At 49.7% G+C, this 70,643-nt stretch overlaps 4 protein-coding genes across 7 annotated transcripts; 2 read left to right on the top strand and 2 right to left on the bottom strand.

The window, feature by feature from the left end:
• The first annotated feature begins 32,847 nt into the window (after window positions 1–32,847).
• LOC100280274 (uncharacterized) lies at window positions 32,848–36,453 on the top strand. Its single transcript, NM_001351829.1, has 6 exons — window positions 32,848–33,432; window positions 34,174–34,267; window positions 34,634–34,714; window positions 34,792–34,896; window positions 35,772–35,978; window positions 36,066–36,453. The coding sequence occupies exons 1-6, from the start codon at window positions 33,179–33,181 to the stop codon at window positions 36,150–36,152; spliced, it is 828 nt and encodes a 275-aa protein (NP_001338758.1). The 5' UTR covers window positions 32,848–33,178; the 3' UTR covers window positions 36,153–36,453.
• Window positions 36,454–56,763: 20,310 nt separating this feature from the next.
• Window positions 56,764–58,476, top strand: LOC109945700 (glutathione S-transferase T3-like). The gene is made up of 2 exons (XM_020552025.2): window positions 56,764–57,816; window positions 57,898–58,476. The coding sequence occupies exons 1-2, from the start codon at window positions 57,046–57,048 to the stop codon at window positions 58,474–58,476; spliced, it is 1,350 nt and encodes a 449-aa protein (XP_020407614.1). The 5' UTR covers window positions 56,764–57,045.
• Window positions 58,373–60,315, bottom strand: LOC103653062 (protein ALP1-like). Its single transcript, XM_008680037.3, has 2 exons — window positions 59,987–60,315; window positions 58,373–59,912 (listed from the first exon to the last, which is right to left on the bottom strand). Exons 1-2 carry the CDS (start codon window positions 60,223–60,225, stop codon window positions 58,880–58,882), a joined length of 1,272 nt encoding a protein of 423 aa, XP_008678259.1. The 5' UTR covers window positions 60,226–60,315; the 3' UTR covers window positions 58,373–58,879.
• Window positions 60,316–61,970: 1,655 nt separating this feature from the next.
• On the bottom strand, window positions 61,971–65,210 carry LOC100285579 (uncharacterized). 4 transcript variants are annotated; one of them, NM_001413619.1, is made up of 6 exons: window positions 64,687–64,799; window positions 63,841–64,005; window positions 63,619–63,732; window positions 63,143–63,256; window positions 62,548–62,657; window positions 61,971–62,387 (listed from the first exon to the last, which is right to left on the bottom strand). In NM_001413619.1, the coding sequence occupies exons 2-6, from the start codon at window positions 63,896–63,898 to the stop codon at window positions 62,352–62,354; spliced, it is 432 nt and encodes a 143-aa protein (NP_001400548.1). In that variant the 5' UTR covers window positions 63,899–64,005; window positions 64,687–64,799; the 3' UTR covers window positions 61,971–62,351. The 4 variants fall into 4 exon arrangements, with proteins under 4 accessions (NP_001400548.1, NP_001400549.1, NP_001151942.1 ...); NM_001413620.1 differs by having other exon boundaries at window positions 63,841–64,035; window positions 64,687–64,776; NM_001158470.2 differs by lacking the exon at window positions 64,687–64,799 and having other exon boundaries at window positions 63,841–64,631.
• Between the last annotated feature and the right edge of the window lie 5,433 nt (window positions 65,211–70,643).

The following is a 70,643-nucleotide window of genomic DNA, read 5'->3' as shown; positions in this document are numbered from 1 at the left end:
AAAGTTCTACCCCTAGCTGTATTTCAAAACAGCCGAAGTGACCATGTATTCTGTATAATGGAAATACGCCATCAATAAAGAGAGATTTCAAAGATACTTGGCTCATTTATGATTGACTTGCATTCTTACTTAACTCGGGGTGACCACTATGCCCTACAAACGGAGCAATCGACTTAAGTCGGCAACGACTTAAGGCGGTGCAACATGCTCACGCTTACTTAACTCGGGGTGACCACTATGCCCTACAAACGGAGCAATCGACTTAAGTCGGCAACGACTTAAGGCGGTGCAACATGCTCACGCTTACTTAACTCGGGGTGACCACTATGCCCTACAAACGGAGCAATCGACTTAAGCTCACGAAGATGTTCACGAAGAATCACAGAGCAAGGGAGGAATTAGCAACTCACACACGACACAAAGATCACAGCGAATACGCACACGCAAAACCCAGACTTGAGCTCAAGAGACTAGCACACTAGAACGGAGCTCAAATCACTAGAATGTCGAACAAGTGCGCAAGAATGAAGTGTGAGTGATCAATGATGCTCAAAGGATGCTCGGTGTCCTCCTACATGCGCCTAGGGGTCTCTTTTATAGCCCCAATGCAGCTAGGAGCCGTTGAGCACAAATCTGGAAAGCCATTCTTGCCTTCTGTCATCGGGGGCACCGGACAGTCCGGTGCACACCGGACACTGTCCGGTGCCCGATTTCCTTCCTTAAATAGTGAAGCCGACCGTTGGCAGACTTGGAGCCGTTGGCGCACCGGACATGTCCGGTGCACACCGGACATGTCCGATGCACACCGGACAATCCGGTGCACACCGGACAGTCCGGTGCCATCTTCTAGCCGTTGGCTCGGCCACGTGTCCCGCGCAGATTGCGCGGCCGACCGTTGGCTCACCGGACAGTCCGGTGCACACCGGACAGTCCGGTGAATTTTAGCCGTACGTCGCCGGTGAATTCCCGAGAGCGGCCAGTTCGCTCGAGCTAGCCTGGCGCACCGGACACTGTCCGGTGCACCACCGGACAGTCCGGTGCTCCCAGACTCAGCAGATTCTTGGCTGCTCGAGCCAAGACATTTCCAATTGGATTTTACCTGTTTCCAGCACTTAGACACAATACATTAGTCCATAAAACAATGTACTAAGTCTGAGAAACATACCTTTATCCTTGATTTGTACTTTGTCCACCTTTTTACACTTAAGCACTTGTGTTGGGCACTTAAACCACCAAAATACTTAGAAATGGCCCAAGGGCACATTTCCCTTTCACTGTGGTGGGTTTGTTTATGTTGGCTACGTTTCGATTCTGTGTACTTTGATTTATATTATGTAAATGACTCTAGTCTTAATATTAATTATTTTTTATTGTTATTCGAAGCATTGTGCTATGATGAGTCATTTATGTAATCGCTGTGTACGTGAATTTCTGATCCTGGCACGTACATGGTTCGCATTCGGTTTACCTTCAAAACCGGGTGTGACATAAGTGGTATCAAAGCCGTGCTGACTGTAGGACCGCTAGCCTAGAGTAGCATTGGCCGTTTTAAGGACTTATTGATCATTACTTCACCTCATCCTTGATGCTGTTTCAAAATATTAGTCACCTCGACTAATTCTATGTTGTGCTCCTATATGCCCCTTGCCAAAAGTTTTTTTATTCTAGTATGGTCTATACTTTTCTCAATCTACTAGATCTGATCTCACTCTTGTGCTTGCGATATCTTTGTAGATTCCCCCTGACCATAACCCTCTTGTCTTTTGGGGTTCTTTCCTCTTTCGTCATTAAATTGCTACCATCTGGCAAACTCTTGTCCTCTGTATTGACATACTTGTATCTCTGAATTCTTCAATACCCTTGTTTCAAATACTTGCCTCTAAATTTCTACTGCCTACTTAAACATTTCAGTTTATATGTCCATGACCTTCCTGTCTTTTGAGACCCTTTCCTCTTCTGTTGTTAAGTCGCTATCTTTCGGCAATTTCTTGTCTCTTGGTATTGGTATGCTCATCTCCTTGAAATCTCTCATACTCTCATTTTTTTATGCTTACCTTTATATCCCAAGGTCTGTTTAAGATATTTCATTTTACATGCCCTTGACCACCCTTGTTTCTCGATGATCCATGAGCATTTGTTTTATTTCGCACATCCTTGGTGATCTCGTTAATTCCTTGTAATTTCCTTTGGTAATGAATTTTTTTTACTTCAACTATTCTGTCGGAACCTTACCTATCTTACGTTTAATTGTTTCCTCTACTTCGCCATTTCGCGAGTCTCACCTTAATTCCATCCTTCGTTATGCTTTTTATTGATATCATCTTTACCCTTGTCATCTCTACATCTCATCTTGTTGTTTATTTTATACATGCCCTATAAAATCTTCTCTCTTCCATCTCAATTTGAGAGTTGTATTTTACCCATTTTCCCTTGGATGTGTCCTATTCTTTGCCGCTTGAACTTTCAACGCTATCATTTAATGTGTTTTGTTCACAATCGCCTTTAAACTTGTTATCCTACCTTGATGTTATCGTATGTCTACCACTTAAAACCTCCCTTATCCCCTCTCAATTCGAGAGTGGTGTTTTACTTACCCCGCGATTGGCCATAACCTCATCTTTGCCACGTGCAAATCTTGTCTTAACTCCATTGGTTCATCTATACTTTTACCTCTTCCCTTACACCCTTTTCTGTTATCGCCTTCAACCCTCGTAATACCTACATTATGCCATGACGCTTACTTAGAATCTAGTCTCTGGAGCCTTCTCCTTTCCATCCTAGCTCAAGAGCGGTGCTTTACTATCTCGCCCTTGATTGTTTTCCCTAGTGTCGCCTTGCAAGCTTAGTCCTAATTCCATCCTTTGATGTGTTTTTCGTTGCTATTCCCATTACCTTTGACATCCATCGATCTTACCTTGGTACTCATCTTTACACCTACTCTTTAAGATATTCTCTCTTCCACCCCAATTTGAGAGTGGCAATTTACCTATCTAGCCCTTGGTTGTACCCTCTTTGTCGTTTCCAAGTCTTGTCTCACCTTAACTCCATCCTTTGCTGATTTTTTTTGATATCATCCCTACCTTTGCAATCTGCACACCTCGACTTGATCCTTATCTTAGGTCTGCATTTTGGAAATCTCCTCTCTCCTATCTCAATTTAAGAGCAGTGTTTTACTTATCTCACCCTTGGCTACACTTTCCTCTTTATCGCATGCAAGCCTTGTCTTAACTCCATTCTTCGTGGTGCATGTACCCTTGGTTCTTCTATGCCTTATCTTTTCTCTTACACCCTTGACCTTATCGCCTCTGACCCTTGTGGTATTTATGTCTTTACCTAGATGCTCCCTTTGAACTTACCCTTTAGAGCCTTCTCTTTTCCGACCCAGTTTGAGAGTGGTGTGTTACTGAAAGTCGCCAAGAGGGGGGGTGAATAGGGCGAATCTGAAATTTATAAACTTAAGCACAACTACAAGCCGGGTTAGCGTTAGAAATGTAAACAAGTCCGAGAGACAGGGCGCAAAACAAATCGTGAGCAAATAAAGAGCGAGACACGATGATTTGTTTTACCGAGGTTCGGTTCTTGCAAACCTACTCCTCGTTGAGGTGGTCACGAAGACCGGGTCTCTTTTAACCCTTTCCCTCTCTCAAACGGTCACCTAGACCGAGTGAGCTTCTCTTCTCAATCAAACGGAACACGAAGTTCCCGCAAGGACCACCACACAATTGGTGTCTCTTGCCTTGGTTACAATTGAGTTTGATCACAAGAAGAATGAGAAAGAAAAGAAGCGATCCAAGCGCAAGAGCTCAAATGAACACAAATGTCGCTCTCTCTAGTCACTATTTGATTTGGAGTGATTTCGGACTTGGGAGAGGATTTGATCTCTTTGGAGTGTCTAGAATTGAATGATATAGCTCTTGTAATGTGTTGAAGGTTGGAAACTTGGATGCCATTGAATGTGGGGTGGTTGGGGTATTTATAGCCCCAACCACCAAAAATGGCCGTTGGAAGACTGCTGTCGCATGGCGCACCGGACAGTCCGATGCGCCACCGGACACTGTCCGGTGCGCCAGCCACGTCAGCCGGCCGTTGGGGTTCGACCGTTGGAGCTCTGACTTGTGGGGCCTCTAGGTTGTTCGGTGGTGCACCGGACAGGTCCTGTAGACTGTCCGGTGCGCCAACTGTGCGTGCTCTGACTCTGGCGTGCACTGTAGCGCATTGAATGCGGTTGCAGTCGACCGTTGCGCGCGAAGTAGCCGTTGCTCCGCTGGCACACCGGACAGTCCGGTGAATTATAGCGGAGCGCCCACTGATTTTCCCGAAGGTAGCGAGTTCAGCGTTGAGTGCCTTGGTGCACCGGACACTGTCCAGTGGCACACCGGACAGTCCGGTGCGCCAGACCAGGGTGCCTTTGGGTTGACTTTTGCTCTCTTTGTTTGAACCCTTTCTTGGCCTTTTTATTGACTTATTGTGAACCTTTGGCACCTGTAAAACTTATAGACTAGAGCAAACTAGTTAGTCCAATTATTTGTGTTGGGCAATTTAACCACCAAAATCAATTAGGAAATAGGTGTATGCCTAATTCCCTTTCAATCTCCCCCTTTTTGGTGATTGATGCCAACACAAACCAAAGCAAATATAGAAGTACATAATTTGAACTAGTTTGCAGAATGTAAGTGCAAAGGTTGCTTAGAATTGAGCCAATATATTTTCATAAGAAATGCATGGATTGTTTCTTTATATTTTTAACATTTTGGACCACGCTTGCACCACACGTTTTGTTTTTGCAGATCTTTTGTAAATTCATTTCAAAGTCCTTTTGCAAATAGTCAAAGGTAAATGAATAAGATTTTGAGAAGCATTTTCAAGATATGAAATTTTCTCCCCCTGCTTCAAATGCTTTTCCTTTGACTTAAACAAAACTCCCCCTCAATAAAATTCTCCTCTTAGTGTTCAAGAAGGTTTTAAGATACTAATTTTGAAAATACTACTTTCCCCCCTTTTGAAAATAATAAGATATCAATTTGAAAAATTCATCATTTCAAGACCTTTAAAATTTTGAAAATTAGTGGTGGTGCGGTCCTTTTGCTTTCGGCTAATACTTTCTCCCCCTTTGGCATGAATCGCCAAAAACGGATACTTGAGTGAAATATAAGCCCTTTTATAACTACTTTCTCCTCCTTTGGCAAACAATATATGAGTGAAGATTATACCAAAGTTGGAGAGTTGCTCGGAGCGACGACGAAGAATAAGTAATTTGATGGAGTGGAGTGGAAGCCTTTGTCTTCGCCGAAGATTCCAATTCCCTTTCAATACACCTATGACTTGGTTTAAAATATACTTGAAAACACATTAGTCATAGCACATGAAAGAGATATGATCAAAGGTATAATAATGAGCTATATGTGCAAAACATCAAAAGAAATTCCTAGAATCAGGCGGGGGTCCGGAGCTGACACGTGTCCAGACCATACCGCGTACGCTTCCGCTCCCCGCTCAGGCGGAGACCCAATGCTGCCGCGTGATCGACTGCCCGTGATGTAAGCCAACGGGCGAAGCCTGACGTAAGGCTTCTGGGCCGCGCGTCCTCTGCATTTATTGCAGATAAGGCGTGCCGCCTGTCCATTCCACTGACAGGCGATGTGTCGCCTCGACATTTAATGAGCCCTATCCATTCCGCTGGCAGGCGATGTGCTGCCTCAGCATTTAATGTGCCATGTCCACTCCGCTGACGGGCGGCCACTAGGCCATCTTGCAGGCGGCGTGCCTGTCCATTCCGTTGGCAGGCAGTACGCCCGTGCTGCGGCATACACTGTGCTCATCATGGCTTGCGCGTTACCAAGGAAGAAGCCGCGAGATATTAATACTGTATGGACTACGGACATTATGGCGCTCGGAGGTCTTCTGGGCGACACTAGCATTAGATACTTCTATATGTATTCCCTCCGTTTTGCCCATGGGCCCACATGTCAGGGCCCAACACCCTTGTTTGTGCCCCCCTTGAGCTATAAAAGGGGGGACACACGTCGTTACAAGACAGACCCAACTTAGGCTCACACACTCACTCAAACTCACAAGGTCATACAAGCTGTCAAGCTCAATACATCACACAGTGGAGTAGGGTATTACGCTCCAGCGGCCCAAACCACTCTAAACCCTTGTGTGTTCTTGTGTTCTTCTCGTTTCCACCTAACAGGCAAAACGCTTAGGCCCCTCCTTAACTTACGATTTAGGGCGGGTGCATTCCGCCACCTGGCCGGAGAATTCCTCTCCGACATTTGGCGCGCTAGGTAGGGGGCTAGGCTTTAGGTTTTTGCTTGTTCTTCTGCTCGACGCCATGGTCCACATCGTCGAGCACCAAGATTTCGTGTCTGAGGACTTCATGCTGGAGGAGGAGGGTGCCTCTTCCACACCACGGGCCACCAACATCCCTGCGCCCGGTGCAGCTGCTGTTGTGCCCTCTGCGTGACAGCATACTCCCGCGCAAACATCCAGGGCATCTAGGGCTATGCCTGGGGCGCTGTCTGTGGCTAGGGAATTGTTGCGCCACCCTTTTAGCTCCACGGCCTCGCTAGGGGCCATGAAGCAGTGGCGCGACGACGTCGACCGCCTGCTAGGCATGGCGCACTCTGGCTCAACCAGGCCCAGGCCTCGGTCGTCCCGGCGTCAGCATGAGGCGTCGGCATCAGTACGCTCCCCCTCGGTGAGGGCCGCACCGACCGAGGATCTGCGGGTGGAGCTCAACCGCCGGCGAGCAGGCGAGGACGCTCTAGTCTCTCTGGAGAGATCTAATGACCTGCGGGCAGAACTCAGCCGCAGGCGTGCGGGCGAGGATGCCCACGTCTCTCTGGAAAGGGCGCGAGAGCGCTGGCAGAACATCGAGGGTCGCAACCTCGACTATGACTTTGCTGCAGTAGCGCCGCAAACTCCAACGGGCACCCGGATCTAGGCGGGTGTCCCGTTGGCCGGCGTGGGCTGCGCCGCACTAGCGAATCATCTCCGCGCGGTGACTTGGCCATCTAAGTTCCGGCCACACTTGCCGGAGAAATACGACGGTACGTCAAACCCATCGGAATTCCTGCAGGTGTACGTCACCGCCATTACGGCAGCCGGTGGAGACACCGCCGTAATGGCAACATACTTCCATGTAGCCTTGTCTAGGCTAGCCCGTACCTGGCTCATGAACCTTACCCCAGGATCAATCTGCTCCTGGGAAGAGCTCTGCGCGTGGTTCGCAACGAACTTCGCCAGTGCTTATCAGCGGCATGGCGTGGAGGCTCACCTCCATGTAGTGAGGCAGGAGCCCGGGGAAACTCTCCGGACCTTCATCTCCCGCTCCACCAAGGTACGAGGAACTATACCCTGTATCTCCGATGCTTCCAACATCACCGCTTTCCACCAAGGGGTGCGTGATGAAAAGATGTTGGAAAAGTTGGCCACGCATGACGTGGAAACTGTCACCACGCTCTTCGCTTTGGCCGACAAGTGCGCTAGGGCCGCCGAGGGCCGTGCATGGCACTCGGCGCCACAGATCGGGGTTACCTAGACGGGTGGCTCGGGTGCCGTCGCTAAGGATGGCAAAAAGAAGAAAAAAAGAAGAACCGCGGCTCCGAGAGGCTGCCGTCTGCTGCTCCGGTCGTCGCAGCTGCGACTAGGGGCGGAAACGAGCGCAACAAGCGCCCACGACCGCAGAGGGGTAACAGTGGCTCATGCCTTGTACACCCCAACAGTCGCCACAGCGCCACGGAATGTCGTGAGATCATCGAGCTCGCGAAGCGCGTCAGCGAGCGGCGCGAGCAGACCTCCAAGGATGGCTCCCCTCCTCGTCGTCGGTCTGGCAAGGAAAGGGTCGACAGCGGCGAGGTGGCCGCGGGAGAACCGGACCTCGGGTATCAGTCACCCGAGGGGGTCCTGAAGGATGTTTTCACCGAAGACTGACTCCGGCGATGACAACTAGTCAGCCCACCGGGGAGACCCCGTGCTTCCTGGTCTACGGGGCTGAAGCCTGCCTTCCCTCGGAAACCCTTATGGGCTCCCCACGGGTCCAGCACTTTGATGAATCTATGCAGAAACAGCTGCGGCGTGTGGATGTGGACTTGATCAACAAGCGCAGGTGGCAAGCAACGATCCGAAATGCACGGTACAACCAGGCGCTCAGGCGCCACCACCAGCTGTTTGTGCATAGTAGGGAGCTCAGGGTCAGGGACCTAGTCCTACGGCGAGTACTGAACCGAGAAGGGCTCCACAAACTCTCCCCCAATTGGGAAGGACCCTTCAAGGTGACGGAAGCATGCCAACCCGGGGGTGTCCGCCTCGCCACAACTGAAGGAGTGCCTCTTCCCAACCCCTGGAACATAGAGTGTTCCTATAAGTCCTACCCATAGAAGCAAGTCCGAGGATTTTGATTTCTTCTTGTAACTAGGTTGTGCATATGTGTACGTCAGCCCGGTGAGGTCCTCCCTCATAAGCCTGGCCTGTTGGTCTGCACTCATGCATATCAAGTTATAAGGAAAGAATTCACCCCCTCAGATGTGCTCCTGTGATGGTTTTATTCTGCTACAAATTCCAGATATTATTATTTTTTATCTAACCCACCCATACGGTCTCCCACCCTTGCTGGTATGATGACATTCGAATTGAGTAGCCAGGCCTGCAGTTTCGGACCCCTCTACGAAAGCAGGGGGGTTCGGCAAGCTGGGGGCCAGTTCTAGAGAATGGGTACTCGTCTCCTGGGGTGGTCCGGAGTTGTGTAGCCGCTTAGCTTGGTTCCGTACCCTAAGCCTGCACGCCCCACCACTCTGCGACCAGTATCCTAGTATTTGGAACTATAGCCCTGTGGGTCCGGGAACCTGGGGACGGTTCTAGAGAATGGACGCACGTCCCCTGGGGTGGTCCGGAGCCATGTAGCCGCTTAGCCTGGTCCCGTACCGTAAGCCTACATGCTCCACCACTCTGCAATGGATGTCCTAGTATCTGGAACTATGATCCAGGGGGTCCGAGCACACGGCTTGGCTTCCCAGGCTCAATCCTGCAGGTCCTGTTGCACGAATCAAAGGATGGCTGATACCAGACGATGGGTCCTAATGGGTGTGCTACTAACACTTCCTTGCTGAAGCTGTGAACAGGTCCAGGTCCCAGTCGAGGCACCTCCTAGGGGGGCGGGACACCAACTCTTTCTTAGGTATGCTGGTATCCAGCCTCGACACGTCGAGCCTACATCCCAGGGGGGCCAAGCACCAGGAGAAGAGTTGGTAAAGCCACACACAAGCAAGAACAAATACTGTACAAATAAGAGCTATTTAATTGATAGTTCCCAAAAGTATCTTACAAAAACAAAAGTTTTACATCCGCCTTCAAGCAGGGCCCTAGCCTCATTTCTACAGGTATGAGCTACTCAACATCAGTAGGGTCATGCTGGAAGCGCGCGACCGCTGTCTCCACGACATCTTGTATGACCTCCCGGGCGGCGTCTTCAGTATCGGCAACTGGACCATCGGTCACCATTGGAGGCGACGTTGAGGCCATTAAAGCCAAAGAAATGGAGACGTGAAAGATGGAGCCGCAGCTCAGCTTGCTTCCCACCTCATGGAGTTGGAGCTAGACCAGTTCATGGAAGTGTACCATGGGGTGCTGGTGAAGCTCACGCGAAAGATGGAGCCACAACTCAGCTCGCTTTCCACCCCCGGAAGGTCGCTGCACAACACCCTTTCGTCCGAATGCTGGCGAAAGAAGCGTCGCCCCCACGGACATCTCGCAAAGGTAGGCGAAGATGGCCGCCTGAAGGATGAAGCAGGGCGTGAAGTGCTGAGGTTGGAGGCCGAGCTCCTCCAGTAGCAGCACGAAGAAGGACGAGATCGGCAGCACCAACCCACAGGGGAGAGGCGCCGACACGAATCCTTCCGGCGAACGCTGGCGCACCCCATCCTAGCAGGTTGTGCACCAAGTTAAGTGCCACCTCAGACTAGAAGCACTCGGGAGGGTCTAGCAAGGCCATGGCAGCTACGGCGGCAGAAGAGCGCGGAGAGCTCGGTGGCGAAAGGGTGCAGCAAGTGAAAAGAATGACTGCCGCACTCGGGGGAATCCCTTTTTAAGGAGGACTCTCCCGTTCACGCCCCAAGACGCTGCAGAAAATCTCGCCCGACGCGCACCAAGGCGAACCAGCCTCTGACACGGGGGCTCGGACCCACGAGTCATACTCCTTGGGCGTCGGTCTCCGGGTGCGAAGAAGGCGAACCGCCGTGTGAAGAGTGGGCAGCCACCTACGGTAGTGCGCCTCTTCATCTCCGCCGAAAGCAGCGGCCCAGCCTCTGACACGGGGGCCCGAGCCCACGAGTCGTACTCCTTGGGCGTCGGTCTCCGGGTGCGAAGAAGGCGAACCGCCGCATGAGGAGCGGGTCGCCGCCCACGGTAGTGCGCCTCTTCACCTCCACCGAAACCAACGGCTCAGTCTCTGACGCGGGGGCTCGGGCCCACGAGTCATCCTCCTTGGGCGCCGGTTCCTGGGTGCAGAGAAGTCGAACCACCGCTCCCGCCAGTACCACACCTCCTCGGGGCCAACATTACCCACTTGTCCGACTGTTGCTAAGCAGTTTTGGGATACCAAACTGTCAGGGACCATAATTAGGGGTACCCTCAAGGCTCCTAATTCTCAGCTGGTAACCCCCATCAGCATAAAGCTGCAAAGGCCTGATGGGTGCGATTAAGTCAGGGATCAGTCCATTCGAGGGACTTGATCATGCCTCGCCCGAGCCTAGCCTCGGACAAGGGCAGCCGGCCCCAGAGGATCTCCGACTCGCCCGAGGCCCCCCTCCAGCGGCGAACATATTTCCAGCTCGCCCGAGGCCCTGTCTTCGCCAAGAAGCAACCCTGACCAAATCGCCGCACCGACCGACCAAATCGCAGGAGCATTTAATGCAAAGGTGGCCTGACACCTTTATCCTGACGCGCGCCCTTCAGCCGACAGAGCCGAAGTGACCGCCGTCACTTCGCCACTCCACTGACCGGCCTGACAAAAAGACAGCGCCGCCTGCACCGCTCCGACTGCGGTGCCACTTGACAGAGTGAGGCTGACAGGCAGTCAGGCCCGGCCGCAGGCACCATAGGAAGCTCCGCTCCGCCCGACCCAGGGCTCGGACTCGGGCTAAGCCCTGGAAGACGGCGAACTCCGCTCCGCCTGACCCAGGGCTCGGACTCGGGCTAAGCCCCGGAAGACGGCGAACTCCGCTCCGCCCGACCCAGGGCTCGGACTCGGGCTAAGTCCCGGAAGATGACGAACTCCGCTCCGCCCAACCCAGGGCTCGGACTCGGGCTATGTCCCAGAAGACGACGAACTCCGCTCCGCCCGACCCAGGGCTCGGACTCGGGCTAAGTCCCGGAAGACGACGAACTCCGCTCCGCCCGACCCAGGGCTCGGACTCGGGCTAAGCCCCAGAAGACGGCGAACTCCGCTCCGCCCGACCCAGGGCTCGGACTCGGGCTAAGTCCCAGAAGACGACGAACTCCGCTTCGCCCGACCCAGGGCTCGGACTCGGGCTAAGTCCCGGAAGACGACGAACTCCGCTCCGCCCGACCCCAGGGCTCGGACTCCACCCTGGCCTCAGCCGACGGTCTCCGCCTCGCCCGAACCAGGGGCTCGGACTCGACCTCAGCCACGGAAGACAGACTCGACCTCGGCTTCGGAGGAGCTTCCACATCGCCCAACCTAGGGCACAGACCAGCCACGTCAACAGGAGGCGCCATCATCATCCTACCCCGAGCTGACTCGGGCCACGGGGAACAAGACCAGCGTCCCATCTGGCTCGCTCCGCCAGATAGGCAATGATGGCGCCCCACATACTCTGTGACGACGGCGGCTCTCAGCCCCCTTACGGAAGCAAGAGGACGTCAGCAAGGACTCAACAGCTCCGACAGCTGTCCCTCCACCAGGCTCCAGCACTCCTCCGACGGCCACGACATCACACCAGCTGGGTGCCAAAATCTCTCCGGCTGCCACAATGGCATGTACTTAGGGCGCTAGCTCTCCTCCGCTAGACGCGTAGCACTCTGCTACACCCCCCATTGTACACCTAGATCCTCTCCTTACGCCTATAAAAGGAAGGACCAGGGCCCTCTTAGAGAGGGTTGGCCGCGCGGGGACGAGGACGAGACAGGCGCTCGCTTGAAGCCGCTCGCTCCCTCTCCCACGTGGACGCTTGTAACCCCCTACTGCAAGCGCACCCGACCTGGGCGCGGGACGAACACGAAGGCCGCGGGATTTCCGCCTCTCTCACGCCCATCTCCGGCCACCTCACTTCCCCCCTTCGCGCTCGGCCTCGCGTCGACCCATCTGGGCTGGGGCACGCGGCGACATTCACTCGTCGGCTTAGGGACCCCCCGGTCTCGAAACGCCGACAGTTGGCGCGCCAGGTAGGGGCCTGCTGCGTGTTGATGAACAGCTTCCCGTCAAGCTCGAGATGGGCAGTCTCAGGCAACCTCTCCAACCCAGGACGGTGCTCCGTTTTGGGAGTCTTGAGTTCATGTCCCTCGACGGCAGCTACGACATGATACTCATTCCACCGCCGGGCGACAGCGACAATGGCGGCCGACAGCCCGCCCGCCGGCGGCGGAATCGACGACGTCTTCCCCGCGTGGTGGAAGAACAACCTTTGAGCTCACCCCGCCCTCTTCCCCGCCGACGGAGGGGGAGGCGGGGCAACCAAGGCCAAGCAGGAGGCAGCGCCTCATCGGCTGTCGAGCGAGTCGATAGCGCCAGCACCCCAACGGGGGGCGCACCGGGCATCGACCTCGCGCTTGAGACGAAGACGAGCGCCGTCTCCCCGCAACGCGTCGATTCCGGGCAAACAGACGACACCAGCGCGCTCGCGAAAGGCTTGCTGGACGTCACCCTCGTACCTGAGACGACGATGCAGTCAGTCCCCGACGTGACTTCATCACCGCCCGTCGACCAAGAGGTACCGACCGATTCCCATCCCACGTCTTTCGGATTCAGCCTCGACCCGCCTAGCGGCTTTGCTTTGGCGGGCGCGCTCGTAGAGGCGAGTCCAAACCCTCCGGGGTTCCATATGCGGTCACCTTGGGACCGACTGACAGACGTCTTGACCTACGGGCCCTCTGGGTTCGAGGAAGACAACGAGCCCAGCTTCTGTTGGGATTTCTCTGGACTTGGCAACCCCAGTGCCATGCGGGACTTCATGACCGCATGCGACTACTGCCTTTCCGACTGTTCCGACGGTAGCCATAGCCTCGGCGACGAGGACTGCGGCCCAAGCCGTGAATGTTTCCACGTCGATCTAGGGGGTCCCTCCGAAGGCAACCATCTCGGCATGCCGGAGGACGGTGATCTCCCTAGGCCGGTGCCTCGCGTTGACATCCCACGGGAGCTAGCTGTGGTCCCCGTTCAGGCGGGGGGCCATGACCCACAGCTCGAGCAAATCCGCGGGGTGCAGGCCAGGCTCGACGAGGGAGCAGGAGCGCTTGAGCCGATCCGCCGGGATGTCGGGTAGGCATGGGCGGGCCAACCTCCGGCCGGAGAAATACGTCATCTACCCCAGGGCTTCCAGCACCGCATCGCCGACGATGTCAGGGTCAGGCCGCCACCCGCATCCAGTGGGGTCGGCTAGAACCTGGCTGCAGCAGCAATGCTCCTCCGCGATGCCGGAGCCATCAACCACCAAGGGGCGGCGAATCCAGGGAGAGCTCAAGAATATCCTGGAAGGCGCCGCGGTCCGGCGGGCCGAGAGCTCCGCCTCCCGAAGGCAGGGGTACCCCTCGGAACATCATGCCGCGACTTCCCGATTCATGCGGGAAGCCTCGGTCTACACCGGGCGCACGCACAACACAGCGCCTGCGGCCCCGGGTCGCCTCGGCAACGAGCACCATCACCGCGACCGTCGAGCCCACCTCGACGAGAGGGTGCGCCGAGGCTACCACCCCAGGCGTGGGGGACGCTACGACAGCGGGGAGGATCGGAGTCCCTCGCCCGAACCACCCGGTCCGCAGGCCTTCAGCCGGGCCATACGACGGGCGTCGTTCCCGACCCGGTTCCGACCCCCGACTACTATCACGAAGTACTCGGGGGAGACGAGACCAGAACTGTGGCTCGTGGACTACCGTCTAGCCTGCCAACTGGGTGGAACGGACGATGACAACCTCATCATCCGCAACCTCCCCTGTTCCTCTCCGATACCGCTCGCGCCTGGTTGGAGCACCTGCCTCCGGGGCAGATCTCCAACTGGGACGACCTGGTCCAAGCTGTCGCCGGAAATTTCCAGGGCACGTACGTGCGCCCTGCGAATTCCTGGGACCTTCGAAGCTGCCAACAGCAGCCGGGAGAGTCTCTCCGAGACTACATCCGGCGATTCTCAAAGCAGCGCACTGAGCTGCCCAACATCACCGACTCAGATGTCATCGGCGCGTTCCTCGCCGGCACCACTTGCCGCGACCTGGTGAGCAAGCTGGGTCGCAAGACCCCCACCAGGGTGAGCGAGCTGATGGACATCGCCACCAAGTTCGCCTCCGACCAGGAGGCGGTCGAGGCTATCTTCCGGAAGGACAAGCATCCCCAGGGCCGCCCTTCGGAAGATGCCCCCGAGGCGTCAACTCAGCGCGGCGCCAAGAAGAAGGGCAAGAAGAAGTCGCAAGCGAAACGCGACGCCGCCGACGCGGACCTTGTCGCCGCCGCCGAGTACAAGAACCCTCGGAAACCCCCCGGAGGTGCCAACCTCTTCGACAAGATGCTCAAGGAGCCGTGCCCCTACCACCAGAGGCCCGTCAAGCACACCCTTGAGGAGTGCGTCATGCTTCGGCGCCACTTCCATAGGGCCGGGCCACCCGCGGAGGGTGGCAGGGCCCACGACGACGACAAGAAGGAAGATCACCAGGCAGGAGAGTTCCCCGAGGTCCGCGACTGCTTCATGATCTACGGTGGGCAAGCGGCGAACGCCTCGGCTCGGCACCGCAAGCAAGAGCGTCGGGAGGTCTGTTCGGTGAAGGTGGCGGCACCAGTCTACCTAGACTGGTCCGACAAGCCCATCACCTTCGACCAAGCCGACCACCCCGACCACGTGCCGAGCCCGGGGAAATACCCACTCGTCGTCGACCCCGTCATCGGCGACGTCAGGCTCACCAAGGTCCTCATGGACGGAGGCAGCAGCCTCAACATCATCTACACCGAGACCCTCGGGCTCCTGCGTGTCGATCTGTCCTCGGTCCGGGCAGGCGCTGCGCCTTTCCATGGGATCATCCCCGGGAAGCGCGTCCAGCCCCTCGGACAACTCGACCTTCCCGTGTGCTTCGGAACACCCTCCAACTTCCGAAGGGAGACCCTGACGTTCGAGGTGGTCGGGTTCCGAGGAACCTACCATGCGGTACTGGGGAGGCCATGCTACGCGAAGTTCATGGCCGTCCCCAACTACACCTACCTGAAGCTCAAGATGCCGGGCCCCAACGGGGTCATCACCGTCGGCCCCACGTACACACACGCGTTCGAATGCGACGTGGAGTGCGTGGAGTACGCCGAGGCCCTCGCTGAGTCCGAGGCCCTCATCGCCGACCTGGAGAGCCTCTCTAAGGAGGTGCCAGACGTGAAGCGTCATGCCGGCAACTTTGAGCCAGCGGAAACGGTTAAGTCTGTCCCCCTCGACCTCAGCGGCGACGCCTCCAAGCAGATCCGGATCGGCTTCGAGCTCGGTCCCAAATAGGAAGCAGTGCTCGTCGACTTTCTCCACGCGAACGCCGACGTCTTCGCGTGGAGTCCCTCGGACATGCCCGGCATACCGAGGGATGTCGCCGAGCACTCACTGGACATCCGAGTCGGAGCCCGACCCGTCAAGCAGCCTCTGCGCCGATTCGACGAGGAGAAGCGCAGAGCCATAGGCGAGGAGATCCACAAGCTAATGGCGGCAGGGTTCATCAAAGAGGTATTCCATCCCGAATGGCTTGCCAACCCTATGCTTGTGAGAAAGAAAGGGGGGAAATGGCGGATGTGTGTAGACTACACTGGTCTCAACAAAGCATGTCCGAAGGTTCCCTACCCTCTGCCTCGCATCGATCAAATCGTGGATTCCACTGCTGGGTGTGAAACCCTGTCTTTCCTCGATGCCTACTCAGGGTATCACCAAATCAGGATGAAAGAGTCCGACCAGCTCGCGACTTCTTTCATCACACCCTTCGGCATGTACTGCTATGTCACCATGCCGTTCGGCTTGAGGAATGCGGGCGTGACGTACCAGCGGTGCATGAATCATGTGTTCGGCGAACACATTGGCCGGACGGTCGAGGCCTACGTCGATGACATCGTAGTCAAGACGAGGAAAGCCTCCGACCTCCTTTCCGACCTTGAAGTGACATTCCGATGCCTCAAGGCGAAAGGCATCAAGCTCAATCCCGAAAAGTGTGTCTTCGGGGTGCCCCGAGGCATGCTCTTGGGTTTCATCGTTTCCGAGCGGGGCATCAAAGCCAACCCAGAGAAGATCGCAGCCATCACCAGCATGGGGCCCATCAAGGACTTCAAAGGCGTACAGAGGGTCATGGGATGTCTCGCGGCTCTGAGCCGCTTCATCTCACGCCTCAGTGAAAGAGGTCTACCTCTGTACTGCCTCTTAAGGAAGGCTGAGTGCTTCACTTGGACCCCTGACGCCGAGGAAGCCCTCGGGAACCTGAAGGCGCTCCTCACGAAGGCGCCTATCTTGGTGCCCCCAGCTGCCGGAGAAGCCCTCTTGGTCTACGTCGCCGCGACCACTCAGGTGGTTAGCGCCGCGATTGTGGTCGAGAGGCAAGAAGAGGGGCATGCATTGCCCGTTCAGAGGCCAGTCTACTTCGTCAGCGAGGTACTGTTCGAAACCAAGATCCGCTACCCACAAGTTCAGAAGCTGCTGTACGCGGTGATCCTGACACGGCGGAAGTTGCGACACTACTTCGAGTCTCATCCGGTAACTGTGGTGTCATCCTTCCCCCTGGGGGAGATCATCCAGTGCCGGAAAGCCTCGGGTAGGATTGCAAAGTGGGCGGTGGAAATCATGGGTGAGACGATCTCGTTCGCCCCTCGGAAGGCCATCAAGTCCCAGGTCCTGGCAGACTTCGTGGCCGAATGGGTCGACACCCAGCTACCGACAGCTCCGATCCAACCGGAGCTCTGGACCATGTTCTTCGACGGGTCGCTGATGAAGACAGGAGCCGGCGCAGGCCTACTCTTCGTCTCGCCCCTTGGGAAGCACCTACGCTACGTGCTACGCCTCCATTTCCTGGCATCCAACAATGTGGCTGAGTATGAGGCTCTGGTCAACGGATTGCGGATCGCCATCGAGCTAGGGGTTCGACGCCTCGACGCTCACGGTGACTCGCAGCTCGTCATCGACCAGGTCATGAAGAACTCCCACTGCCGCGACCCGAAGATGGAGGCCTACTGCGATGAGGTTCGGCGCCTAGAAGACAAGTTCTATGGGCTCGAGCTCAACCACATCGCTCGGCGCTACAACAAGACTGCGGACGAGCTGGCTAAAATAGCCTCGGGGCGAACAACGGTTCCCCCGGACGTCTTCTCCCGAGATCTGCATCAGCCCTCCGTCAAGATCGACGGCACGCCCAAGCCTGAGGCACCCTCGGCCCAGCCCGAGGTACCCTCGGCACAGTCCGAGGCGCCCTCGGCTCGGCCCGAGGCACCCTCGGTCCAGCCCGAGGTACCCTCGGTCCAGCCCGAGGTACCCTCGGCACAGTCCGAGGCACCCTCGGCTCGGCCCGAGGCACCCTCGGTTCGGCCCAAGGTACCCTCGGCCCCCAAGGGCGAGACGCTGCACGTCGGGGGGGAGCGAAGTGGGGTCACGCCTGATCAAAACTGGCAGACCCCGTACCTGCAATATCTCCACCGAGGAGAGCTACCCTCCAACCGAGCCGAAGCTCGGCGGGTGGCGCGGCGCGCCAAGTCGTTCGTCTTGCTGGGAGATGAGAAGGAGCTCTACCACCGCAGCCCCTCAGGCATCCTCCAACGATTTATCTCCATTGCCGAAGGTCAGGAACTCCTGCGAGAGATACACTCGGGGGCTTGCAGCCATCACGCAGCGCCTCGAGCCCTTGTCGGGAATGCTTTCCGACAAGGTTTCTACTGGCCGACGGCGGTGGCCGACGCCACTAGAATTGTCCGCACCTGCGGAGGGTGTCAGTTCTACGCAAGGCAGACCCACCTGCCCGCTCAGGCTCTGCAGACGATACCCATCACCTGGCCCTTTGCTGTGTGGGGTCTAGACCTCGTCGGCCCCTTGCAGAAGGCACCCGGGGGCTACACACACCTGTTGGTCGCCATCGACAAATTCTCCAAGTGGATCGAGGTCCGACCCCTAAACAGCATCAGGTCCGAGCAGGCGGTGGCGTTCTTCACCAACATCATCCATCGCTTCGGGGTCCCGAACTCCATCATCACCGACAACGGCACCCAGTTCACCGGCAGAAAGTTCCTAGACTTTTGCGAGGATCACCACATCCGGGTGGACTTGGCCGCCGTGGCTCACCCCATGTCAAATGGGCAAGTAGAGCGTGCCAACGGCATGATTCTGCAAGGACTCAAGCCTCGGATCTACAACGACCTCAACAAGTTCGGCAAGCGATGGATGAAGGAACTCCCCTCGGTGGTCTGGAGCCTGAGGACAACGCCGAGCCGAGCCACGGGCTTCACGCCGTTCTTTCGGGTCTATGGGGCTGAGGCCATCTTGCCCACGGACTTAGAATACGGTTCCCCGAGGACGAGGGCCTACACCGACCAAAGCAACCAAGCTAGTCGAGAGGACTCGTTGGACCAGCTGGAGGAGGCTCGGGACAAGGCCTTACAACACTCGGCGTGGTACCAGCAGTCCCTGCGACGCTACCACGCCCGAGGGGCCCGGTCCCGAGACCTCCAGGTGGGTGACCTGGTGCTTCGGCTGCGACAAGACGCCCGAGGGAAGCACAAGCTCACGCCCCCCTGGGAGGGGCCGTTCGTCATCGCCAAAGTTCTGAAGCCCGGAACATACAAGCTAGCCAACAGTCAAGGCGAGGTCTACGGCAACGCCTGGAACATCCAACAGCTACGTCGCTTCTACCCTTAAGATGTTTTCAAGTTGTTCATATACCTTGCTCCCACGCAAAGTTTAGTCATCAAGGAAGGGTCGGCCTCGCCTCGGCAAAGCCCGACCCTCCCTCGGGGGCTAAAAGGGGGGAACCCCCTCTGCGTCGAATTTTTTCCTCGAAAAAAGATCCTTTCTGCCAGAATGTCTTTCGTGCTTTTTGACTACTTCGAAAGCGGATCCTGAAAACGACGGAGTACACGTAAGCAGCCAAGGCTGACCGAGTCGAGGGACTCCTACGCCTCCGGGATACGGATACCTCACTCATCACCTTCTGCGATAAGTAACTCACGTTCGGATAAGTGATTCCGCGGACCGAACAAGTCTTCACGTTCGGAAGCTCTTCTGCCAGAGCGATTCTTCGAGCCTTCTCAACTGCGTCGGTGACAGAACCCCATGGACGGGTAAGAGTGCGCGTAAGCGGCAAGGCCGACCGAGCCGAGGGACTCCTACGCCTCCGGGATACGGATACCTCACTCATCACCTTCCGTGAGAAGCAACTCTCGCTCGCACAAACAATTCTGTTACCGACAAAAAAGTCCAGATACTCGAAACAAGAGGAAAAGAGACGCGGCTTTACAACACGGCGAGGGTGTGTTTTGGCCTCGGCGGCCGCAGAAAACACACGCTACAAGATAATCCGATCGTGCAGGCTCAGATCCTGACGGCTAAAGGGAGCAGCAGCGCCCCCGGCGTCGACAACACCTTCGGCGAGGCCCGACCTAGCCTCGGACGGCGACGCGGTCCAAGGGTCTCTGCTCTGAAGGACAACGTCATCACCAAGCCCGGGCCATCGCCGCCAGGGTCTTCTCCGAGAATCCGGCCCGAGCAGGCGGCTCGGCCGGTCACCCCGAGGCCTCGGCCAGCTGTCCTCCAAGGACATCAGCCCGGCCCGAGGCCTCGGCAGGCCAATTCCGACGTCGGTCCCGCTAACGGACGACCCGGCCAGGCTTCGGCCGACCAGGTCTTCTTTTCGAGCCAACTCTGCCTCTGTTCGCGCTGACACCGCTACCCCTGGCCTCGGCTCATCGAAGAGCGGCCGAGGGGTTCCTTTAACTGAGCAAGAGAAGCCTCGGGCAACAAGGCTGACCGAGCTGAGGGACTCCTACGCCTCCGGGATACGGATACCTCACTCGTCACCTTTACACGAGGCGACTCATGCTTGGTGAAGCGGTTCAGACAACCAACAGGCGAGTCTTAGTGCTCGAAAATGAGGAAAAAACACGGCTCCATGCCGAAATTACATACATGTTCAGGCCTCGACAGCCACGATGAACAAAAACACTGGCATTCAAAGTGCCATTACAAAACGGAACTCCGGTTCCACCTCCACAGGTACGAACAACCCCACTCGACGGGGGGGGGCTGCGGAGCAACGGAAGACCGACGAACGGCGCACCGTCGCCCGCTCCGGCAGCGGCGACAACGACGCCTTCTGCTCCGGGGGGCCGAACAGCGGCAGCGATGACCTCAGGGCGGATGCCGCTGCCAGGAGGCCCCCGCCCGTGCCCAAACTCGTGAGGCAAGGACGGGCAGAAGGCCGTAGAGTTGGAGGTTGGTCCGTGGGCGGCCCTGGCTGTCTCGTCGGCGGAAGAACCTCTTCCAGCTGCCGTGGCGGAAGCCGGCACCGAGAGCGGCTCCGAAGCCACTCGGGTCCGAGAGCCAGGCACGCGGCAGCTGCCGGCGCCACAGACGACAACCGCCCTTCCCCCCGATCACTAAGGGAAGGAGCGGGCCACCGCCCACGCAGGGGCCGACCCCAACTCGGCACACTCCCCTCCCCAGCCCTGGTGATGAAAATCCTTGAGGCTGAGGGAGGGGCAGAGGCCGCAGCCCGGTTCACTTTCCCCCGCCATCGAACTGGAGGTCACCATCTTGGGTGACCGCCGGCGGAGGGGTGCAACCGGGCTGCATGATGAAAATCCTTGAAGCCGAACGATGGCTGAGAGGTACCAACTCCCGCGGAGTTGTGTTCCCCCAACGACAAGGCGGAAAGACGGCGGGTATCCCCCATTCGGGGGCTTGGAAGGTGGAAAGACACGATGCATAAGGAAGCGCGAAGACATGGTCGCCTTCTAAGGGGGTCACCCCCCTTTTAAAGGCGACTCTCCTTACTTGCGTCCCCAGCCGTCGCGGGCTGAGTCTTCTCCAACACGCTCCAAGGCCCTCCTCCTACGGCGCGGGGGCTGGGTCCCACACGTCATGCAAGCCGGCTCAAAGCAGAAGAAGCCAAACCGCCGTGCGCGATGCGTGCAACCGCCCAGCGGTTACAAGCGGCTCTCCACTTTTGCCAAGACGAGCGGGCGAAAGGGCGGGCAGCCATGCAGGCGGCATGCAACCGCGCCAAGTGGGCGCACTTCTCCGACTCCCAACACGCCCAGCATGGAGGCCCAGGCCCACGCGTCATGCAACCGGCGCGTCGAATGCTTCGTGCATGCAACTGCACCGCCACTTGTGCCACCACCGCGCCTCCTCGACTGCGGAACCAATACCGCGACTCGAGGCGACCCAGAACACGACCCAGCGGCGCCAGCCTGGCGCGACGGTCAATGCGGCCAAAAATGGGCCGGCAGTAATGGCGGTGGCAGGCGGGCAGGAGCAGCGGTCACGTCGTCAGCCAAGCCTACGTCCCATCCAAGAGCGACGAGAGAACCCTCTCTCACGGCGTGAAGACGACGCGCCCGTGTTCCGTTCCTCGAACGGCCCGCGCACGCGCAACAGCCGCCCCGCGAACCACTCGCCCCGTCGCATTAACTCCGCGACGGAACAGGCGGCGCCTCTGGCAGGAGAAGCGAGCGACGCTTCGCCTTCGCCATAACAACCGCGTCAAAAAAGGTACGTCGCGTCGTTCGATTTCGTATCCTTTTCCTTTTTTCCTCTTTCTCTCTCTTGCAACAGGGACCGGGAAAGAGGATACCCCGAAAAGGATCCTTCCCCGTGAAGGAACCAGGCTCCGAGCCTCCCTACTGATCAGAGGTTCGAAGGCTGGCCCCTCGGAAGGGTTCAACAGCCGCCTCAGAGCGCGTGGGCTCCACACCCACTACTGGTCAGAGGTTCGAAGGCCGGCCCCTCGGAAGGGTTCAATGGCCGCCTCAGGCTACTCGGGCTCCGCGCCCACTACTGATCAGGGGTTCGAAGGCTGGCCCTCGAAGGGTTCACAGCCGCCTCAGACATAGAGCGAGGGATGACCATGGGTACGTTCGATACATAACCAAGGCTCGGGCTGCGCTCCCGAGGTACCCTAGGACATTTCCGAGACCAGCGGGAACGATCTTGTAACGGAATCCCATCGGAGGGAGGCATCGAGCCCTCGGACCCCGTCGCCAGGGGACCGGGTCCGGCAGATCACCCGCAGGTACTTTTGGGCGTGCCTCTGGGCCTCTAGCCGACCCCTAACGAATGGGGCACGGACGTCCACTCGGATTACCCGCCTTCAGCTCACCGGAGACACCATGTTCGGCGCCCACCGAGGGCAACATGGCGCTTTCCCCCCCTCCTCCTTGCGGAAAGGCGACGCAGGGGCATATGTAAAAAAGTCGAGTCTGTCCCTGATCGCCCTCTCGCCCTGTGCGGAGGCTCGGGGGCTGCTCTCGCAAACCCGGCTCCGGCCGAACCGTTGACAGCGTCAACATACCAGCCCGAGAACTTGGGACCCGACCGTACACCCGGGCTACGGCCAGCTCGCATGAGGGAACGACCAGACCAGCCGAAGCATTACGCGAGGCATTAAGACCTCGGAGGAGTCAAACCACTCCTCCGAGGCCTCGGGGGCTACACCCGGCCGGTGCGCTCGCGCGCACCCACCGAAACAAAACGCAACCGAGAAAGGCTGGTCCCCTTGCAAAAAAGTGCGACGAAAGCCTCCAAGCGAGTGCTAACACTCCCTTCGAGGCTCGGGGGCTACTGTCGGGGACCATAATTAGGGGTACCCTCAAGGCTCCTAATTCTCAGCTGGTAACCCCCATCAGCATAAAGCTGCAAAGGCCTGATGGGTGCGATTAAGTCAGGGATCAGTCCATTCGAGGGACTCGATCACGCCTCGCCCGAGCCTAGCCTCGGACAAGGGCAGCCAACCCCGGAGGATCTCCGTCTCGCCCGAGGCCCCCCTCCAACGGCGAACATATTTCCGACTCGCCCGAGGCCCTGTCTTCGCCAAGAAGCAACCCTGACCAAATCACCGCACCGACCGACCAAATCGCAGAAGCATTTAATGCAAAGGTGGCCTGACACCTTTATCCTGACGCGCGCCCTTCAGCCGACAGAGCCGAAGTGACCGCCGTCACTTTGCCGCTCCACTGACCGGCCTGACAAAAAGACAGCGCCGCCTGCGCCGCTCCGACTGCGGTGCCACTTGACAGAGTGAGGCTGACAGGCAGTCAGGCCCGGCCGCAGGCACCATAGGAAGCTCCGCTCCACCTGACCCAGGGCTCGGACTCGGGCTAAGCCCCGGAAGACGGCGAACTCCGCTCCGCCCGACCCAGGGCTCAGACTCGGGCTAAGCCCCGGAAGACGGCGAACTCTGCTCCGCCCGACCCAGGGCTCGGACTCGGGCTAAGTCCCGGAAGACGACGAACTCCGCTCCGCCCGACCCAGGGCTCGGACTCGGGCTAAGTCCCAAAAGACGACGAACTCCGCTTCGCCCGACCCAGGGCTCGGACTCGTGCTAAGTCCCGGAAGACGACGAACTCCGCTCCGCCTGACCCAGGGCTCAGACTCGGGCTAAGCCCCGGAAGACGGCGAACTCCGCTCCGCCCGACCCAGGGCTCGGACTCGGGCTAAGTCCCAGAAGACGACGAACTCCGCTCCGCCCGACCCAGGGCTCGGACTCGGGCTAAGTCCCGGAAGACGACGAACTCCGCTCCGCCCGACCCCAGGGCTCGGACTCCACCCTGGCCTCAGCCGACGGTCTCCGCCTCGCCCGAACCAGGGGCTCGGACTCGACCTCAGCCACGGAAGACAGACTCGACCTCGGCTTCGGAGGAGCTTCCACATCGCCCAACCTAGGGCGCAGACCAGCCACGTCAACAGGAGGCGCCATCATCATCCTACCCCGAGCTGACTTGGGCCACGGGGAACAAGACCGGCGTCCCATCTGGCTCGCTCCGCTAGATAGGCAATGATGGCGCCCCGCATACTCTGTGACGACGGCGGCTCTCAGCCCCCTTACGGAAGCAAGAGGACGTCAGCAAGGACTCAACAGCTCCGACAGCTGTCCCTCCGCCAGGCTCCAGCACTCCTCCGACGGCCACGGCATCACACCAGCTGGGTGCCAAAATCTCTCCGACTGCCACAACGGCATGTACTTAGGGCGCTAGCTCTCCTCCGCTAAACGCGTAGCACTTTGCTACACCCCCCATTGTACACCTAGATCCTCTCCTGACGCCTATAAAAGGAAGGACCAGGGCCCTCTTAGAGAGGGTTGGCCGCGCGGGGATGAGGACGAGACAGGCGCTCGCTTGAAGCCGCTCGCTCCCTCTCCTGCGTGGACGCTTGTAACCCCCTACTGCAAGCGCACCCGACCTGGGCGCAGGACGAACACGAAGGCCGCGGGATTTCCGCCTCTCTCACGCCCATCTCCGGCCACCTCACTTCCCCCCTTCGCGCTCGGCCTCGCGTCGACCCATCTGGGCTGGGGCACGCTGCGACATTCACTCGTCGGCTTAGGGACCCCCTGGTCTCGAAATGCCGACACAAACGGACCTCCCCAGATGGTAATCTTAAAGTGGCCAATTTACCCTCTTTTGCAATCAGTTTCGCTACAGCACCTGCTGCTCTAGCTACCGCCGCAGAGGACAAAGAAGGTGAAATTTCAAAACCAATGCAACGGTATCGAGGCACCCCGCGCGTGGCCCGGTGAAACCATCAAGTGCGGAGGCCACAGGTCAGTCAGTCGCAGGGACAAACATGGCAATTGGCGTGACCGAAGGCGGACTGGCAGTGATTACGTCAGCAAGCACACAGAAGCGGCGCGCCAATCGCCAAATCAGGCTTTGGCCCCATCTACAGGCTCGTATCTTCCCCTGAGGTGGGCCCGGGGGCCACTGTCGGTACCCTAAAACAGGGGTACCCCTTACTACAGTGTGAAGGCACGGTGCGTGCCCATGCGGCTATCTCTAGTCGTGTGGTAAACAGCACCCGACCCCACCACGTGGACGGCTCCCGAGTCGCCACGTGGCCAGAGAAGACGATATACTCTAGGATATCAACAGTGGGTCCAGACCCCCATGGGAAAGTGTCGGACCCCTGTACATACGGACCGGACCTCCGGGTAAGGTCCAGGACTTCCACGGGCGTGCCCGGACCCCTAGGACGGGTCCCAGACCCCCTGTGCAGGGTCCGGGCCACTCACTGCAAGGTCCCGGGATTCTGGGACAAAGAATACCCAGGCCTTGATCAAGGTCAGGTGGGGGTCCGGAGCCGACACGTGTCCGGACCATACCGCGTACGCTTCCGCTCCCCGCTCAGGCGGAGACCCGATGCTGCCGCGTGGTCGACTGCCCGTGACGTAAGCCAACGGGCGAAGCCTGACATAAGGCTTCTAGGCCACGTGTCCTCTGCATTTATTGCGGATAAGGCACACCGCATGTCCATTCCACTGACAGGCAATGTGCCGCCTCGGCATTTAATGAGCCCTGTCCATTCCGCTGGCAGGCGATGTGCCGCCTCAGCATTTAATGTGCCCTATCCACTCCGCTGACGGGCGGCGACCAGGCCATCCTGCAGGCGGCGTGCCTGTCCATTCCGTTGGCAGGCAGTACGCCCGTGTTGCGGCATACACTGTACTCATCATGGCTCGCGCATTACCAAGGAAGCAGCCACTAGATATTAATATTGTATGGACTACGGACATTATGGCACTCAGAGGTCTTCTGGGCGACACTAGCATTGGATACTTCTATATGTATTCCCTCCGTTTTGCCCATGGGCCCACATGTCGGGGCCCAGCACCCTTGTACGTGCCCCAACTTAGGCTCACACACTCACTCACTCAAACTCACAAGGCAGACCCAACTTAGGCTCACACACTCACTCAAACTCACAAGGTCATACAAGCTCTCAAGCTCAATACATCACACAGTGGAGTAGGGTATTACGCTCCGGCGGCCCGAACCACTCTAAACCCTTGTGTGTTATTGTGTTCATCTCGTTTCCACCTAACAGGCAAAACGCTTAGGCCCCTCCTTAACTTAGGATTTAGGGCTGGTGCATTCTGCCACCCGGACGGAGAATTCCTCTCCGACAGATGTCATGCAAGACCAGCCACCAAACACACTATGCAAGGCCCTAAAGTTCTCGACCTCATACTATGACAGTCGAGGCCTATGCCCTTCAGGGCTTAGGGATCCCTTAGAAGAGTTAAGGACACAAGGTGGCTAAGTCTAATCTTGTCTTGAGCCAGAAGGATGTGGTGGGCCCACCAGGGTAGTAAGCCCTCAATACATGGGCCCCACATCTAAAGCCTAAAGATTATCCCAGAGCGATAGCTTAATCGATAAGTTTTGGGTACCATGCATTAAATATGCAATGGGCGATATTATGGGACTCATTTAGTGTGGTGGCACACAACTTAGACTATAAGGCACTTAAGATCACTACATGGTACATACATCGGTTATGTAATTATGTGAGTGCACGCAGGGTGTACCGGAAATTGTAATAAAGCACAAGGGACTATATCAGTAGTGAACTACCCTAGGCTAGTTGGCCTAAGCCATGGTATCCGCAGACTTAGGTTATCATGCCTATCCCTATAGCTAGTACGATAGTTACCTTAGGAAGCGGTAACTATAGCGGGGTTCACATTAAATGTAATACACAATATTACATGCACACCTTCACCTTTACATATGCATAGAGGGTAGGTGTACATAATGTCACTGCCACTGTATAAGCATATCCTTGCATTTATGTTTATATCCGGTCAGCAATAGATGGAAACTTTATATCCATAATGAGACAGTTCAGTGGTTCTACCTTGTCATAAAGGGTATGAGGAGCCATACGAGGTGTTATCAATATGCTATCCTCACTATAGGCAGACCCTCAGTTAGTCACCTCGACATGTACGATTGAATCACATGCATGTTGTATACTACACGATTACAAGGGCAAGACACGATAAGAGCAATTACAAGTAGGGTCCACAAACAACGTATACGTGTAAGACTATCTTTCAAGACACTCCTACGACTATACAAGGAATGGTAGAGCAACACTCAATTCACTAACCACAAAAATCTTGTTGAGACTCAAACAAACTCAGACCAAGGGAGTTCAATTTGGTCCCACTATGGTAATTATAATTAGTGTAATGATAGTCCAATTTCGCATTAGTGCCATGTAGTAAGATTAGGAGTCCATGGTACTGAAGTTTGTAATCTTGTGGATACATTGCATGCAGTAATTCATGATCAACAAGAGAACATATGATATTATGCACACTGCAATCTAAAACTCTATAAAAATTCATGTGTATTAAGATCATGATGTCATGACCATAGAGACATGGTGCCAAGATTCGTTCAATGTTCCTCTGGCTATTGTTTATCTAATACTTTTAGTAATATGATGTCTTTGCTATGATAATAGTATATCTATTTAGTATCATAAATCTTTATATTTTCTATAGTTTATATCAATTTTAAGATGTTTCAACTATCTAAAAAAGTTAGAATATCTTATAAATTGAGACGGCGGGGTACTAAATCAATATCATAAGATTAGTTACGAAATCTACATTTTATAGTATTTCTACCGGAAGTCATGGGTTGATGTTGTTTTATATCTTAATTAAACTTAAGATAATTTAATTTTGATTCGGTCTGACAAAATATACATTCATTAATAACCTATAAATATAGTTTTATTTATAATTTGTATGTATGTCCCATATATATTATCCTTCATTCCAAAGAACTTTCTTTTAAGACGTATGGAGTACTCTCTCCGTCCTAAGGTCCGAATTTTTTCTTTTTCAGCCCTACTTTTGAAAAAATATTTACGTTTGAACCCTCAGAAATTTTATTTGCAAGTTTGGACCCGATACTCGGCGGCATAGGCTGTGGCGCCGAGGTAACACAGCTCGGCACCACAGCCTATGGCGCCGAGGTATGACGTGGCAGCAACGGCTACCTGCGCCTAGGGCTGACCTGACATCGATGTGGCGGCGACGCGGCCTCCAGGGCCGTTTCTGACTTTTGAGGGGCCCGGGACAAGATTATAAACATAGGTCCCAACACCATAAAAACTATTTTTTTACTATTATATATACTCCCTCCGTTTTGTTTTAGTTGTCGCTGGATAGTACAAAATTGAACTATCCAGCGACAACTAAAAAGAAACGGAGGGAGTATCAACTAATTATACTTGATGTACCACGTAAAGACTTGAGCAGTAAAAAATATAAGTAAGATTATTACCTTAAATATATTTTAGAGATCAATTTAAAAATGTCTTCTAACATTTCTAGATGCAAAATCATCAATGATGGCTTCAATATTTACATCATCTAATAATTTCTTCTCAATACATAAAGTTGCTAGCCCGTCTAACCTTTCTTGAGACATTGCAAACCTTAAATAATTCTTCAATAACTTAAGCTTTGAGAAGCTCCTTTCAGCTGATGCCATAGTTATTGGTATAGTAAATAATATTCGATAAGCAACAAATATATTGTGATAGCAGTCCATTCTCCTAACAAACTCAAAAATATATTGGTATATTAAATAATATCCGTTTCTATCCTATATTCTTATTGGACTTTGGGTGCGGTGGGGCCCCTGGGAGATGGGGGCCCAGGTCGGCCGCCCCTCCCGCCCTACCTCAGGCACGGCCCTGGCGGCCTCGTAGCTCGGCGCCATAGATCTTGGCGCCGAGCTACGGAGGCCTATAAAACAGCCGCGCTGCTGGCCAAGAGCAGCACAATTCCTCTCATTTCAAAACTTCGTCAAATTTATTTGGATTCAAAGATTCAAGGTGGTTTACTTCGTAGACCAAGGTATGGTGCCCAACTGATTTGTTTTGTATGTTGGGTTGTTAGTTTCATAGTTGCTCATAGTTTCATAGTTTGATAGTTTGTGTAAACCTATTATATTATCATTTCGATTATTAGTTTCATAGTTGCTCATAATATATATAGTATCATTAATATGATGAGTATATTTTATTTGATAGTTTGTGTAAACCTGTTATAAAGCATATTAGGTACAAGTAATAATTATAATCGTTTATTAGATAAAAGACATGTACCGAGAGGCGTTGTGGCAGAAGAGAGGTCGTCCTCGAGAGTTATATCCGGACGTGTCTAGTAAGGATGTTCTTGTTCCTCCTGAACTCCCCGTGCCTAACTGTGACTGTGGCAGACTGGCTTGGGTATGTCAATCCCAACATCCAGACACGGTTGCTCGCTGTTACTACCTTTGTGACGGTTTTGACGTACGTAGCTTATGATTTGTCACTTAATTTTGTTCGCATTCATTATTTTGTAGATGTGTAATAGTGCTTCGTTCCATTGTTTTAGGGGCACCAGAGGTGTTTCTTTTTCCTGTGGATCGACGGTCCTGATAAATTTGACCCTCGATATCTTCTTTTCGTTAATTGGTTGAGTGGAAGGACTAGTCATGAGCGTTTTAAGCGTTGGGTACCTCCTCCCCCGAATCCTCCACCAATGACGGATGCGGAGAAGGAGGTAGCAACAGAAAGACGGATGGACTCACCGCCTCGATGCGATTGTGGAGACCGTGCTGTCATCGACGAAGACTATGAGAAGCAGTTCTGTTGTCCGAACATTGATTATGTGAGCCCATCGATACGCTAAATGTATGAACTAGTTATTTTTTACAATAAATTACTAATTTTTTCTCATGCAGCCATACGGGTAGCGTAAGTGTTGTTTTAGAGAGTGGTTGTATGGTCCTTTGTCCCATTGGCCAGAGCCAGAGGTAAAGGAAAAGAGATACAATCAGTGGGCGGAAGAAGAGTTGAAATTTGATCCAGTACTCTGCAAATGTGGTATTGAAGCTAAGTATGGATTAGTTCCTTCCGAGCTTGGTGTTGGATATTTTTGTGGACATATGGTCGATTACGATGAGGTTGGTATTTTTTTTGTTGCACCAGCTGTAATGTTATAGCGGTACTTACTATTTTTTTGTAGGAGACGAGGAAATGCAGTTGGGAGAGTTACGACGACAAAGGAGAGGTGATATGCACAATAGAGTCCAAGAGACTAATGAGACAAAAGATGCGTTGTGGATCTCAGCTCGTCGATTCGTACATTAACGATCGCATACGCGACATGCGTAGGGAAGCAAAATCTGCCTTTTATGATAGCCCGAAGTGTACAGAGTATAGGAGGTTGAAGGCGGCAGATGAGAAGAGAGCACAGGATGCAAGGGAATGGGAAGCGGCTCAAGCCGAGAAACAGATGTTGGATAATCTTCCTTTTATGATAGCCCGACTGGAGCATCACGATGAGTAACAGATAACGGCTGAACAACCACATCCAAACATGGTGGAACTATCGTCTTCACAATTCTTACATATCTAACCCAATCATCTTCTGAGGCAATGGAGATCAACCGTCGGACAACTGTTCCATATATAATATGGGACAACAAACCCTGAATTGATATTCTAGGGTCGTTTATGTCGCAACTAATCTCCTCACAAGCTCGAGCGAAAATCTTGTCAAAAGATGGTCTTTCATCGAACAACATGGTCACGATCTTCATACCATCAAAACTAACATTTCCATAAGCATCTATCTCCACGCTTCCTTCATGGTATAGTGTCACTAGGGTGTCCATCTATTGCAAAAATGGATTACTAACTCAATAATGGCTAGGTATTTAAGCCTAAAAACTTACTAAATAATAAATAAATAGTAACTACTTATTAACTAATAACTATATAGTAAATATTAAATGACCACATCAAACGAAATTACATAATCTATGAATAATGTACGAAAACAATGTATACCTGAGATCGCGTACGAGTCCAGCTAACGGTGGAGAAGGTCAAGTCGGAAGAACACCTATGTGCAAAAAAATACTATTATCAATAAAAAATTTGGCAGCACCTCCCCTGTAAAGTGATGTTTCGAAAACCTGCAAATAAACGACAACACGATGGTTGCCAACACAGAAAACCGCACGATATCTACATAATAAACAATATTCTGAACATGTAATATCAATGTGCTAAACAAAATGCTAACTATACAATCACTAACAATTTACTAAACACTAACAATATGCTAAACAAGAAAATAGCTAACTATTTACTAAACACTAACAAGAAAATAGCTAACTATTTACTAAACACTAAACAAGTGGATAGCTAACTAATTACTAAACACTAACAATAGCTAACAATATGCTAAACACTAACAATTTACTAACTAAGTAACTAACAACAATAAAAAAATTACCTGGCGGCGGGCGGAGGATGCTCTGGCGGCGTGCGCGCGGCGGGCGGCGCGCCCGGCGGCCGGGGCGGGCGGTGGGGCGTCTCGCGGCGGCGGCACGGCTAGCGGCGAGGGCGCGTGGAGGCTGGAAACGACGAACAGAGAAGAGACGTGGAGAAAAAACGTGCTTCGCGGTTAAGTCCTAGCTCGGCGCCAAGATCTGTGGCGCCGAGCTAGGTGCCACGCGAACATCCACGTCACCCCTGGCCGCCATGGCCACGTCATCGCTCGGCGCCATAGCCTATAGCGCCGAGATGTGTTAGCTCGGCGCCATGGGCTATAGCGCCGAGCTAAGGGTCTAAAATTGAGATTAAAATTTTTTTAGTCTAAACATGATTTTAATCCTGATAAAAGACTAAAATGCAAAAAAATCGGTGCTAAGGCACCGTTTCCTAGGACTGCCTTGAGGTATAGGTGTACATTTGGGCCGGGCCAGATGGGCCGGCCCGAAGCACGAAAAAAAGCACGGCACAGGCACGGCACGGCCCGAAATAATTTAGTGCCGGGCCGGCACGGCCCGTTATATCGGGCCGGGTTTGGGCCGAGGTCACGGCCCATGGGCGGGCACGGGCACGGCCCGTTTAAGGCAGGCACGAAATGGCCCATATAGAGGCACGAAAAGGCACATATATTTATTAAAACCACACTTCATTCCACACTTTCATATACTTGATAAAGAACACAAAGCTAGAGATAATGCTAGTTAGATGTTTTTTGTAGCTTTGAATTAGAGTGTGTGATGTAATTTTGCTTTTGTTATGAACATTAGACAATAAACTGAACTTACGAACTTTTGTATAGAGCTGGTTATACTTTTTTTCCTTCTAACAAAATGATTTATAAACGAGATAGTCATTACATAGCTGTGGTAACTTTAATTAATACAAATATTAATTTTGATTTTGTTCAAATTTATTTGTCTTATCTTTTATTTTTTTATTTTTTTTTTTGAATTTAGAGCTCTAATGTGAATTTTGGGCCAAAAACTGAATTTCGGGCCAAAAATTGAATTTCGGGCCCTAATGTGAATTTCGGGCCAAAAAATGAATTTCGGGCTTTTATAATTTCGGGCCACCCAAAATGAGCCCGGCACGTTTAATCAATTACGGGCCGGGCCGTGGGCCGAGGGCTAGGCACATGGGCCGGCCCGGCACGGCCCGAAATTCAAACGGGCCAGGCCGACCCAAAATTCAAACAATACGGACCTTTTGAGGCTTGGGCCGGGCCGGGCCGGGCGGTCCGAATGTACACCTATACCTTGAGGTTTCACCGAAGTGATATGTTACTGGAACTCCTAGTTATTAATTAATATTCCGGCTTAGGAGGAGAATAAAAAACGCACGCCACGTAAGTCACCCGCTCTCAACGCATTTCCGTCTTCTCCTCCGACGAGTTGCCCCAATCCGCCCAGACCTCCAACATCGCAACGGAGCCCACCCTGCCTGCCTCGCCGCGATCCCTCCGCGCTGCTCGAGGCTCCTGTCCTGAACCAATCGAGAACGCCGACTTCCGGGGACGGGATCATCTAAAGCCGCCTCCTTCCCGTTGAATCCGCCGAGATTCGGCGTGAGGCGAGGTTACCGACTTCCCTTGCGCGTAGGGCCGGCAGGAGCGCCCGCTGGCCATGGCGTGCCGGGGCTTCTTTGAGTGCGTCCTCAAGCTCCTCAACCTCGTCGTCATGGCGGTTGGGCTGGCCATGGTGGGCTACGGCGCCTTCCTGCTCGTGACCTGGCTTCAGGTCGCGCCGCTCCCGCCGCCTTCGTCGTCGCCGGACGCCGTGCCACCCAGCGGGGAGCTCGTGCGGCTCGGGAGGCCGCTGCTGCTTTTTGTTGATGCATCCCTGTCGGATGGGACCGCGGAGAGGCTCTCCAGTGCCTGGTGCGTGCGTGACGACTGGTCTCTTATCTTCTCCCTGTCTCTGTAAAACTAGGATCTTTCATGTGTGGATAGGGCATCTGCATATGTAGTAGACGCAGAGGACACTACCACTAGTGTGTCTTTAAACCATCAGTATATGCTTAAGAACACTCCGCATGTTATGTATAGACAAATGTGGGATCTTGCAACTAAATAATGACTCATTTGCATGTAGTCGCGTGCCAAGAATCTTACAAAATCGTACAGTATAAGGTGGCGTACTGTATATCCCAAGTACAGATCTTCCTTTCCTTGTCGGCATTTTCTGGTGGTATCCTTAGCTAGTTTACTATATTGGGAACTTCTGCAATCATGGATTTCCCCCCAATTCATACTCTTTTATAACTATCTGAAATTGATGTCTACAAAAGAACTATCTGAAATTGATGTCTACAAAAGAACTATCTGAAATTGATATACTGTATTCTTTCAACTTCTGGAATTGATATTTTTTTTCTACTTTATAGAATATATATATACATCTCAATCTTTAATTTTGATTCTCATAGGAACACCCCAACCTTAATAAGATTACTACAAAAAGGATCATGTATTTTCATACTATATGGTTCCTAGCATTACAATTGGAGCGCTGTATAATTGCAGTGATCATTTATGAAGTTGTGCCGTTGTTAGGATGTTTTGCTTTGTATATCATCTTTTTACATCTCTTTTTCATACTTTGTTTTAAATCTTCTGCAGGTTTATTTTTGCGTTTATTGGTGTCGGTGCTATACTCTTTGTCACATCGATCTTTGGTTGTGCTGGAGCTAGAAATGGATGCTGCTTATCTATTGTATCCTTTTTAATTCTGGATTCTTATTTATGAACCCAATATCATGTGATGTGGTCATATCCAATTTTGTTCCTGTTTACTGTCAAATATCAAGTAAGTTGTGCTGAGTGGAGCAAGGAATCAACCATAATAATCATCGATATGAATTCATATCCTCAAGGAACATCGAAATATGGGAAATGACACACAAGATGCAGCTAATGTTCAAAGGCTTGATTAATAATTAACTACACAAAGGTTTCATATGTACTTTGTAATGCTTTGCTGTTCCCTACTTTCTGATTTTGATATAAGTCTCCCATTAGACCATTAGCAACAACTTATTTTCTGTGGTTCATACCATGGTTTTCTTGACATCTGGAATAGTACTCATTCCTCATTATTTTGTTCATACTGGTCGAGCTTGCTGCAGGAGGCTTCATTTTCTTCAACCATAGCTGGAAAGAGGTGAGTACTCTGTAGATCCTGTCTCTAGTCCATTGTGCATGATTTCTTTTTTTATTGAGTTTAGTTTCGCATTGCAGGTTATTCCAGTTGACAAAACTGGAAACTTTGACATGATGTACAGTTTTTTGAAAGAGAATTGGAGAATTGCAAAGTGGGTTGCACTTGGAGCTGTTGTATTTGAGGTAAAAAATAAATAGCAAAGCCCTAGTATTGCTGGATGTAATTCAATACATGCATTCAGGAGATCAAGCAAATTTCTTTATGTATTAAGTTTGGTTTACGTACGAACATAGATGCCATGTAAATTTGTTACCACATTATAGTGGCAGCAATCCAAATATGGGAAACAATAATGTTAGCAGTAGGATAATTATGAAGTGAAACAGTCTGTGAGAAGAATGGTTGGGGATTTACAGCTCAGTACCTTATTATTTTAGAGATTTTTCGGGTAATCAATTTTAAGAAGTTTATCCAAGTATAGTCTGGTGGTATGTTTATTATGGCAGTTGACAGGATGGTCCCTGTAAATATTTCATATCCTCTTTACACTGCTTCTCTTAGTCTGTTCCTGCTTGCTTCACCTCAGTGTTTTTTTTTTGTTGCAGGTTACTAGGTTAGATTGTTGGTGAAAATAAAGTATCGCACACTTTCTAAACTTTGCATGTATTTTTGAGAATGTCCCTTTCGGGTTGTTTTGTGTTTTTTCATCCTAGGCTTGTACAATAGGAATGTTTTTACCACAGTATAGACAAGGGTAACTGTCATGCCTCAACTATATATTAGGTACTAGTAATGCTAGACAACTGGAATGACTTGATTTGAAGGAGTTGTGTGTTTCTGGTGAAACTGAAAGAAATTTTCATACATTTGAGCTTCTGTGGAAAAAACAATACAAAAATCTGACCTTAGCTTGCACACAGCGTTGTTTAAATTGTTTCTTGTGCTCCTGTGAAGCTATGTCTCATTATTTTTGCTTCATAGAACTGAAAATATCATCACAGCACGCAATGTTTTACCAGCTAGAAGTAACAGCACCAAACCGTTGCTATTTATGCAGGCATTGTTGTTCACTGTAGCTATCATAGTACAGTCAGGCAACCAAACCGACTATGACAGCGACGATGAGTACATCGGCGCAAGGTCCGGAATACGGCAGCCATTGGTGAACCAGCAAGCTGCTGCTGCTGCTGCTGATCCTAGGGTGCCCAATCTCGACTACCGCCCAATCCGGAACGACGCATGGAGCCAACGGATGAGAGAGAAGGTACGGCGCCCCTCTCGAGCACTTGTAATTTCATAGCGGTGGCTCGTTTCTTTCTCTTGCTCACACGAACATCTTCTGCTGTGGCAGTACGGGGTGGATAGCTTCGATCCGAACAGGTTTCAGCCGGCCACCATATCTCCTGGAGAACAAAGAAACCGATGCACGATTCTCTGAGGCAAGTTCTACATATATCCAACCGCGCAATTAACACCGAGTTGCAGAGAGTATGCGCCTGGATTATTCGGTGTTGCCTGGCTGTGTGGCATCCGGAGGGCTTCACATTCTCGTCTGTATTTTTTTTTTTGGTTTACATAGTCCAAACTCAGCACACCAGTGCTGTTTTTGTAATAAGTATTGAACCAAGTTCGTGTTCTAGATAACGTTCCAATGTGCATAAAAACTTTCCCTGTTACCAGACATGTCTGTTACGGAAAGCTTTTACATCGTCAGAGATGTCCATGCGGGCATATGAAGCTGTTGAGCTTTCCTGTCGTGCATTATTGTGACAGAGCGAGCATATTCGTATGGAAAAAAGGCATCTGTTCCTCAGCTCTGCTCCAAAAGGAGTGATGTGTTCCCCTGCCAAAGATCCACACAAGCTATCAGTCGTCTTACAGATCAAGATCTGGCTATGACATGTTAGGTCCTGATCAGCACTGCATATTGTGTCTGCTGTCTAAAAGCTGGAAAAGTGATGTCGATACTGTAAGACTATGAAAGTGCCTCGATGTATTGCATAGGAGGCTTAAAATATATCGAGACACATGAAACTCTAACCCTAATGGGCCAGTGGTGCTAGCCTACCTACACATAGGAACACACACTCTAACACTCGCGCAGTCGCAACGGGAGCTTAAAATATATCGAGACACATGATACTCTAACCCTAATGGGCCAGTGGTGCTAGCCTACCTACACATAGGAACACACACTCTAACACTCGCGCAGCCGCAACGGGAGCACTGCAAACGATGAGACTGGAGCAGGAGCCGACGGTTCAAATTCCCTCACAATCGCAGTGTCGTGATGGTGCGAGTGTTGCGTCTAGGACAAAGATTGGTGTGCACTCCGTGTAGATGATAGCCCCTGTATGCTGAGGTAGCCAAAGTCGAGGTGGAGTGTTGCAACGGCATATAGATGCGTAGTAGATGCCTCGTTTTTCGGGGGTGTTGACGTTCGAGCGACAGCGGTCGGTGAAACAACACTACAAAAGAGCACCAACAGGCCGATGACCTTCTTTCTTCTTCGTTCGTCCAATCGTTGAGGAGCCCCGCCATGGAGGCAGGTGGCAGCGCACGCGTCTGCGCCGGTCAGGGTGGTCGCGCTCGTGACAGAGTAGAAGAGGTAACAGCGGTGTCGGGGACCATAATTAGGGGTACCCTCAAGGCTCCTAATTCTCAGCTGGTAACCCCCATCAGCATAAAGCTGCAAAGGCCTGATGGGTGCGATTAAGTCAGGGATCGGTCCATACGAGGGACTCGATCACGCTTCGCCCGAGCCTAGCCTCGGACAAGGGCAGCCGACCCCGGAGGATCTCCGTCTCGCCCGAGGCCCCCCTCCAGCGGCGAACGTGTTCTCGGCTCGCCCGAGGCCCTGTCTTCGCCAAGAAGCAACCCTGACCAAATCGCCGCACCGACCGACCAAGTCGCAGGAGCGTTTAATGCAAAGGTGGCCTGACACCTTTATCCTGACGCGCGCCCCCCAGCCGACAGAGCCGAAGTGACCGCCGTCACTTCGCCGCTCCACTGACCGGCCCGACTGAGAGACAGCGCCGCCTGCGCTGCTCCGACTGCGGTGCCACTTGACAGAGTGAGGCTGACAGGCAGTCAGGCCCGGCCGCAGGCACCATAGGAAACTCCGCTCCGCCCGACCCAGGGCTCGGACTCGGGCTAAGCCCCGGAAGACGGCGAACTCCGCTCCGCCCGACCCAGGGCTCGGACTCGGACTAGGCCCCGGAAGACGGCGAACTCCGCTCCGCCCGACCCAGGGCTCGGACTCGGGCTCAGCCCCGGAAGGTGGCGAACTCCGCTCCGCCCGACCCCAGGGCTCGGACTACGCCCTGACCTCAGCCGATGGTCTCCGCCTCGCCCGACCCGTGGGCTCGGACTTGACCTCGGCCACGGAAGACAGACTCGACCTCGGCTTCGGAGGAGCTTCCACGTCGCCCAACCTAGGGCGCAGACCAGCCACGTCAACAGGAGGCACCATCATCACCCTACCCCGAGCTGACTTGGGCCACGGGACAAGACCGACGTCCCATCTGGCTCGCTCCGCCATATAGGCGATGATGGCGCCCCGCATACTCTGTGACGACGGCGGCTCTCAGCCCCCTTACGGAAGCAAGAGGACGTCAGCAAGGACTCAACCGCTCCGACAGCTGTCCCTCCGCCAGGCTCCATCGCTCCTCCGACGGCCACGACATCACACCAGCTGGGTGCCAAAATCTTTCTGGCTGCCACAACGGCATGTACTTATGGCGCTAGCTCTCCCCCGCTAGACACGTAGCACTCTGCTACACCCCCCATTGTACACCTGGATCCTCTCCTTACGCCTATAAAAGGAAGGACCAGGGCCCTCTTAGAGAGGGTTGGCCGCGCGGGGACGAGGACGAGACACGCGCTCGCTTGAAGCCGCTCGCTCCCTCTCCCGCGTGGACGCTTGTAACCCCCTACTGCAAGCGCACCCGACCTGGGCGCGGGACGAACACGAAGGCCGCGGGATTCTCACCTCTCTCACGCCGGTCTCCGGCCACCTCGCTTCCCCCCTTCGCGCTCGGCCTCGCGCTCGACCCATCTGGGCTGGGGCACGCGGCGACATTCACTCGTCGGCCTAGGGACCCCCCGGTCTCGAAACGCCTGAAAGGGAATTAGGCTTACACCTAGTTCCTAATTAATTTTGGTGGTTGAACTGCCCAACACAAATAATTGGACTAACTAGTTTGCCCAAGTGAATAGATTATACAGGTGTAAAAGGTTCACACTCAGCCAATAAAAAGACCAAGTTTTGGATTCAACAAAGGAGCAAAGGGGCAACCGAAGGCACCCCTGGTCTGGCGCACCGGACTGTCCGGTGTGCCACCGGACATGTCCGGTGCACCAGGGGGACTCAGCCTTAAACTCTCCACCTTCGGGAATTCCCAGAGGCGACTCGGCTATAATTCACCGGACTGTCCGGTGTACACCGGACAGTGTCCGGTGCACCAAGGGAGGTCGGCCTCAGGAACTCGCCAGCTTCGGGAAACGCCAACGGCTCGTCCGCTAAAATTCACCGGACTGTCCGGTGTGCACCGGACTGTCCGGTGCGCCTCCGGAGCAACGGTCTTCTCCGCGCCAACGGCTCTCTGCCGCGCATTTAATGCGCGCTCTGCACGCGCAGGAGTCAGAAACGCCCATGCTGGCACACCGGACAGCAAACAGTACCTGTCCGGTGTGCACCGGACACCCAGGCGGGCCCACAAGTCAGAAGCTCCAACGGTCAGAATCCAACGGCAGTGATGACGTGGCAGGGGGCACCGGACTGTCCGGTGTGCACCGGACTGTCCGGTGCGCCATCGAGCAGACAGCCTCCCAACGGCCACTTTTGGTAGTTGGGGCTATAAATACCCCAACCACCCCACCATTCATTGCATCCAAGTTTTCCACTTCTCAACCACTTACAAGAGCTAGGCATTCAATTCTAGACACATACAAAGAGATCAAATCCTCTCCAATTCCACACAAGGCTTTAGTGATTAGCGAGAGAGATTTGTCGTGTTCTTTTGAGCTCTTGCGCTTGGATTGCTTCTTTTCTTTCTCACTTGTTCTTGTGATCAAAACTCCATTGTAATCAAGGCAAGAGGCACCAATTGTGTGGTGGCCCTTGCGGGGAAGTTTTGTTCCCGGCTTTGATTTGAGAAGAGAAGCTCACTCGGTCCGAGGGACCGTTTGAGAGAGGGAAGGGTTGAAAGAGACCCGGCCTTTGTGGCCTCCTCAACGGGGAGTAGGTTTGCGAGAACCGAACCTCGGTAAAACAAATCCGTGTGTCTCACTTCATTATTCGCTTGCGATTTGTTTTGCGCCCTCTTTCGCGGACTCGTTTATATTTCTAACGCTAACCCGGCTTGTAGTTGTGTTTATATTTGTAAATTTCAGTTTCGCCCTATTCACCCCCCCTCTAGGCGACTATCAATTGGTATCAGAGCCCGGTGCTTCATTAGAGCCTAACCGCTCGAAGTGATGTCGGGAGATCACGCCAAGAAGGAGATGGAGACCGGCGAAAAGCCCACTACAAGCCATGGGAGCACTTCATCGGAAGAGTCCCGCACCAAGAGGAAGGAGAAGAAGAAGGACTCCTCCAAACGGAAGGAGAAAAAGTCTTCCTCCTCTCACCACAAAGAGAAGAAGGAAAAGTCTTCTTCTCACAAGCCGCATCGGAGAGGAGACAAGCACAAAAGGATGAGGAAGGTGGTCTACTACGAGACCGACACTTCATCAACATCGACCTCCGACTCCGATGCGCCCTCCGTCACTTCTAAGCGCCAAGAGCGCAAGAAGTATAGTAAGATCCCCCTACACTACCCTCGCATTTCCAAACATACACCTTTACTTTCCGTCCCATTAGGCAAACCACCAACTTTTGATGGTGAAGATTACGCTAGGTGGAGCGATTTAATGCGATTTCATCTAACCTCGCTCCACAAAAGTATATGGGATGTTGTTGAGTTTGGTGCACAGGTACCGTCAGTAGGGGATGAGAACTATGATGAGGATGAGGTGGCCCAAATCGAGCACTTCAACTCTCAAGCAACAACAATACTCCTAGCCTCTTTAAGTAGAGAGGAGTATAACAAAGTTCAAGGGTTGAAGAACGCAAAGGAGATTTGGGATTTACTCAAGACCGCGCATGAAGGTGATGAGCTCACCAAGATCACCAAGCGGGAAACGATTGAGGGGGAGCTCGGTCGGTTCCGGCTTCGCAAAGGGGAGGAGCCACAACACATGTACAATCGGCTCAAGACCTTGGTGAACCAAGCGCGCAACCTCGGGAGCGTAAAGTGGGATGACCACGAGGTGGTTAAGGTTATTCTAAGATCACTTATTTTCCTTAACCCTACTCAAGTTCAACTAATTCGTGGTAATCCTAGATATACTAAAATGACCCCCGAGGAAGTTATCGGGAATTTTGTAAGTTTTGAGTGCATGATCGAAGGCTCGAGGAAGATCAACGAGCTTGATGATGCCACCACATCCGAAGCTCAACCCGTTGCATTCAAGGCAACGGAGGAGAAGAAGGAGGAGTCTACACCAAGTCGACAACCCATAGACGCCTCCAAGCTCGACAATGAGGAAATGGCGCTCGTCATCAAGAGCTTCCGCCAAATCCTCAAGCAAAGGAGGGGGAAGGATTACAAGTCCCGCTCCAAGAAGGTTTGCTACAAGTGTGGTAAGCCCGGTCATTTTATTGCTAAATGTCCTATATCTAGTGACAGTGACCGAGGCGACGACAAGAAGGGGAGAAGAAAGGAGAAGAAGAGGTATTACAAGAAGAAGGGCGGCGATGCCCATGTTTGTCGCGAGTGGGACTCCGATGAGAGCTCAAGCGACTCCTCCGACGACGAGGACGCCGCCAACATCGCCGTCACCAAGGGGCTTCTCTTCCCCAACGTCGGCCACAAGTGCCTCATGGCAAAAGACTGCAAAAAGAAGGTTAAATCTAAATCCTCCACTAAATATGAATCCTCTAGTGATGACAATGCTAGTGATGAGGAAGATAATTTGCGTTCCCTTTTTGCCAACCTTAACATAGCTCAAAAGGAAAAATTGAATGAATTGGTTAGTGCTATTCATGAAAAGGATGACCTTTTGGATTCCCAAGAGGACCTCCTTATTAAAGAAAACAAGAAACATGTTAAGGTTAAAAATGCTTATGCTCTAGAAATAGAAAAATGTCAAAAACTATCTAGTGAGCTAAGCACTTGCTGTGAGATGATTGACAACCTTAGAAATGAAAATGCTAGTTTAAATGCTAAGGTTGATTCTCATGTTTGTAATGTTTCAATTCCCAATCCTAGAGATAATAATGATTTGCTTGCTAGGATTGAAGAATTAAACATTTCACTTGCTAGCCTTAGAGTAGAAAATGAGAATTTAATTGCTAAGGCTAAAGAACTAGATGTTTGCAATGCTACCATTTCCAATCTTAGAGATAAAAATGATATTCTTCATGCTAAGATTGTTGAACTTAATTCTTGCAAACCTTCTACATCTATTGTTGAGCATGTATCTATTTGTACTAGATGTAGAGATGTTGATGTTAATGCTATTCATGATCATATGGCTTTAATTAAACAACAAAATGATCGTATAGCAAAATTAGATGCTAAAATTGCTGAGCACAACTTAGAAAATGAGAAATTTAAATTTGCTCGTAGCATGCTTTATAATGGGAGACGCCCTGGCATTAAGGATGGCATTGGCTACCAAAGGGGAGACAATGTCAAACTTAGTGCCCCTCCTAAAAGATTGTCAAATTTTGTTAAGGGCAAGGCTCCCATGCCTCAGGATAACGAGGGTTACATTTTGTACCCTGCCGGTTATCCCGAGAGCAAAATTAGGAGAATTCACTCTAGGAAGTCTCACTCTGGCCCTAATCATGCTTTCATGTATAAGGGTGAGACATCTAGCTCTAGGCAACCAACCCGTGCTAAGTTGCCTAATAAGAAAACTCCTAATGCATCAAATGAACATAGTCTTTCATTTAAAACTTTTGATGCATCTTATGTGCTTACTAACAAATCCGGCAAGGTAGTTGCCAAGTTTGTTGGGGGCAAACACAAGGGCTCCAAGACCTGTGTTTGGGTACCCAAAGTTCTTGTTTCTAATGCCAAAGGACCCAAAACAGTTTGGGTACCTAAAGTCAAGAACTAAATTTGTTTTGTAGGTTTATGCATCCGGGGGCTCAAGTTGGATACTCGACAGCGGGTGCACAAACCATATGACCGGGGAGAAAAGGATGTTCTCCTCATATGAGAAAAACCAAGATCCCCAACGAGCTATCACATTCGGGGATGGAAATCAAGGTTTGGTCAAAGGACTTGGTAAAATTGCTATATCTCCTGACCATTCTATTTCCAATGTTTTTCTTGTCGATTCTTTAGATTACAATTTGCTTTCCGTATCCCAATTATGTCAAATGGGCTACAACTGTCTATTTACTGACGTAGGTGTTACTGTCTTTAGAAGAAATGATGATTCAATAGCATTCAAGGGAGTGTTAGAGGGTCAGCTATACTTGGTGGATTTTGATAGAGCTGAACTCGACACTTGCTTGATTGCTAAGACTAACATGGGTTGGCTCTGGCACCGCCGACTAGCCCATGTTGGGATGAAGAATCTTCATAAGCTTCTAAAGGGAGAACACATTTTAGGACTAACAAATGTTCATTTTGAGAAAGACAGGATTTGTAGCGCATGCCAGGTGGGAAAGCAGGTTGGAGCCCATCATCCACACAAGAACATCATGACGACCGTCAGGCCGCTTGAGCTACTCCACATGGATCTATTCGGCCCGATTGCTTACATAAGCATCGGCGGGAGTAAGTATTGTCTTGTAATAGTGGATGATTATTCTCGCTTCACTTGGGTATTCTTTTTACAGGAAAAATCTCAAACCCAAGAGACCTTAAAGGGATTCTTAAGACGGGCTCAAAATGAGTTCGGCTTAAGGATCAAGAAAATAAGAAGCGACAACGGGACGGAGTTCAAGAACTCTCAAATTGAAGGCTTTCTTGAGGAGGAGGGCATCAAGCATGAGTTCTCTTCTCCCTACACGCCACAACAAAATGGTGTAGTGGAGAGGAAGAATCGAACCCTATTGGACATGGCAAGAACCATGCTTGATGAGTACAAGACACCGGACCGGTTTTGGGCCGAAGCGGTCAACATCGCCTGCTACGCCATCAACCGGTTATATCTTCACCGAATCCTCAAGAAAACATCCTATGAACTCCTAACCGGTAAAAAGCCCAACATTTCATACTTTAGAGTTTTTGGTAGCAAATGCTTTATTCTTGTTAAAAGAGGTAGAAAATCTAAATTTGCTCCTAAAACTGTAGAAGGCTTTTTACTTGGTTATGACTCAAACACAAGGGCATATAGGGTCTTTAACAAGTCCACTGGACTAGTTGAAGTCTCATGTGACGTTGTGTTTGATGAAACTAACGGCTCTCAAGTAGAGCAAGTTGATCTTGATGAGATAGGTAATGAAGAGGCTCCATGCATTGCGCTAAGGAACATGTCCATTGGGGATGTGTCTCCTAAGGAATCCGAAGAGTCTCCAAGTGCACAAGATCAACCATCCTCCTCCATGCAAGCATCTCCACCAACTCAAAATGAGGATAAGGCTCAAGTTGATGAAGGGCAAAATCAAGAAGATGAGCCACCTCAAGATAATGGCAATGATCAAGGGGGAGATGCAAATGATCAAGAAAAGGAGGATGAGGAAGAACCAAGACCGCCACACCCAAGAGTCCACCAAGCAATCCAACGAGATCACCCCGTCAACACCATCCTCGGCGACATTCATAAGGGGGTAACCACTCGATCTCGCGTTGCACATTTTTGTGAACATTACTCTTTTGTTTCCTCTATTGAGCCACATAGGGTGGAGGAAGCACTTCAAGATTCGGATTGGGTGGTGGCGATGCAAGAGGAGCTCAACAATTTCACGAGGAATGAGGTATGGCATTTGGTTCCACGTCCTAACCAAAATGTTGTAGGAACCAAATGGGTCTTCCGCAACAAGCAAGATGAGCATGGTGTGGTGACAAGGAACAAAGCATGACTTGTGGCCAAGGGATATTCCCAAGTCGAAGGTTTGGATTTCGGTGAAACCTATGCACCCGTAGCTAGGCTTGAGTCAATTCGCATATCATTAGCCTATGCTACTTACCATGGCTTTAAGCTTTATCAAATGGACGTGAAAAGTGCCTTCCTCAATGGACCAATCAAGGAAGAAGTCTATGTTGAGCAACCTCCCGGCTTTGAAGACAGTGAGTATCCTAACCATGTTTATAGGCTCTCTAAGGCGCTTTATGGGCTCAAGCAAGCCTCAAGAGCATGGTATGAATGCCTAAGAGATTTCCTTATTGCAAATGGCTTCAAAGTCGGAAAAGCCGATCCTACTTTGTTCACTAAAACTCTTGACAATGATTTATTTGTATGCCAAATTTATGTTGATGATATCATATTTGGGTCTACTAACGAATCTACTTGTGAGGAATTTAGTAGGATCATGACACAGAAATTCGAGATGTCTATGATGGGGGAGTTGAAGTATTTTCTAGGATTCCAAGTCAAACAACTCCAAGAGGGCACCTTCCTTAGCCAAACAAAGTATACTCAAGATATTCTAAGCAAGTTTGGAATGAAGGATGCCAAGCCCATCAAGACACCCATGGGAACCAATGGGCATCTCGATCTCGACACGGGAGGTAGGTCTCTGGATCAAAAGGTATACCGGTCGATGATTGGTTCATTGCTTTATTTATGTGCATCTCGACCGGACATCATGCTTTCCGTTTGCATGTGTGCAAGATTCCAATCCGACCCTAAGGAATCCCACCTTACGGCCGTAAAACGAATCTTGAGATATTTGGCTTATACTCCTAAGTTTGGGCTTTGGTACCCTCGGGGATCCACATTTGATTTGATTGGTTATTCGGATGCCGATTGGGCGGGGTGCAAAATTAATAGAAAGAGCACATCGGGGACTTGCCAGTTCTTGGGAAGATCCTTGGTGTCTTGGGCTTCAAAGAAGCAAAATTCGGTCGCTCTTTCTACCGCCGAAGCCGAGTACATTGCCGCAGGTCATTGTTGCGCGCAATTGCTTTGGATGAGGCAAACCCTGCGGGACTATGGTTACAAATTAACCAAAGTCCCTTTGCTATGTGATAATGAGAGTGCAATCAAAATGGCCGACAATCCCGTCGAGCATAGCCGCACTAAGCACATAGTCATTCGGTATCATTTTCTTAGGGATCACCAACAAAAGGGGGATATCGAGATTTCTTACATTAACACTAAAGATCAATTAGCCGATATCTTTACCAAGCCTCTTGATGAACAAACTTTTACCAAACTTAGGCATGAGCTCAATATTCTTGATTCCCGCAACTTCTTTTGTTAGATTGCACACATAGCTCATTTATGTACCTTTGATCATATCTCTTCTGTATATGCTATGACTAATGTGTTTTCAAGAGTATTTCAAACCAAGTCATAGGTATATTGAAAGGGAATTGGAGTCTTCGGCGAAGACAAAGGCTTCCACTCCGTAACTCATACTTCGCCATCACTCCAAGCAACTCTCTATTCCTTGGGGAGAAATGAGCATCAAGAAAAGGGACCTTGTCTTTGGGGGAGAAAGTAAAAGCCCAAAGCAAAAGGACCGGACTTCGGCTTTGGTATAATCTTAACTCATTTACTTATGACCAAAGGGGAAGAAATTACTTCGAGGGCTCTAATGATTCCGTTTTTGGCGATTCATGCCAAAAAGGGGGAGAAATGAGCCCAAAGCAAAAGGACCGCACCACCACCAAATTCAAAAACTTAGTGCTTTCCAAAAGTATTTATCAATTGGTATCCTATTGTGTTCAAAAGGGGGAGAAAGTAGTATTTCAAAAATGGTATATCAAAACCCTCTTGAACACTAAGAGGTGGATCTCTTTTAGGGGGAGTTTTGTTAAGTCAAAAGAAAAGCATTTGAAACAGGGGGAGAAAATTTCAAATCTTGAAAATGCTTTACAAACTCTTATTCATTTACCTTTGACTATTTGCAAAAGATCTTTGAAATAGATTTACAAAAAGAATTTGCAAAAACAAAACATGTGGTGCAAACGTGGTCCAAAATGCTAAATAAAGAAAGAAACATTCCATGCATATCCTGTAAGTAGTTATATTAGCTCAATTCCAAGCAACCTTTACTCTTACATTATGCAAACTAGTTCAATTATGCACTTCTATATTTGCTTTGGTTTGTGTTGGCATCAATCACCAAAAAGGGGGAGATTGAAAGGGAATTAGGCTTACACCTAGTTCCTAATTAATTTTGGTGGTTGAACTGCCCAACACAAATAATTGGACTAACTAGTTTGCCCAAGTGAATAGATTATACAGGTGTAAAAGGTTCACACTCAGCCAATAAAAAGACCAAGTTTTGGATTCAACAAAGGAGCAAAGGGGCAACCGAAGGCACCCCTGGTCTGGCGCACCGGACTGTCCGGTGTGCCACCGGACATGTCCGGTGCACCAGGGGGACTCAGCCTTAAACTCTCCACCTTCGGGAATTCCCAGAGGCGACTCGGCTATAATTCACCGGACTGTCCGGTGTACACCGGACAGTGTCCGGTGCACCAAGGGAGGTCGGCCTCAGGAACTCGCCAGCTTCGGGAAACGCCAACGGCTCGTCCGCTAAAATTCACCGGACTGTCCGGTGTGCACCGGACTGTCCGGTGCGCCTCCGGAGCAACGGTCTTCTCCGCGCCAACGGCTCTCTGCCGCGCATTTAATGCGCGCTCTGCACGCGCAGGAGTCAGAAACGCCCATGCTGGCACACCGGACAGCAAACAGTACCTGTCCGGTGTGCACCGGACACCCAGGCGGGCCCACAAGTCAGAAGCTCCAACGGTCAGAATCCAACGGCAGTGATGACGTGGCAGGGGGCACCGGACTGTCCGGTGTGCACCGGACTGTCCGGTGCGCCATCGAGCAGACAGCCTCCCAACGGCCACTTTTGGTAGTTGGGGCTATAAATACCCCAACCACCCCACCATTCATTGCATCCAAGTTTTCCACTTCTCAACCACTTACAAGAGCTAGGCATTCAATTCTAGACACATACAAAGAGATCAAATCCTCTCCAATTCCACACAAGGCTTTAGTGATTAGCGAGAGAGATTTGTCGTGTTCTTTTGAGCTCTTGCGCTTGGATTGCTTCTTTTCTTTCTCACTTGTTCTTGTGATCAAAACTCCATTGTAATCAAGGCAAGAGGCACCAATTGTGTGGTGGCCCTTGCGGGGAAGTTTTGTTCCCGGCTTTGATTTGAGAAGAGAAGCTCACTCGGTCCGAGGGACCGTTTGAGAGAGGGAAGGGTTGAAAGAGACCCGGCCTTTGTGGCCTCCTCAACGGGGAGTAGGTTTGCGAGAACCGAACCTCGGTAAAACAAATCCGTGTGTCTCACTTCATTATTCGCTTGCGATTTGTTTTGCGCCCTCTTTCGCGGACTCGTTTATATTTCTAACGCTAACCCGGCTTGTAGTTGTGTTTATATTTGTAAATTTCAGTTTCGCCCTATTCACCCCCCCCCCCCTCTAGGCGACTATCAACGCCGACAAGCGGATCCGACCAGGAAGGCCACGACAGCGATGGATCCAACCATGAAGACGACAATTTAACCAAAGAGACAACAGATCTAGTAGGGAAGGCCGCAACAACGTGGATCCAACCGGAAAGGCCGCGACAGCGATGAAGGGGGGAGGACGACGAGACAGGTCCAGCCGGGTAGGGGCCTACACCGGACCTAACAGGGAAAGATTTGACGGCGACGAGGGAAGGTCGAAGGAGAGGCGCTGCTAGTCGAGATGATCGGCACTAGGACGAGCACGCTGGCAGAGGATGTCGTGATGTGCACAGCGGGAAAGGAGTCCGCCGTAGAGGCCAGGGCCGCCGCTGCAGGGGAGGCCGGGTGTCGCCACAGGTGAGCCCCAGGAGGGAAGGGTGAGCCCCCGGGGACGGCGGCACAGGAGCAGAGGGCGGTATAGATGAGCATGCAACCCATAGCATGGCAGCTCGGCATGCGACCCGTTTTTTTGGCCCGGTGAAAGTTCCCTTTGACCAGGGAACAGGATCTGGATGTCGCCTAGAGGGGGGGTGAATAGGCGAATAAAACTTATTACTTTAAAACTTAAATTCTTACTCTACTCGAAGAGTTAGTACACAGTGGAGTGAGAAGACTCTTCGAGTAGGTTGCAGCGGAATAGAAGATCCTGTCTCAAAATATCCTGCACTTCAAATAAAGCTTATACCACAGATAAGTATTGAAGTGCAGATATAAAGACGAGTAAGGCAGAGAGTCAGGATACAATACAGAACAGAGCACACAGACGCAAGGATTTATCCCGAGGTTCGGCCAAGCCTGAAATGCTTGCCTAGTCCTCGTTGGAGTTAGCCACACCTGGGCTTGGAGTCTATTTCAACTCCTTCCTCCGTTTGCTCAGATCTGTCAGTATGACAGATAGAGCCTTTCACTATTGAGTTGGGTTACAACAAAACCGTGGCTGCTTACAAACTTCTCGACAGCACCTCGGCAGAGTAACTATACGCTCAAGACCTTGCTCTAGCTCTTAGCAGCTCTTCTCCTCTCTCTAAAGGCTTATAGCTGTGCCTTCTACACAAACTATAGAGTAACACACAAGAGGGAGAGTGAGAATTGATTCGAGTGATGTCTACACTTGTTGGCTGCGCTTGTATATCTCTTGGAGGCGCCTAGGAGTCCCTTTTATAGACCCAAGGGGCCTAGGAGCCGTTGGACTTCATTTGGAAGGCAATATCAGCTTTCTGTCGGGTGGTGCACCGGACAGTCCGGTGCACCACCGGACACCGTCCGGTGCCCGATCTCCTTCCATAAATGGAGCAGTCGACCGTTGCAGTCCTGGAGCCGTTGGCGCACCGGACACTGTCCGGTGCACACCGGACAGTCCGGTGCCCCCATCTGACCGTTGGCTCGTCCACGCGTCACGCGCGGATTGCGCGGCCGACCGTTGGCCCAGCCGACCGTTGGCTCACCGGACAGTCCGGTGCACCACCGGACAGTCCGGTGAATTATAGTCGTACGTCGCCAGACTCCTCCCGAGAGCGGCCTGTTCACCAGGGTTCAACCTGGCGCACCGGACACTGTCCGGTGCACCACCGGACAGTCCGGTGTGCCAGACTGAGCTGAGTCTTGGCTGTACACAGCCAAGCCTTTCGCATTTCCTTTTCTTCTTCTTTCTGTTTCTAACACTTAGACAAGTATATTAGTCCACAAAAACCAATGTACTAAGTCTAGAAACATACCTTCTCTTAATCATTACATCTATAGTATTTGACATGCTTGAGCTTTGATGTTGGACTCATAAATCATCAAGTCAGCTTGACTTGATCTAGATTGACATTTCTTAGCTCCAACATCCTGCAAAGGTCACATAGAACATCTCCAAACATAGGAACAACCCAAACTAAAGATTAAGGTAAACTTAGCTCTTTTGGGCTGCTTCCAGTTCTGGTTTTGACACTTGTTCTCCTTCTAGTGACCTTGATCTCCTTCCTAGAGCTTGATCTTGAGCCTTATGACTTACACCACATAACTGTAGCTGTTACCTCATTGGTTGTAAGTCACGTCCTTATGTAGTGATCCTTGATGAGCCGTAGCTGTTCTCAACTCGATCACCCTTGACTTTGCAAGCCTTCTTCTTCACCCTTGGCTTTGGGTTCCTCAGCCACCTTGACCTTCTCCCGTGCACTTGGTACCTCGAAGCTCTTCTTGCCTCCGTCCTTGGCTTGATCAGTTGTCTCCGAGCTACGCACCTGAGTATCACTTTTGCAATGTCCATCTTACTTGTGATGTCCATTATGTATCCATAATCCAATTCTTGGACCATCACATTTGTTCACTTGTGTTGAACCCTGTTAGATTTACCTTAAGCACCTGTTCAACACTTAGTACACTTGTTAGTCCTTTAATTGAGTTGTCATCCAAACACCAAAACTCACAAGAGAGCTTTCACCCGGCCCAAGCACGGCCCGGCCCGGCTGGATGCGTGCCCGGGCCGGCCCGGACCAACCAACCAGGCCGTGCCTGGGCTGCCGGCTGCGCCCGCCGGGCGGCACGGCCTGGCCCGCCTGAAAACGGCATGCACAGACCGGCCCGGTAACGGGGAGCGGGGCATAAGCCCGTCCTCCCGCTGGCGGCTGGCCCCACCCCCACTCGGCCACTCTCCGTCTCTCCGCTGTCCGCTCACTTGGCTCTCTGTCTCTCTCCCTCTCGCGGTCTCGCCTCTCGCCCTCGGCCTCTCCGTCGCTGCTCGTTCCGCCTGCTGCTCACCGCCTCACCGTCGGCCGTCGCCGTAGTCTCTGCCGGATCCGTTCCGTGCGGCGCCTCTCTCCAGGCTCCGACTCTGCATCGGTGAAATCCCTAACCCTAATCACAAATCCCTAACCCTAATCTCTGCTCTCCGGACTCTGGCTCTCCCTCCCGTCGTCCCGCGTCATCGTCTCCGGCTCCGGGCTGTGGCTTGGCAGATAAGTCCCTCTCCGTCTCTCTCTCTCTCTCTCTCCAGTTGGCCATCCCAATCCCTAACCCTAACCCTAATCTCCTCTTCTCCAGCTCTCCCTCTCACGTCGTCCGTCGTCGTGCACTTTACCCTCGTCTCCGGCTCTAGGCTCCGGCTTAGTAGGTATGTCACTCACTCACTCTTCCTCAGTTCCTCACCACCAGTCGGCCATCCCAATCCCTAACCCTCGCTGCTTGCTTGTGACTTTGGTAGGTCGTGCTAGTGCCACGTGGTCGTGCTAGTGCCACCACTGCCGTCGAGGTACGGTGCCGAGATAGACGTCGGTTATGGATGATGACGACGACAACGGTCGGTACCCGAGAACCATCAACGAGGAGCTCGTTGAGTTAGGGCAGCTTCCCGATGACGTCGACGACATGGGAGATGTTGCTGCTGCCTTGTTCGGTGTCGATAGCACTCATAATCCCGGGCCGGTAAGTGATGCTGCTGGCTCTAATGAACTTGATTCATTGACTTCTTCTAGCACTGGTAAACGTCAATCTGATGTTTGGGATGACTTCACTGAAGTCACAGAAAACCGTAATGGTAAGAAGGTGCGCATTGCAGGTATTTGCAAATTTTGCAAAGCTAGGTTGAGTGCTAATTCTAATGCTGGCACTGGACATTTGCTTAGGCATCAGAAATCATGTAAAAAGAAGTCTGATCATGCTGCTATGGTTCAAACTAGACTTGCTTTGAACCCTGATGGGTCTTTTAGGAACTAGGAATATGATCCTCAAGTGGCTAGAACTGAGCTTTGTCGTTTGATTGCTAGACTTGATCTTCCTTTAGGGATAGCTGACACAGATGCTTGGGATGATTACATTCAGCATGCTCACAACCCTAGATATGTTAGAGTATCTAGGTTTACAACTGCTAGAGACTTGGTTAAGTTATACAATGACAAATTAAAGAACTTAAAAGATGTTGTTTTTCCTACTGTGTCTTCTATTTGCTTGACTTCTGATATATGGTCTGGTAATGCCAAGGAAGACTACATTACTGTTGTTGCTCATTTTGTTAATGCTGATTGGGAGTTAAAGAAGTGTGTGATAGGCTTTAAATTGATCCAAGTGTCTCATAATGGTGTTAACATTGTTGAACGCATTGCTTGTGTGATTCAATACTTTGGCATGATTGATAAAGTGTTCTATGTTACCTTAGATAATGCTTCTTCTAATTCAACTGCCATGCTCACATTGTCACCTATGCTTGCTGGTTATTTGGGTGCTGATGTTGATCCAACAGATACTAGTAACAAAACTTATAGTGTGCTTCATCAGCGTTGTGCCTGTCACATTATTAACTTGATAGTGAAATGTGGCTTGAAAAGGTTTAAGGATTATTTAGATGTGTTTAGGACTGCTATTAATTTCTTAAACTCTTCTATCCAGAGAATTGGTTCATTTAGTAATTACTGCAAAGCAAAAGGTTGTAGACCTAGAAAATTTGGTTTAGACATGGATGTTAGATGGAATTCAACTTATCTTATGCTAAAACATCTCTTGCCATATAAGTCTGTGTTTTCTGTGTTCATTAATACACACTATGGCTATCCTCTACTGAATGAACAACATTGGTATGTAGCTGAAAAGGTTTTGGAGTTCCTTGAGCTGTTTTATGAATCAACTGTTGTCTTGTCTGGTGTTTATTATCCCACCAGTCCTTTGGTAATCCATCACATACTTGAATTTGCTAGCCACCTGCATGAACATGAACATGATACTAATCTAAGTGATGTTGTTGTTCCAATGAAAGCTAAGTTCATGAAGTACTGGAAGTATATACCAATGTTATATTCCTTTGCATTTGTTCTAGACCCTAGAGCTAAAATGAGGGGTTTGTATAATGTTCTTAAACTGCTTACTCAATCTAACAATTATAATTACAGTACTTATTTTGCTGATGTTAAGACTGAGTTGTATAAGCTATATGCCAAGTATGAAACTAAGTTTGGTGCTGCTAGGCCATCTAGAACCACACATCAATCAGGTATGACAGGTAAGAGAAAACAGGCTTGGGGTAAAATTTTTGGAGGAACAGGTGCTTCTAGATCCTCAACTGCATCAGGTTCTTCATGTAGTAGTGGACCTGGTGTGGGTATTTGTGAGCTAACTGTTTACCTTGACAGTGACAATGTGGCTGCCTATGAGGATAATTTTGATATCTTAAATTGGTGGCATGAGCATAAACTAACCTATCCAATTCTTTCAATTATGGCTAGAGACATTATGTCTGTTCCTGCCTCAACTACTTCTTCGGAGTCTACTTTTAGTTTGTCTGGCAGGATTCTTGAGGATCGACGATGGCGCTGGAACTCAGAGACAGTGGAGATGTTGGTGTGCATCAAAGATTGGGAGCTAGGCCAACAGCGGGCACAACATGTTGTGGTGGACAATGAATTAGAGGAGTCCTTCAAGGACCTCTGGCTGGATGAAGGTGCTGGTGCTACTGACACTTTGGCTTGATGTGTCCTGATTCTTTGTCTTGATCTGTCGTTCTGTCCTGATACTTTGGCTTGATCTGTCCTGATACTTTGACTTGTAAATTGTAATAACTTTGAATATTTAAATTATAAACTGAGCTGGTCGTACTCTTTTTCCTTTCTAGGGTTTCTCACGAGGTGTGAGTTTTACCTAGAAAGGTTTTTAATTAGGCGACATTGCACTAATAGCTCAAAATTTGTGTATATTTTGTTGAACTGTGTTGAATACTTGAATGTTTAAACTGTGCATACGAAATTCAGTTTGATCTTTGTTTTCTAGTTAAACTGTGGTGAATTCTGAGTTTTCTGTTACCGGGCTTCGGGCTAGCCCGAACCATTTTTGGGCCTAGGCTTTTCGGACTGGCATGACCCGAAAAACGGCCCGAAGGGCCGTGCCTGGGCCTCTGGCCAGGCACGCAGGACTGTGCAGGCCCGGCCCGGCCGGCCCGTGGGCCTGGTCGTGCCGTGCCTATTTGGGCCGTGCCTGGCACGGGCCCGAGCCGAGCGACTCGTTTGCTCGTCTATAGAGGGCGGCTGTGTGCAGCGGCTGGTGGTGGCGGCGGTTGTGGGGTGGGAGGGAGAAAACCCTAACCTAACCATATACCATGTAAGACTATAAAAGTGTCTTGATGTATTGCATAAAGGAGGGATACAATATATAAAAATACAGGAAACCTAACCCTAATAGGTCGGCAACCCAACTATGGTGTCAGCCTACCTACACGTGCAGAGATTTTTAGTGATTAGGTTCAAGAAACCTAAGACTGACTGCAACGCTCCCCCCTTCGCACCCCCTCCCCTATCACTGTGCACGCTGTAGGGGGTACTGTTCACCCCTTACCTCCGCAGCGGTCGCCGCTATCCGCCTCCCCTCGCCGCCGCCCTCTTCTCTCTCACGCCAGATGCAGGGCGTCACTGTGCACTCCCCCTCCACTTCTTCGCGCGGAAGAATCCGCCCGCGGCACGGACCGGAAGCTTCGCGGTCGTCTTCTCTCCTGTTCCAGGCGACTGCGTTTCGGCGATTCGCGACGAGGCGACGGCGATTCGGGCGCGCTAGCGTGCCGGTCCGCGTCGGAGCTGTGGACGACGAAGCCGAGGTGGTCAGCAAGGTGCTCCGTTCAAGACCGAAGACGAAGAGGGCGCAAATCCGGCTCCCTCCAGGTTCGTCGCCACCGCTTGGTTGCTTTCCCCGTCCGACCATCGACTCCATCATCGGATCCCCAATCCAGCAGTTCGAATCGTCTTATTACCGCCCAAATCTTCGGATCTTGAGGTACGCCCTTCGACCCGTAATGATTATGTTACTCTTCCGCACATCTTTGAACATCTTTTTACTACGGCAATCCAGTTATCCTTTGAACCGTAAGATATTTCATCCGCAAACAACCGATGAATCCCCAGTTCACTCATTTCCGCGGATCTGGTCTGCCTATTAGGGTTTCACAATTGTAAGGTACTCACCCGGTTAATGTATTTCAAACTTGGTCCAACTAATTTTGGTTGTGCTTACAATTCGGGCGATAGGTTTTTCACCTGCCATAAATTTGTAATCCCTAAACTACGAAGTTGCTTGCATACTGCCTTCAACTCTAGTCGTCTCCAATTAATTTAGGATGACCACTGTCCACAACAACAGGTCATTTTATAAAATGTAGTAGAGTGATAATAGTTGGGTGCCCAACAATGTGTTAATTCAACCAACTCAGTGTAATGTTCATTGTTTATTATGCGTTCTAAAACTCTCATTGACATAATCAGAGGGGGCATTACTTCTTAACTTAGTATGCCTCAAGTTCATTCATAGTGTTAGGTCTATGGGAACCCTAATTGTGTTGCTGTACTACCCCCCAATTTGTTTGTCACCCTTGTATACGAGTGGACGATACTAAACAATTGTCCACCTTCATATAGTAGGTTTCTATATTCATACAACAACTTCTTTATTTGTGTTGTAGTATTGTGTATAACCCTCAATTATTTCAGAATATCTTCCCATTAACATTAAGTTTTCTTTTGCAAGATATGGTATGAGCAGACAGTTATTTATTATGTTCATTATGTTTGTGGTTGCATGGAGTACATACCTTGTTTTTGTATCCTACAATGTTTTGTTCAACCCTCGCATTAAAGCATTGTTTGTTTCTTACATGGAGTGCATTGTTTGTTATTTATGTCCTTAACTGTTTTATACAAGACTGACATCAAACATCTGTTAGTGCTGGACAATGAGTGCATTGCTTCTATTTCTAGTCCATGACCACATGAAACAACAATATATCCAACTAGTCAAATTTTTGCTATTTCTAATTCCCATATGTTGGCCTTACCTGTCATAACAATTCCAGTCTTATACTAATATAATTATGTTATGTTCCATGCATGAATATGACTAGTACAATTGAAATCTTTACTTGTTGCATGCAACATCATTGATAAATATGTTGGCCTGTTATGAATTCGTTCCGCCTGTTTGGTTCATAAGGAAATCGTAGTGTTTGTTCATTTATTATTCTTTGCAGCACAGTTACGAATGGCATCCTCGAAAGAAGACACCATGAAGTCTTTGGTTAAAGTACTTGTCGACTGTGCCGAGGATGCCACAAAATCCCTTCGTGGATTAGTAGATCATGCATTAGACCACATGCATGACGAAGAGATATTAGCTAGAACCCTCTTTGCCATGAAAGAAAAACTTGATTTGCTTCACCAAGATGCCTTAGAGGCAAAAGTCCAAGCTTTTCCTGAAATTGCTAAGTACGAGGGGGATGACATAAGTGTTCAACCGACATCTCCTTCGACCCCTCCAACAGTTACTGAACCATCTGTCGACGAAGAGGAGTTCTACTGCCCGGATGTGAGTGACGAGTGGTACTTCAGCGACTCAGATAGGTCAACTCGTAATAGCTATTGGAATATTTATTAGTTGCCTGTACTCCAGCTATACAAGCAGGATTTGCTTTTGAACATCCCACTACTCGGGTTGTCGTAGTTGTCATGTTGTCGAACTAGTCGTGTCATGTATGTCTAATTCTCCATGCTACCTCGTCAGCTTAAGTTAGTATGATGTCCAGAACGTTGTCGTCTGCGAACTGTGATGACTCTTAAATGTTCTGATGCTAGTCCTTAATAAGTTGATGAAATTATGGTTCTATTATTTCAGTGTCTTTATATGGTTTGTCTTAAGTTTAACGTACCTCGATTTGTCGATTGGCTTCAATGTGTTTCATAAGACTAAATGTGTGCCATCTCCACATATCCTAGCATGGACCCTGCCAGCAATGCGACATCGTCGCAGGCGATGTCGAATCCCTCAAATGCCCAGCAATTTCCACCACCACCACCCTTATGGCCAACAGGCTACATGCAGCAGAATCCAGTCGATTGCAACATGATGGGAAACATTAATTTTCCTAGTCCTGGTCAAGGTCCAACTACAATGTGGGCTCCAATTCAGGCAGGGAACACTAGTTCCCAATCAACCATGATCCCTGCTTCCCAATCTGCACTATATTGGAATCACTACATGAATTTTGTGAGGAACCCTCTTGGGTCGGTGGGAATGAGTCCATACACAGATTCATATCCACCTTCACTATCAAGTACACCGTTGCAGGGTTCGAATACTATACCACAAATGCCTGTAAACTTGGAGTCAGATGCTGAACACAGTGTTCAGGACATCAATAGTCCTGAGAAAAATGCACCTCCAGTTCAAAAACAAAAGAAATCTAAGGAACAAAACTTTACAGCCCCAGAAGACAGACTCCTTTGTACTACTTGGTTGCAAATAAGTAGTGACCCCATTGTGAATACTGGGCAAAGGAGGGAGGGTCTCTGGGCCAGAATTGAAAAAAGGTACAATGAACAAAGGGGGGAATTTCCTTGTCGACTAAACAGAGCACTCAGCAGCCGATGGGACAAGATAAGGGCTGATGTCAGTAAATTCTCTGGATACTACGCGAGAGTTCTACGAGAGAAACAAAGTGGTCTAAGTGATGACGATAAGGTACGACTAATGAAACGATGATTATATGAACTACATATGTCTCTGCTACAACTAATTGTACAATGAATTCGAACTTCGCAGACATCGAAGGCAGCCACATTGTTCGCTCATGAGGAGGGCAAACCATTTCATTATATGCACTGCTGGCATCAACTGAAGGGGGAACCCAAATGGGAGAGCATATGTCAAGGACACTCTTTTAGAGGATTACATGCAAGATCAATACCTTCGTCGGGGTGTCCATCAGTGGAAACACCGGAGACTGACAGTGGATCCGCTGGACTCTCAGGAAAAAGGCCCCGTGGCCGTGATTACAGTAAAGCTGAGAGAAAGAAAGCTGGTTCATCTTCGTCCCCGGAGTACTTAAGCCGATTACAAGAAATTACTGAGAAACAAATACAGAGGTCCATAGAAAAGGGGGAAAAAAAAGAAATGACCAGTGAAGAAGATAGGGAGATACAAAAGAAGAGATTGGACTTGGAAGCCCAAAAGTTAAGCATAAGACAAAGGGAACTCAAACTAGAAGAACTCAAATCGGCAGAACAACGTTTGCAGATGCTGTTGTCGACAAACGAAGAAGATGTAGATCCTGAAGTTTGGGTTGTCATGAAGGAACAGAAAAAAAAATTGCAGCAGTTCATATTTACTTTTGAGCAATGATGAAAGGTTGTGTACGCTGTGCGCCTGTGCTATTCAGACTTGTTGAAACAATTTTAGGTTACTTCGTTTACGAATTTGTAATATGCGGAACCGTATTTGTTTGGTCGAACCACTGTATCTTAAGTTGTTTGGTGTTGTATTAGACAATAATGAGCTTGGATGTCATAAATGTTTGAACAAGATTATTGACAATCGAATGGTATGTTATAAATTGTTCAAGAAAACATGATTTCTTATGTTCCGTTGTGTGTGGTACAATAAAACTTAGTATGTGAACTAAAATGTACTAGGCTGTTTGGCAAATTTGCGAAACGTAGCTTATTTATTCGAATACAAACTTAGACGAAAACACATAACAAGTAGTGATAGTAAGTACGAACTCAGCTGCTACGACACTCTAGTATTACATACTTCCACGGCGACTCCATAAGTGCTCGACAAGATCATTTTGAAGTGAGCACGATCTATCTTGGCGACGTAGATCGAAGTGGTTAATAACCCATTTGGCACGGCCTTCCGCTATTATTTGAGATGAATCAATCCTTGAAGAGTTGTCTCCGAAATCAATGTTTGCAGCAAAAGGGCCTTCGTCTTCAACGATCATGTTATGCATGATGATGCAAGCCGTCATTATCTCTGTCAAACGATTACGATCCCAACCATAAGCTGGTCCACGGAGCACCGCCCACCGGGCTTGAAGTACTCCAAATGCACGCTCAATATCCTTTCGGCAACTTTCCTGCATCTGAGTGAAGTAGACTTTCTTTTCCTCGTATGGGTGTCGGATTGCTTTCACAAAAGTAGGCCAGTTTGGGTAAATACCATCAGCGAGGTAATAACCGAAGTTGTACGCATTACCATTAACTGTGTAATTGACAGGGGGCATTCGACCAGTAGTGATTGGGTCAAAGACGGGGGAACGGTGGAGCACGTTCACGTCATTGTTTGTCCCAGGCATGCCAAAAAATGCATGCCAAATCCATAGATCATACGTTGCAACAGCTTCAAGTATCATGGATGCCCAACCATTTCGACCACAAAATTGACCTCGCCATGCCGTTGGACAGTTCCTCCACTCCCAGTGCATGCAATCGATGGATCCCAACATGCCAGGAAAACCCCGCGACTCACTATTATGCATGATGCGATTAATGTCATCTTGAGTTGGAGTGCGTAAATACCAAGCACTAAAACAATCAATGATTGCGCGACAAAAATGATGAAGGCATTCCCTAGCCGTTGATTCCCCAATTTGAATATACTCGTCTACCGCATCTGAAGGTAAGCCATAAGCAAGTATCCGCATGGCCGCACAAACTTTTTGTAATGGTCCTAGTCCGGGCATACCAGTTGCGTCAACTCTTTGTGTAAAGTAAATATCGTGTTGTTGAAGACCTTGCAGAATGCGGAGAAACAAAGGCCTACTCATGCGGAACCTATATAAATGGTATTGCATAATTGTCAAAACTTGAACAAATGATAACATAAGACTAATGTATGAAGTGCGCACCTTCTACGAAACACATGCGGTGGATACACTGGGTTAGCGGCGAAGTAGTGATGTTGGATGAGGTTTTCTCCAGCGAAATGATCTCTGTGAATGACACGGCGGGGTAGACCGGACCGTCGGCGGTGAAGGTGCTGCGCCGCAATGTTTAGGGTTAGTAGGTTGACAAGCAAAAGAGTTTCATCCTCACTATCACTCGAATCACTCGAAGCAAACTCATCTTCCGTATGGCTAGGAGACATAACGAACTTTCGATAACTTGATTCACTGAGTACTATGGGTGAAGAATATGGTAGAGGTTCATTGAATATATATAGGGGAGAGGAAAGGTTGGGGGGTGGGAAGATGGCTTCCGTTCAAAGCCATCCGTGGCTTCGTATGAAAGGCAATGGTGTCTTGCATCGTAAGATAGTCGTGGCTTGCAGCGTACGACTGAAAGGTTTGTCTTCGAAAGTAAGTGTGGTTCAGAGAAGTTCGTGCACAAATGAATGGAACAATTCGGAATACCGCTAAGGTTCATTTATTGTACCTCTCTATTTTGTAAGATGGATTACAATTAATTATTGTAATATTTTATTATGTACTAAGGGTCTGTTTGGTTGGGCTGTGGCTGTGAAAAAAGTTGTTGTGGGCTGTGAGCTGTGGAAAAAGCTGCTGTAGGCTGTAAGCTGTTAAAAAGCTAAAAACCGTTTGGTGGAAACCACTAAAAGTCATTAAAAATTCTTCGATATATGTTTTTATAGTTCCATCCGAAAAGCCACTAAAAGCAGGTCCAAGGGTGCTTTCAGATTTGCACTACGAGAAAGTCGGCTTTTAGAAAAAGCTGCTTCCTGCATCCAGCCCTTTGGTTGGCTTTTGGCTTTTAGGGGGGCAAAAGCCAAAGCCAAAAGTCAAACCAAACACACCCTAAGTTTGTCTTAATTAAGAGTAATAATTTAAAAAAATTTGTTAACCTAGTTTCATGTAGTAATGATAACGTGTTGAAAAAAGAAATAAAAATGAAAAAACAAGTTGGTTATGTTAGTTGTAGGGAAATGTATATTTAATGAGTAGAGGGATATGTAGGGGAATATTTAGGGGGAACGGTTGCGGAACGAGTAAATTTAGGGGAGGGAATCTTGCTGACGTGGCTGCATAGTAAGATTTAGGGGGAAAAATATAGGGGGAACGGCTGCGGATAGTCTAAGCGTTGCGCTGTCTCCTCCTCTCAACAGCAGCAACTACTGTTTTCTCTGAACTGTGACAATCCGTGCCCACCAATAACTGGATACTGATCATGCACTGATAGTCATTGTCCGTCGACCTCTGCAGGCGCCTGCAGAGCTGAAACAAACCACATGGCATCATTGCCTGCTGCTGCTAGTAGTGGTAGGGGAGGAGACCAAGATAGAAATCAAAAGAAGCGTCCAGCCCAGCGGTCAATCAGGCATTTGATCAGTGCTGTGTCCCGGCAACGGCAAGCAACAATGCTTTCGCTCCTGACCATCTGGTGCGATGTACGTACCCTCTGATCTCAACACTTTGATGGATGCCATGTTGACAACGATGTTGATGTGGTTAAGAAACCCTTCAAAGAGGTTATGTGGACTAATATCTAAGGCACTCTTGACTCTTGAGTGCCTTCATCTTTGATCTTTCTATACAATAGAGACCATTTATCATTGTCTTTCGTCTCCCTATGTTTATGTCCTCGCAATAAGAAAAACGATAAACGAGTCCTCTACATCTTTCTCGCATCTCTATTACTGACAATAGAGGTGAACGGTGCAGCAAGAGCTCAATACCAACGCTTGGCGCAGAAAGTTTCAGGAGGTTCAGTTGGAGCCGTTGACTGAGGACACCATCGTTTGAAAATGGACGGCAGATGCCCATACGGCCATACCGTGCACAATTCCTAGGGGTGGTCAAGCGAGACCATGCAAAACTCATTTGGCAGCCTCACACTGAAACAAATACAAGTTGTTCATCTAGATCCTTATGTGTGTGTGTCATTCGATTACCGTGCACAAATACAAATTGTTCAGATCAAAGAGCAGCCAGAGAAGCATCCAGAAATTCAGAAACAAGGAAAACAACATAGGTTTATATATATGTCTCATTCGATTTTACAGACAAGTCGACGAGGTTAAGCCCTAGCTATATATCCAAAACTCTCATTTATTCCGCGGGCTCGCGAGATCCATCGAAGGAACGCAGAAGTGGACGGGTGGGGTGGAGATGGTGAGGAGGAACCAAAAAAGAAAAGAAAACAAAAGAAAACAAAAGAAAAGAAAGTGAAAGAATCGCTTCAGGGAAGAACTCTATACATGTGCACTCAAAGCATCCTTTTCATAGGTGGTCTCACAGCACTTTCAGGGACACTATCAGCTCAGCTGCTGGGCTTCTGCTCTGCACCAGGTGAGGTCTGAGTAGAGTGAAACTTGGCGGTTAGTTCTCTGTTTCTCATGAGAAACACAAGTTGTTTTACAGTAAGAATAGCAGCGAAACAATGGTAGTCTTCTACAACAAAAAACATTATTTGTTAATTGCATCCTTTTCTGAAAAAGGATGCTTTGAGTACTTACTCCAACCGATGTCACAAAACTGCAGACCGCGCACTTCACGGACCGAGCCCCGTACTGGTACATGAGCAGCATGCGGCAGTTCCCGCAGTTCACATGCGCGACTTGATTTGCTGCGACGGAAGAAGAAGAAAAAAAACAAGAAGACCGTTCGTCACTGGAGATGTTAGGAATGAGCAGAGCACTTGATTTCTGAACCCTGGACAAATACACAATCTCTGAACGTGATGTTTATTTTTCCCTTTCTTTTTGACAAAGTTCGCAACTTGATGAATTCAACGGGTGGTCATGGTCATGGGACTAAAATCCTTCCTTGTAGGAAAGTTCCAGTAAATGCTGTGCTCGGCACACTGAAGCATCTCTACGAGATATTCATTCAGCTCCAGTCCAGTGACTCTAGGACATCCCTGTCAAGCTTTTCCATCTCTCTGGATAATAGCCAATTTCAACGATTACGACTCCAAGATAGGCCAATTCTACGACGTTAAAATGCTATTGGAAGGTTGCTGAGCTTTCCAGACCACACAATATACAGAAAGCAGGATTTTTTTTTCTTCTTCTTCTTCTTTCGTACAGGAATCGAAGTCACAGGATTTACCTTCCATAGCCAGGTTCACAGTGTGGCAGCAAGAACACTGCACGCTCGTCGCGCCGCGTATGTACATGAGGAGGGTGTGGCATCCTCCGCACACTAGCTGCGCCATCTCAGTTCCTGCAGAAGATTCACGCGGCAGCTTCACGTTTCAGAGGCCAGTAACCAACTACTGCTACAGCACCAGAACTGCAAGAGGTTCAGAGGGAAACCACCAAAGTTGTCCCCTTGAACTATCATGGAACCTACAGCTAGGTCTCTGTAGCGAATGAAAGCCTTCATCTCAAAAAAAAAGGCAAACAAAACTTTATGGATGCAGCAAATGCTACTTCTTAACTGGTTAAAAAGAACAGAGAGACGAAAGGGACAGTGTTGCACTGCTAGCTCTGCACACACAAATGTGGCTCCACGGCGCCGTGTTTATTTGCTCGCAAGTTCTTGACGAAGGTGATATTGATTCATGCCATGCGCGTACGGCGTACCTGGAGCCGGCACGGCGGTGACGGTGCTGCAGACGGCGCAGCAGACCGACGTCGCACCAGCTGGGTACATGAGGAGGTTCCGGCACCCGGTGCAGACGAGCTGGCTCTGGGCCCCTGAAAATCAACACGCCTTGATGAAAAAGGAACAAAAGTGGTTTGATTTTATACGGTTTTCACAGCCCAACGTTCTCTTGATATATAAAAAAAAGGATTATTATTTACCATTGGGCGGCGTGAATGGCGCCGGAGGAGCTGGGTACGGAGCAAGCGGAACCGGCATTGCCGTGCCGGCTGCCTTATCCGACGACGCACGCAGCTCGGGGAGGCCTCGCAGATTCCGGCGGCGTTCAGGCGGCAGAGACCAGCTGCTTCGCCCCGCATGAAACCCTGGAAACGACACAGCACGTGCAGGAGACGCTGACGAAACAGAGCGAGGGAGAGAGACAGAGTGGCTTCAGTTGCATTGAAATTTGAAATCCACAGAAATCTCGGAGAAAATGCACGCAAAGAGCTGTTCAGTAGCAGTAAAATCGATTACTAATGGACGAGGAGTCCTTGGGAGACGGGGAAAAATCGATTCTCTGAATGCACGTCAAGATCGTTCCAGCTTCTCCTCAAGCCGGCTAACAGTAATCGCGCGCAGAAGAAGGTGAAGAACTCTACTACTCCATAGGACTCCCAGCGGCTCAGGCAACAAGCTGTATTCGAGGACCAGACCGGCTTTTAGGAAATTTCGTTTCGCTAGCTTGAGGAGATTAGACCGAGCATGCATACGGGGGATTTTTCATGGACAGCCATGTTCATGGAAGCCACTTGCCATTGTTGGCCTGATGCAACGAGTAGACCGAGCTTAGAATAACGCAGCGGGTTGAAAGAAGAAAAAAAAACTCGCAGCTAATCCAGTTTCGAGATAAAACAGGCGAGGAATCACCCACCATGGCCAATAATCAAACAAAGAAATCGAGTGAGAGAGAGAAAAAAAAGGAATTCCAAGATGTAGTTCCCAGCCAATCATCATCAAAGAAGAGCAAGAGGGGAATAAAAAACAAAGAAGAGGGGAATCGGCACCTAGTAGCAATGCTTATGGCTGCTGCATGCATAAGAACAGTTCTTGAGTTACCACATCTATCTCTCTCTCTCTCTCTCTCTCTCTTCCCCTCTCTCTCTCTCTCCTGTCTATCTCTCTCTCTCTCTATCTCTCTGTGATATGGAGAGGTCGACGAATTTATAGGGAAGAACAGCAGACAGAGTATATGATGGGTGGCCGAAAAGGTATCTAAAGCTTCTCTCCGCTCCGCCTATTGCAACTTCTTTTTTCTCTGTGCCAAAAAAAAATTGCCTCTCGACATTTCCCCCCCAACTTTGTTGATGTTATTCCACATGTAACGTGAGATCCTTTAAAAATACTCCAACACGCGTGCGTAATATTCTGCCTGCCCTAGACAACACAATGAGTCATTAGATTACTCATCAGTCTGGTTCCTGCGGTGATGCACGCAGGCAGTGGTCGTGCAGTGCTCGTGCACACGGAAGGCCAGGTTGGTGGTCATTTGCATTGCCCTTCGCCCTTGCAGACGAGAACGAAGACGCCAACGTCATGGTACTCGGACGTTCTGGGGGCCTAGGTAGTGGCTGTGGAGACGCCACGTGCGCGCCAGACAAGTCACGAGGCTCGTACACAGAACTCCGGGCCCACACACGTTATCACACAGTGAAAAGTGGTGTGCTCTCTGCTCTGTGGAGGACACACGAACCACTGTCCTCGCCGTCGTTAGCATAGCAATAGCATAGCATGATGCCCGGCCTACCCAACTTTTTTCCATAACAATAATTACGCGGGTTTTCTTTTCTTGAGGAAAATACAATCGATCGGGGGACCATGAGAGTTGGTTTATACATACCTTTTTTTTAAAAAAAAAATTTGAGGGCGTATTTGGTCTGAACCTTTGGCATGGGATGGGACCCTCCTCATCGAGCATTGATTTCTTAGGATGGGAACAAAAATAGACCCTACGTGTAACTGATTCGGCGTAGCTCTCTAGAAAAATAACTCCCACTAGCAAGTTGCTAAATACTCATCACCAATAAAAAACAATTTTTAGGTCATTAAATATTTTTAAATTATGTTAACCTAATTTTTCTAGTTACCACTTACAAATTTAAATTTGATTTTTTTTTACTGTATCGCTCTTCTCTTGATTATTATTATTTGTATTCTGTATGAATCACGGTGGATCGATTTTCTCTAAATTTCTCGATGTGTCGTTTTCAGACTTGTCAAACGAGGATGACAAATTCATCCTTTGTGGCTCAAATAGTTCAAAGTGTATCACTTGCATATATGTACGAACTCAATAGCAGACAAGTGATTTTATGGTGTGATTGACACACGAAATAGGTTATTTGGGAATCTCCCTAAGTCGGGGGACTAAACATGTATATTTAGATTGTTGGAATATTTCGGAACCTCAAAGATCTGTTGGAGGATGATTTCTGGTGGTTAATAACGTCCTAAATAATTTTAGGACTTATTTTTCAGAACTAGTGGAATGCTCTTATTACAATGTAAGAACCTGTCTTCGTCCTTGACGATGAACGGAGAACAACTCCAGTGAGTTAGGAACTTAGGCATTTTGGGCTTTGGGTTTACCGAGGTGTTTTCCTGTTGTACGGAGATGCTTAAGTAGCAAGCCACTAGTGTCTACCAGTGGTGGTGCATGCTTTGAGTTTACCGTAGGTCCGAGCTCCACGAACTCGTTCCCCGGAACTTCGCCCACTAATACCCCGTTTCAATCTCACAGAATAAACTTTAACTTCCTACTAAACTTTAACCATATGAATTAAAGTTACTAAAGTTTAGCTCCTTGGGTGTTTGGACTACTCTAATAAAGTTTAACATATTGGAATAAAAAGACACTCATGCCCCTGGTACGGAGAGATAGAATGGGGTTAGAGGGTATGGGTGGAAAATGAGGTTCCCTGGCCCATGTTTAACTCCTTTTAGCACCCCTTGAGTAGTTTATGAGATAATAGGTGCTAAATTTTATCAAACTACTATTAGCTCTCCTGTTTAAATCACCAAATAACTAAAAGTAGCTAAAAAACTGCTAAAGTTTATCTCTTAAAATTGAAACAGGGCCTAACATGATTAATAAATATGTGCATTAGGATGATGTCATGAGCGCAATGATCATAAGACACAATGAGCTTGTATCATACTTACTTCATCCACATGATTTAGTCGGTTTGTCCTAAATTAATTACCATCAATTTTGACTGATTATACAATATGTTTCATTAGATTTTACAACATAAAAGTAAAGATACTAGATTCATTATGACTTAAACTACCATAATATAAAAATTTTTAGTCTAAAATAATTTAATATCATATATATTGTGGGTCAAAGTTTAAATAGTTTAACTTAGGATAAACCTAAAACGACTAAATCATGTGGACGGAATGAGTACATGAAAACAAGCTAACACAACTTTACAAAAACATCTAAAATACTCATTACACAACCAACTTTATTTCGATTAATTAAATTTGCAAAGGACAATATAGATAAAAAAGGCATGCTTCTAGTCCAAGGAGGTTTTACCAACATATTTAACATATATTAGACAGCAACATAAGATCAACAAAGTTGGATTTACTAATTTAGAATTTTTCTGGATTTAGTTAATCACTATTAAACATGTTAATTCACAAAAAGTGCGTGAAACATCAGAAACAACAACAAAATTATTTTTTCAAGTTTCCATAAGGATAACAAGGCCAACAAAATTAATCATGAACTTATACTTGCAAACATAATTAATTTAATAGAGATAAATATATAATACTAATATGATTAAAATAATTTTTATATGAAGTACATCATAATATAAATTTAACAAAATAAGTTTCCAGATTTTTGGAGCTATGTAGCATTAGTGTGTATTTTACATCATACAACAATTTATTATTCAATTTAAATCCTTTTTACTTTTATTTTCTTTTTTTAATAAAAGGCTAGGCCTAAAAGTATCCAACCACTGATAAGGCTATCTTCAACAGCATACTCATCCTCATCGCTCATTTCAAACTTCACTTTGTAAACAGTGTAGCCTACAGTTACAATGTAGAACAATGTTTTGCGTGGTCATATGCATGATTTGCTAGCTATAACTTACGTGGGCTTTAGGCCATGCTGTCAGTCGACCTAGGTTAAAGACCCACCCGATCAAAGCATCCGCGAGCACACGAGAGCGCACACCAACATGTGTGTGACAGTGTCTGCGGTGGCGAGGAGATACGACTAATGAGAGGGAGGTACAAAGAGGGTAGAGAAGAGACACGAGTGGCGCCATGGGAAGTTCATCAAAGCAAATAATTGGGCGGAGAAGGACCGAAAGATGGCAGATGATGGAGAGAGATACGTCAGCGAGAAGGAAGAACGACAATAGCTCGATCCAATAAGGGAAGGATGGAAAAGAGGAGGAAAAAACTAAGGAAGTTGAGGGGAAGCTCGGGCAGTGGCAGACTAGAGAAAGGACCGATGGGGAGGAGGAATTGTGGCTAGTGGCTCAAAGCTTCGACAAAGGTAATGGGAGAATGACAGATAGAGTTGGGGTTAGGGGATGAGAGGCTGACGATGTGCTTTACAGAGGAGAAGAGGCAGGTGCACAAGCAGATTTTACTATGTCTGGCACCACGGTGTCCACATCGATGGTGAGCGCCGCCAAGACTACTATCCAAGCAAAGTAGAGAGGAGAGGAATGAAAGAGGAGCACCGAGATTGAAGTGCAACAAGACTATAGTAATAGTGGGCGAGGAAGAGAACAAGAAATGGTGCAGAGGCTGACGTGCAGGCCCATAGTGACAATGGCCGAGGAGAGGAACAAGGAGGAGTGCCCCGTGGCGGACAAGCGGGTCCATAGCATCGATCAGAAGAGGCAAACTTTTAAAAATCCAAAAAGTTGAGACATGTTGCTCTAAAACTTTCTTAAAATAATCGTTGGGAAGATAAAATCAACAAGATTCCATTTTGATCAAGAATGGTCATCCCAATTTTGAATCTTCCCACAAATTGTAAGCTGACAAAATAATTCCCAAAAAATTGTAAAAAAATACTGTAAAACCATGTTTTCTCATGTCGTATTTTAATGTTATAAACATAGCACAACTTCATTATAAAAGTTTGAGTTGCTTCATAAGGTACCATTTAAACATAATTCAACAATTCAAATGCAATGTAATGATACTCATGTTACGTGTCAATGATGCAAGGCACATGTTAAAGATGTTTAGCAACTGAGTTTGTCACATAATGTATATCTATACCCCTATATAAAGCATCACTTTGAACTTTGTAATAGCCACCCAAACAAATGCACCTAGAACCATCCCATCTTTGAAACCAAGAGACGAGATTAGTCTAAACCTCTTATTTCTCTTACTCAAATTCAACGGTCTAGCTTATTTGGATCATCCCCCACTCATCAATCACGCTTCCACCCGTGATCCCCTCATAGGGTCGAGGGTGCTGAGCCCAAAACTGGCGGTGTCATACAGGTTGGATGTGACTTGACCTAGGCGCGTGGAAGAGAGACTTGGCATCGTCGGTGAGGGGCACGTCCTGGCCGAAGGAGACAGAGATGACGTTGACGCGTTTTGGATGGAGGACTCGAAGCCCGCAGGGACGGTGGCAACGTCACACTCAGTTGACAGCAGACCTTGTAGGCGACGATGTGCGCTCGCGGTGCGTCGCCCTTTGGCGGTGCCGGTGGCGTAGCCGAAGAGGCTAGCGCAAGGCACGAAGCTGCCGGCGACGGTGGGGAGTATGTGGCTGCTTTGGGCCTCCATGTCGCGCGTCCAGTTTGTGTCCACCACAGACAATAAGCTTAGGCTTTCTCTAGCAGGATTCGTAAAGGGTCTTGCATCCCTAATTTACGTATTGAGGAGCTACTGTACCTGTCCCAGCAGCATGCATATAGGGTATCACATAATTGGAGGCCTAGCTTCAGCATGCGCAAATCCACACTTCTCTCTCCTCCTCGCATATTCTGGACTACTGCGCTGTGCCGGGAGACAGCAATGCGAGGCCGAGTAAGAGAGCTGCTGGAGCACTCCATTTAAATGCGCACGCGCAGCTGCTCTTGGACTCCCTAAATGCGCATTCGCATCCGAATGCCACTGGAGAAAGCCTTATGGTTGCAAACGATGCTATGCTTGACGAAGCGTTGATAGAAGCGCTTCTGACGGACTTGCACCAGGTCGTGGTTGTCTTGGTCTTTAATAGACATTTTTTACTACTATGTAAAGTGTAGTAGTATACCTCCTTGATCCATCTGCTTTCCGGGCGCGCGGGCTTGAGACTGTCTCCAGCAACATCCTTTATATTCATCTTCTATATTTGTCCTTTACAGTCTCCTCTAAAAGATTTTATCTCTTATATCTCCTACCTCTTCAACAACATCCTCTAAATCACGTCCTCTATACGCAAATACCTATAGTAGAGGCATTTTTAATTTTTTAATTTTTTTACATATATATTTGTCATACTCTCAAATGTATTGTACATATTTTAGTTTTACTAAACTGGTTGTTTAAAGTATTCAAATGGATATAGAACCGTTTAGAGAAACTATATATATATATATATATATATATATATATATATATGATCCAGTAACGTCTTCTAAATTTATAGGACCGTTTAAAGGGTGCTGCTAGAGTGAGTAGATGACGATCTCATTCTCTAAATTTAGAATACAGGATCTTTAGAGGTTCTTGTTGGAACTAGATTGAGTCCTCCCTCGCCGCTCTTGTCTATTTGGTGTGGTAAAACAAAACCGGGACAAAGAAGGGGGCGAGTGGCCACCAATTCGCACGTCCCCATTGGTAGATCCCCGCGACGATCTCTTGGACCCCCACATCTGAATTATTGGGACGGACGGATCCTCGGCGTTTGCTGCATACACAGCGTCTCGCCATCGCGATATCATAAAGCATATCCTCGACGCCATCCTGGAGAAGG

This window comes from Zea mays, chromosome 4 (assembly GCF_902167145.1).
Source record: "Zea mays cultivar B73 chromosome 4, Zm-B73-REFERENCE-NAM-5.0, whole genome shotgun sequence".
NCBI classification, from domain to species: Eukaryota; Viridiplantae; Streptophyta; class Magnoliopsida; order Poales; family Poaceae; genus Zea; species Zea mays.
The sequence above is the reverse complement of the archived record's forward strand: the minus strand, read 5'-3'. Positions and strand labels throughout refer to the sequence as shown.

Excerpts from the sequence above, each read along its gene's own strand:
- LOC100280274 (NM_001351829.1), top strand. The coding sequence starts at position 33,179 with ATGGCGTGCCGGGGCTTCTTTGAGTGCGTCCTCAAGCTCCTCAACCTC. Across the intron at positions 33,433-34,173 it reads GAGAGGCTCTCCAGTGCCTG|GTTTATTTTTGCGTTTATTG; the intron begins GTGCGTGCGTGA and ends AATCTTCTGCAG. Across the intron at positions 34,897-35,771 it reads TTGGAGCTGTTGTATTTGAG|GCATTGTTGTTCACTGTAGC; the intron begins GTAAAAAATAAA and ends CTATTTATGCAG.
- LOC109945700 (XM_020552025.2), top strand. The coding sequence starts at position 57,046 with ATGTGTGCCATCTCCACATATCCTAGCATGGACCCTGCCAGCAATGCG. Across the intron at positions 57,817-57,897 it reads GTCTAAGTGATGACGATAAG|ACATCGAAGGCAGCCACATT; the intron begins GTACGACTAATG and ends CGAACTTCGCAG.
- LOC103653062 (XM_008680037.3), bottom strand. The coding sequence starts at position 60,225 with ATGTCTCCTAGCCATACGGAAGATGAGTTTGCTTCGAGTGATTCGAGT. Across the intron at positions 59,913-59,986 it reads CCGCATGTGTTTCGTAGAAG|GTTCCGCATGAGTAGGCCTT; the intron begins GTGCGCACTTCA and ends CCATTTATATAG.
- LOC100285579 (XM_020551599.3), bottom strand. The coding sequence starts at position 63,898 with ATGCCGGTTCCGCTTGCTCCGTACCCAGCTCCTCCGGCGCCATTCACG. Across the intron at positions 63,733-63,840 it reads GCCATTCACGCCGCCCAATG|GGGCCCAGAGCCAGCTCGTC; the intron begins GTAAATAATAAT and ends GTTGATTTTCAG. Across the intron at positions 63,257-63,618 it reads CACCGCCGTGCCGGCTCCAG|GAACTGAGATGGCGCAGCTA; the intron begins GTACGCCGTACG and ends AATCTTCTGCAG.